A 68,822-nucleotide genomic window follows, 5' to 3' on the forward strand; every position below is an offset into this window, starting at 1 on the left:
ATCAGGTTTTACAGAGCTACAGGTTTTTAGAAGGATAATTTTCTGTTGTGATTTCTGCCCAAAACAAACAAGGACAGATAACCTCCTTGCCCAGGCTGCTTTGGCTGCAAAGTCCCTTAGCTGAGCAGCCAGACCCCACCCCATGGGAGCTTTGGCAGCAGCGGGGCTCAGCACGGGCCGGTAGCACCGTGGGATGCACAGCTGGAGAGCCTGTGCAGGGGGGAGCTGCTGCCTCGCTTTTGGACCTGCTCTTTACCTTAATGTCCCCAAACATTGCTGGCAGGTTGTGCGTCTTCGTTCCCAAGTCCAAGTGGTACAGGACATCCTCCTCCATCAAATCCAGGTGTGGGTTTTTAACAAGGACAAGCCCACTCCTGCAGGGAGACAACAAGGAGATGGGTTGGGGCACCGGGCTGAAGGGGGGGCACAGGGCAGCCTGGAAGCTTCACAAGGGTACACACAGCCCTGGTGTTAGACAGGGGGTGGGACAGGGACAAGGGACAAGGGACAAGCCAGCTGTGTGTGGAGTTTGGACCAGCTGTCTTTCTGCTCCAGGTAACCTCTTTGACACGTCTGTTATTATATCTATGTATTTGGCAAAAAATATGTCTCAGTATTTATCAATTTTGTCAATGGCTACCTTAGCTCTTTTCTTCATATTGTATTGCCAGCAATGTCCAGGGGAGATGTACTGTGCTATTTTCTTAAGTTTATTAAGCTCTTAGCAAATCAGGATTTCACGCTTGTCCCAAATAACTGCCTGGCAGGATGAGTGCAGACACTGCAGGCAGCCAGAGGCCAGCTTGCTGTCCCTTTCCACCTGCTGTAAGAGATGGGAAGCAACTGACTAACAGTGCAGGTTACTTTTATAAATGAGGCTTAAATGAAACCTGGAGAACATTTTTCTTCTCTTATTAAAGCAGATTCAGATGTTGCTGTTACTCACCCTGAGTAACCTGTTGTTTCGGTCATAGCGGCTCCGCCAGTCAGCTGAAAGCGATACCCTGCCAAAAAGGTGAGGAAAACACGGCCTGTGTTCTCAGCTGTCGAGGTTTAGAGCTCAGAAGAGGTTTCAGGGGTCTCTGCAGGGGGTTAAATACCTCCTGTGCTTTGAGCAGCTCCCAGTCAACAGTGGCCAGTCCCCCCCACCCCACTGCCCGCTCCTGTGTGCCAAGGTTCCTCCTTGGCTGGCATGGTTCCTCCCAGACTGGCTTTTTGGGCAGGTGCGTCACCAATAACCTTGACTGGCAGTCCTAGGGCTGGGGCCAGTGACCTGCTGGCCCTCTGGCCGGTGACATTGTGCCCTCTGGTCAGTGGGGAGGGCACCGGGCACGTGGCTGCACATGTGCGCCATGGGGAAATGGTTTGTCTGAGCTGGATGTTGCTATGCTCCCACCTTGGGCTGTGTTTCCTTGGCCCTGGGGACTGAAGGACACTGACAGCCTGGCAACTGCTGCTGGCCTGGACACTTGTGCCAGCTGAGCCATCCTCTGGCCCCAGAAGGTGCAAATCCAAAATGTCCCTGCATTTTTCTGGGGTGCACAAAACCAGAATTTGGGCTGTAGCCAACCTCCAGTCCTGCTCAGAACAGCTCCTGGACTCCTGGACCACCAGGCTGGCCTGGGGAGGCTGATTTCCCTCTCAGCAATACCCAGACAGCACTGTTGGCTCTCATGGTCCACCCAGCCCTGTCTCAGCCCAGGATCCTGTCAGAACAGTGTGCAGTGTGCCAGGGACAGCCTTGCACAGCTCCAGTCCAGGGCAGCCAGAGTGCTTGTGGGGCTGCGGAACAAGTGTGTGATGCTCCTGCAGGGGCAGGAGACTGGAGATACTGGTCCTGCTTCCTGTCCCAGTGACAGGAGGCACTGCCCTGGAAGATATTTCAGGCAGCTGCTGGATGGGCACAGTCTGGAATTTGCTGTTGGCCTCTGGGAATTGTCAATGGAAGCTCTGATAATTAGAGAAGTGATAGGTAATTAATTATTGGGTGAAAGCACATTGTATGGGGCTCACTTGCACCCTGCATTCAGGCAGTGACGTGGTCCTGTTTTCCTAATGGTGAGGGGCAGAAATTGTTGTAACTGAGGAAGCCTTTCCCTGAGCAAATGCCTGTTTTGCTACCCATCCAAACCCTTTAAATTGCAAAACCCTGTTTGAAAATAAGCAAACACTGCGAGCCAGTGGGAACAGTGGCTGGGAACATGTAAATTGGGTACCTTGGCCAAGATAGGGTCAGGAGCAGAGCTCTCAGAGATATTTCAGGCTTGCTGGAGTCATACCAAGGCAGGCTGGAAGGATTTCTCTGCTCTGATGAAGTTCTCCCTTCCTGGATGCTGTTCACATATGCCTGCCAAAAATGACTTATTACTGACGCTCCACAGCACTCCTGAAGAATAAGGATCTGGAGACTCTTCTCCCTTTCAGCACCAGATTTCTGCAAGGGGCACAGAAAAATTTCCCTTGGGGCTGCCCACCTTCCGCCTGCTGAAGCCCCTTGGTGTGATTGCTGCGGTTTCAGGCACACAGCGGATTGTGCAGTGGGCTCCATGCAGAGCTTCCAGTCGTGTCCAGTGAGAGTTACCTGCTCTGGGGAGCAGAAGGAGAAGGTTTGCTGCTGTTTGCCAGAGGTGGCTGGGAACGCTCTGGGGGAGGTGGGGTCAGGCTGAGGCTTCCTGTAGATTCTTCTCCTTCTCTGGTCTTGTTTGGTGGGGGAACATGAGACCCTGGCCCTGCACCTCCAGCCCTGGCCCTGCACCTCCAGCACGGCTGGGCAGGGCTTTCATCAGGGAGTGAGGGTTCAGCAGAATGGTGGATGGATGTGTGGACAGATGGACAGACAGCTGGACACCTGAGTGACTCTGTGGCAGGGTATGAGCATTCCCACATGCTGCCTGGGCTGGTAAAGGCAGTGCTTCCATGTCTCCCCTTTCTCTGCCTGCCTTCCATGGCAGAGTATTTCTGGGCATACCTGGAAGGGTCCACACCTGCACGGTTCAAACCATCCCATGATAAAACAATTTTCCCAAGCACATGGAAAACTTCTTAAATATTTTCTTATGAAAAATAGTGTTCCAGCACAACCAGCTGGGATATCCCTGCCTGGTGGCCAGCAAAGCCCCTGCCCTGCCCTGCTGCAGCCTCTGCCCCTGGTGTGCTCAGTCGCAGGCAGGGACCTCCCCTGTGCTGGCAAAAGGGCTAGATTTTGGAGGGTGTCCCTGCTGAGTGAGCAGGGACAGAGTCCCCTGGAGCCACAGCTCTGTCTGGAATGTCAGGCTGAGAATTCGTGGGCAAGCAATGTTCCTGTGTTTGTCCCTGCTGTGCCCAAGGTAAAAGGAGCCAGTGTGTTCTGTTTAAGTAAACATGATTGCACCAAGGGAGATGGTTGGATTGTGCTTTTGGCTTCCCAGAAGTGACGTGGAAGAGAAGGGACAGCAGCCACCACCATGGCCATTCAGGTTTCAGGGCCTATCTGGCTCAGGTCAGTTCCCTGTCTGTCCAGGATGAGCAGTCCATCACCTTTGGTTCCTTTGTCCATGATTATTTTTCCTATGGTTGTTCTTCTTTGGGATGGCTTTCAGTAAATCCCAGACTGAAGTGTGGCTGTTCTTTTCCTACCTCTCCTGCTTTCCATGGCAGAGGCTGCAGAATGGAATGGAATGGAATAGAATAGAATAGAATAGAATAGAATAGAATAGAATAGAATAATGGACTAGGATATGATAAAATACTAAAATAAAATGCTTTCAGTTAAAAGGGACCTGCAGTGCTGATCTAGCCCAGCTGCCTGCCTGTTTCCCTTCCTCAGAGGAGTGTGGGGAGGTAGGGATGGTGAGAAGCAAAGAGCACTGCCCCGAGTGAGTGTTTGTTTGTGCCTGATTCAGAACTAAATCCAGCCTCTCCAAGTGCCAGGCAGTGGAGCTGTTACCATATGTGCTAGAGGATGACAAATAAAGCACGATGAAGTATACGGCAGAGTAACATATGGCAGTGTAGACAGGCTCTCGGCAAGGGAAGAGATGGGGAGAGCCAGCGCTCCCCGCGCCCATCCGACACCTCTTGTCATGTTAAATGCTATTTTAGAACAGACAGCGATGGCAGCCTGTGCGCGGCAGGGAGCTCGCACCCGCCGTGCCTGCCAGGGCTCTGCAGCCTTGCTCCCAGCGAGCCCCGGCAGCTCCTGCTCCACTCGGCTCGGCTCTGCCTTCCCTCCCGCCGTGCTGCTGCTGCTGGATGGGATATTCCGCGGCCTGGAGCTCAGCCCTGTCCTGGCCGCCGGTCGGGCTGCGCAGGAGGGGCAGGTGGTGCCCGTCGCAGGAGTGAGCCCCGCCAGCACCACCCCGGCACGGCGTGTGAGCCTGCGCTCGGCCTCATAGTTCTGCTTCAACGGCAGAGAGCTGAGGAACATTCACGGTCCGAGGGATGTCTTGTGCGTTCCTCTAGCGATGATTGCTGGCAGTCGGCATGAGGGAGCAGCAGAAGCAGCAGGGAGTGTTTTACCTGACAGGAGGAAGGCCATGTGCCAGCAGCACAAAGATTTCCTGCTCCCCCTACCCAGCGTGTTCTGCGGAGCCAGGAAACCAAAATGTGGATTTTTATCAGCTGTTTGCTCTGGCTCCATGTTTTGCCTTGTTTATTATTGGTATAAAGCTGCTCTTGGCACTGGGAGCAGACAGTAAAACACTCCCCAAAGGAACCAGGCTCCACAAACCCTCGGGGCACTGGAGTAACTGCCTCTTGTCAGGACATGTTTCCCCTGAGGGGAAGCACTACCGCAAAGCCGTTTATTTCAGGCAGATAGCAGCTGCCTGACCCGTGTCGCCATTCAGGGTTTATTCGGGAGCTGCTGATGTGCCAGTCCCGAGTCGCTCCACAGGAGGGGCTGAGAGTGCTGCTGCTCCACTGCAGGAATGTCCCTTAGAGTTGTGGACAAGTCTCTCTTCCCACCATTCCCTCTCTGCAGCCTTGCCCACGGCAGGTGGGATTCACCCTGGGAAGAGGCAGGGATTTTTTGCCCTGCCCCAGGGCAGGTGGGAGGCTGTGCTCACGCTCTGGGCTGCCCAGGAGGTGAGGACACTAGGGTGGCAGCCACACACGTCTGCCCTTGCAGGTTCAAGGAGCACCAGGCTGGCCCCGCACACGCCTTGGGAAAAGGGTTCTGCTGAGCTTTAAACCCAGTTTCTGGCTGGGGTTGGTGCTGGCTTGCTCCTGACTTGCTGCAGGAGCAAGGGTCCTGTCCTGGCTCCGCCTGGCTCCGTATGGATTGCTGCTTCCCATCCTGGACAGATGCCTTCCCTGGCCCCACATGGATCCACTTCAGCAGGAAATGTTTCTTCTGGCATCTTGCTTCTCCCAAGGCTAGTTCCTTTCATGCTGCCAGGCAGGATGAAATTGGTGAGAAAGAAGATGAACAGTGGGGCAGTTTGGCAACAGGGACCTCTCATCTGCTCCGGGGTAGGTTCCCCCTTGCCTTCCTCCATGCTGCTTTTCGTTCCCTTCACACTGCAGGAGTGGGTGAGCTGCTCCAACCCTTCCCACCCTGCAGGGATGGGTGAGCCATTGCCTGCTGGGAGTACCCTCAGAGGTTTGTGTAAATGCCCAGTTTGCTGTGACAGAGCAGGGAGGTGGCTCCAGAGACTGGCTGTGGTGGGAGCAGACACAGAATCAGAACCTGCAAGCGAGCCCCTCTCTGCTTGCTCCCTTCCTGCCCAGGGCTTCTCTGCTCTCCAGGCCTCAAATCCAGATGGTGCCTGGGTTTTTTCTCCCTTTTTCTTTTATTTTTCTTACATGGGTATTTTTATCCTTTTGTCTTTCACTCTTTGGACTTGTGGGTGCCTGTTGCAACTGCTGGTGCCTGTGGGTGCAGGCAGGAGGGAGGGCTGGGAGGAGATTTCGGCCACAATAAGGCAAATGATGCAAGGCCCGAGCGCAGTTCATAAAGCCATGCTGCTTGTCAAGCCCAGTCATGTCTCAGAAACAGGGCAAGGAACAATTTCCCATCAGGAAACACGCGGAGGTTTGGGTGGCTGAGCCCCAGCACTGTGTCCCCCAAGCTGCCCTCCTGCCTGTGTGCCCCACACGGATGGAGTGCCCACAGCTGGTGCAGGGCTGGAGCATGGCAGGACGGGGTCCTTGGCCCTGGCAGTGTGGCGGTCTTGGTGGCAGCTGCTGCATCACCTCATGTGCTGGATTTGCCAGGATCTGAGCTCACTGAACACGGCTGCTCAGACACTTTCCTGCACTCCATGGGGGATTAGGGGCTTCCATGCAAGGGCAGACTTACACTGGCCCCACTACTTCAAAATGATGCATCCAGACCCTACTTTATCCAACTTTATTGCGATGGAAACAGCTAAAGGGAAAAAATGCTGGTTGCAGAGGAGGCACTTACTTCTGCTGGTGCTGGCTCTGCATTTCAGTGCCCTGTGGAGATACATGGAAGACCCCAGCAAAACCATCCCTGCTTTTCCTCCCTGCACTTAGGTAAACCAAGAAGGCTTGAAGTCTGGGGTTTTTTTTCCCTTTTCAAACAATTCTTTTCCTTTTCCCTATGTTTATCATATTTTCTGTCCCTGTGTCCTTTCTCCTTCTCCTCCAGGAAGACTGGAGAGAGAGAGTTTGTCCTGCACCCCACCCCGACCTGCTGTCATGCTCTACCAACATGGGAGACTGAGGCCCCAGGCACTGGGCCAGCACAGGGCAGGCAGAGACCATGGAGCTGGAGATAGGTGGGAGAAGCATGATAGGTGTTAAAAATAATCACATGAAAATCAAAGTGGTTTCTTGCAGCCTTCAAGACAGATCCCTGCCTTTCTCTGCAACTCTGAGGACCAAGGACCTTGCTGCAAGTAAGGGATCTGGCACCATGCTTCACCAAGGTGTTTAAGGTTTAAAACCACCATGCTCAGTTGTGCACATCCTGGGGCACTGCTGGCTGTGCTGCCAGAGGGGATGCTCAGCAGGAGCATCTCTGTGCCCGGCTCCCTGGCTGTGCTGAGGGCTCCTGTGGGTGCCCAGTGGGCTCTGTGCAGGTGCATGGGGTGCAGGAGAGCCCAGCTCATTCCTTGGCCTGCCAGGGTGGTACTGCCTCACTGCTTGGTGCCACAGCTGTTCTAGCTATGCTGCATTTCTGATATGCAATAATACTATGCATTTTCCTGGTGTGGAAAGGTCAGGATCAGAAGCAAAGTCCTGCAGTGGAAGGCAGGCCTCTCCAGCATCCTGCATGGGAATGCAAAAGCACTTCATGTCAGCAGTGCTTGCACTGGTCTGCAGAGTGCAGGAAGAGATATTCTAAAATAGCTTAATTGTGATTTAAATTAGGGGCACAGAGCATTAATCTCTGTCAGATCTGGAGCACATAAACCTCTGCCCATCTGCAGTGGGATGTGAAGTGCTGCACGTGGGGACTGGGCCGGGATCCCCTTCAGCTCCGAGGCCCCTCCTGGTGCTGGGAGGCTCCGGGGGTGTCCGTGTGTCCCAGAGCCGGGCACTTGGAGTGCAGGCAGCTGCTGTCACCCCAGCCCTCCTGCCCGTTCCCTGCTGCCCAGCCCCAGCGCTGACTGGCAGCAATTCCTGCGGTGCCCGAGTGCCCAGCGAAAAGCGATTCCCCCAGATAACGAGGGAATTAATGACGGATTCTGCATCCCATTTACCAGGAGTTAATTTTCAGAGAATATTTCCAGGCGCCTTTCAGCGACGCCGGCTCGAGACTGGAAGGATGGAGACAGGTGCCACCTTGTGTGGAAACGTTTCTCCTTGCAGCGGGCACAGACGGAATTCCTTTCCCCCTTTTCTTTTCGGTGGCGTCATTGCAAACTCCTCCCAGCGGCAGAAGCAGCCAGCCCCCGACCAGCCCTGCCAGCTGTTTAAAGGCGCACAGCAGCCCGGAGCCCTCGCAGGGGTGACGGAGTGCGCTGCTCGCTCAGTTACAGCGAGTGTTTGAAACCCCAAGGGCAGGAGGGGCTGCCGGAGGCTGGACACGACCTGGAAGCGTGCGCTGGCAGCCCAGAGACCCCCGGTGTCCTGGGCTGATCCCGGTGTGGGCAGCAGGGGAGGGGGGGATTCTGCCCCCGTGCTCAGGTGAGACCCCACCTGCAGAGCTGCCCCAGCCCTGAGCTCTCACATCAGAGGGACCTGGAGCTGCTGCAGGGCTGGAACCCTCTGGAGCCAGGCTGGGAGAGCTGGGAATGTTCCCCTGGAGAAGGGAAGGCTCCAGGCAGAGCTCAGAGCTCCTTGCAGGGCCTGAAGGGGCTCCAGCTGGGGACAAACTTTTTAGCAGAGCCTGTTGTGATAGGACAAGGTGTAAACTGAAAGAGGAGAGAGAGATTCAGATTAGAGATTAGGAAGAAGTTCTTGGCTGTGAGGGTGGTGAGGCCCTGGCACAGGGTGCCCAGAGAAGCTGTGGCTGCCCCATTCCTGGAAATGTTTACACAGGTGTTTGTCCCTGCTTTCCATCCCCCGGCCCAGCTCTCCCTGTGCGCTGGAGCTGAGCTGTGGCAGCAGCACCCTGCTATGTGCCACGCCACATTCCAGCCATAGTTTAACTCACAGGAGAGCTGTGCTCCCAGAAAGGACCCTGCGGGTTAGCAGCCAGCTGGATCGCACTGGGCTCGCCCAGGGAGGAGGACACGAGTCAGGCTGTACCCTCAGCTGTGCCAGTCTCAGAAGAGCTGAAGAAATCTGGGCCCTCCCAAAGTGTTTATTTAAATACAACAGCATCTCATGGCACACTCTGGCTGTGCTGGGCTGTCTGCCCTCTGCTACACTGCTGGGTTATTTTGGTCACTTCCAGTATTGACAGACGTTCTGCCCCTGTCCCATTCCAGCTGTCCAGAAGCATCACAGTGAGCAGTCTTCAGTTCCCTGTCCCGAGTCAGATGATGAATTACTTGTCTTCCCCTAAGCAGCCTCTTAATCAGCTATCAGAGAGGAAAATAAACTTGATGCCTGGCTTTAGAAGATCAAAATGATGAGAACTGTCCTCACTATGGCTGCTACTCCCTCAGCCTGTCCTCCCTATCAGCTGCTCAGGCCCTGTTACTTGCTGCTCTGACCCCACTCCTTGATGCTATGGAGGCATCAGTGTCCTAGTCTCTGTGGAAGGTATCAGGCTGAGACCACGCGTCCAGCACCTCCCTCCTGGCTCTGCAGCCCACTCCTTTCCCCTGTGCCTGCTCTCAGGATGGAAAAGCACATGTCAAACCTGCTTCAAAGTACTCAATATGGTTTTCCAGCTCAGAACCTGGCCACTGTCTCCAAGCAGAAGCAGCCTGTCACAGAGAGGTGCAGGTGATGAGACCCTCCTGAGCCCACATGAGATGGGGAGTCTTGACACAAGTGGGAGAAGAAGATGCTGGTGGCTGAGATGGCGTCTGGCCCCTGCTTTGCTCCTGCAGAAGTGAGGGCTCCCTTGGTTCAACCCCAGGGAGAGAGATCTGAAGACTGGCTCAAAAATCTGCGGGTTAAAAAATGTTTTTTTTTCTGTATTGTCTGACTGAGCCTTTGGTGTCAGCATCTCTAGCTGCTTCTGTGGCCCTAAGGGTCAGAAGCGTCTTTTCTTGTTCTGCACAGCCCCTGAGGTGTCCAGTGTGTCCAGGACCTATGGCTTTGGGATGACCCTAAGCCTCTGGGGCCAGGCTGGGAGCCACTGCTGTCCTTCTGCTGCTGTGCCCTGGTGCAGGTGGATCAAACCAGCTCTCTGAGGCTGCCCTAGCAAAGGGCAGATAGAACAGGAGCAGGAGGAAGAGACTCCTTGGTAACAGTTGAAGGTGCTTTGGGGTTCCTCAAAGCCAGGAACATCTTTACTGGATTGTTGTAGGGCTGGGGCTCTCTGCTTCCGAGTCCCCTCGCCCTACTCCTGCTGGAAGCAGGAGCACCCGGGGCAGCCTGGCACCGCGGGCTCCGAGCAGGCGGCGAGGGACGGGGCTGCACGTGGGCACGGTGCCCTGTGCTTGCCCGCCACCTTCCCTTTCGGCCGGTTCTGTGGCTGACAGCCGGCGCTGTGCAGGAGCGCAGGAGCATCCACGCGCGCCCTGCCACTGGCGGGACCGAACGGGACCGAACCGGGCCCTGTGCACCACGCTCCCAGCTGCTGCCGGTGGCTGCAGTCGTGGCAGGCTGGTGGCTGAGCCCTGTCCTTCTCTTTCCTCCTCTCCACCACATGGACCAGCTCGACAAACTCTCCACTGCCGGCACCCAGTGGGGTGTGCCGGTGCCGGTGCCGGTGGCTCTCCCTGGCCACCCCTGAGCTCCTGCTCGCCCACTGCCGCCCAGCCCGGCACGGCCCCGAAGGAGCCAGGGGAGGCTGTGGGAGCCTGCGGCTGGGGCTGGCAAGGGGACACGAACAACATGTGTTACAAGCCCTGGAACTTAAATATTTTGCTGCTATAAATGTTAGCAACGAGAGCTCTCGTTACATTTAAATGCCAGATGACAGAAGCGGAGGCCAAAAAAAGCTCCTTCCCAGCCACACAGAAGGAGAGGGGGCGACTGCGCCGCTGGGGCTGGCGGGACACAGGGCTGGCACTGGGGACACCCACTGTGGGCAAGGGCGGGCACGGGGCACAGCCGGGCTGCGGTGCCTCGATGGAAAAGGCACTGCTGCTGCAGTGCCAGCGTGATGAGCGTGGCACCGGGCAGGGCATGAGGGGGGCACTGGGCTGGGGCAGCGAGCGGGTCACCAGAACCCAAGGGCCGCGGGAGCCACCACGGCGGCCCAAGGGACAGCTCCTCCAGTCCCGTCTGGCGTGCGAAATGGAGATGAGCTTGCCAGCATTTCCACCCTGATCCCCCGTGCCCAGTGACTCCGTGGTGAGAGTTCCCATGGGCACAGCCTTGGCCTGCAAAGGCTCCCCCCCTCAGCTGGGGAGTAGCTTTCGTAGTTTATGTTTCGGCGTAATTTCAATAAATTCCAGTTGGCTGTTCCTGAATAACACCCAGAGCAGAAAGGAACTGTGCAGCCTTGTGAAGTGAATCTTTGCAATTAGAGAACTTGAGCACTTTTTGGTGGGTGTTTTGCTGAAAACAAAGCACTGCATGTGATGCGCTTGGAAAGCACAGGACTAATTACCAGTGCTGTTTTAAAAAAAGGCATGAAAATGAGTTATGCTGCTAATGCTCAGATGCAAGAACATGGTCTGCTTAATTTAATAATACTGTGTAATTTGTGTAAAACCAAATTGGTAGCAATTATACATTATTGTTAATTACTTGGAGCTGGGTTCTCCTTGCTGTGCTGAATTGCACCTGGCTCCCCCGTGCCCCAGAGTCCATGGGGTTTGCGATGTAAAGACACACACGAGGTAAGGACCTGAAAAAGGAGAACTGTGGAAGGTGCTTGGGCTGAGGCCCTCTCCAGAGCTGCTGGGACAGCAGGCATGTCCCACACTCACGGAGTGTCCTGGGGGAGCCAGCGGGAGCTCTGCGGGCCGTGGAGCTGTTGGGACAGGCCTCACCGGCTGCTCCAGCAGCCCCAGCGCGCTCGTCTGTGACTCACAGACGCCTGATGAAACACATGTACTCCCAGTCACATTCATCACAGCTAAATACTAGAACAAGCTCTTTAATTTCAAACCCGAGTGCTTCCTGGGGTTTTCTCAGCAGCTGTGCTCGGGCCAGTTGCTGCGCTGGGAGGGGCGGTGATGCAACTTCGCTGCGTTGCAACTGCCAGGTTTGCTTCTTTGCATGCATATATACAGATATATATTTAGAAATTTCCTCAAGGCAGAAGAAAATAATTCATGACAAGCAGCAGCTTGGAAGGTCACCTGGATTATTATTTCTGTACCACAGCTCACCTCGAGCATATAAGCAAGTCTTTATGTGCTGATGTTAATAATGCTAAAGAGTTAAAAACCTCAGCAGCTCTGAAGGCAATTATCAGACTGGCTTTGTCATGCACAGCCTCATTTTGTGTGCCACAAATAAATTGTATTTTACTGTGTATTTTAGAAGGAATAACAGTGTTTGTTAGAGGTATTTTTTTGCTGTTGGGCTCTGTCTGTCCCCAGGGCCCTCCCCGTGTGGTGCTGCTGGTCTGGGCTGGACCCCAACCCTGCCCCTGTTGGTCTGGGGCAGGGCTCACCACTCAGCAGAGCTGAAAAGGCAGTCCAGAGGGAGATGGTTTTACCAAAGGAGGGGCCTGGACTGGGGTCCAACCACCCCCTCTTTGAAACATTTCCTCCATGGCACCTTTCAGCTGCGTGAGCTGTTTCTACACTCCCAGAGCATTGCAAAGTGGTCTGACTTGAAATCCCAGCTGCTCCAGAGAGAGGCAGAATTTATGAAGAACCAAGGCTGTTCAAGTTGCCATGGAAATTGTTTCAAAACAGAGAAGCCTGATTTTGCTATACTTGCTGTCTTGGGAGGGTTTTCTGTGTGGAAGGATGACAGGGTGAACCTGCCCCATAGCTCAAGGTGTGCTCTGTGTGCGCTGCGTTCTGGGGCCCACAGACTCCTGAAGACCACGGTATTTGCATAATATTGATGTGTTTATTCTGATGTCTGTGGGTGGCAATTTGTGCCCACAGTGCTCCTTTTACATGGACATGCCATTATTACACCTGATTAATGCAAACATTGTCCAGGAAGAAGTTCCAGACTGTTCCCCAGCACAGAAAAAGCCACATGAGGACAACCTCATTCCTGCTGGAAGACCCCACATTTAATCACACTCTACTCCTTGCAAAGCTGTGCAAAGTCAGCTGTGTATGAATACCCCCATCAGATCCACTCCACCTTTCCTCGGGGGACTGTAAAATACCTGACAAGCCAGGTGCTTTACTACCCTCACTGTGCCAGCACGGCATCTGAGGCACAGAGACAGCCCTGGGATCCTCCCCAAATCTCAGAACTGCCACTTCTGACACTGCCAGCCACTAACCCAAACACTTTGTCATGATATCCCTCTCAGACTGCAGCCCTGGTTTTCTCCCCAAATAATCTGTAATGTTATTACAGATTAAATTCTACTTACAGCTGGAATTTCCTATCAACAATCATGTTACCTATAGAAAAGATAATTGAAAAAACCCTGCACTGTTGGTAAGGCAAATTTATTTGTAAGGATGCTTATGATGATAAATAAGAAGTGGCATTCAAAAGAACAGAAAAATAGCCCTGTTTATAGATGATGCTGAGATTACTTCAGTAACTTAATTATTCCCTCTGCTTCACTATTAATTAGAAATCAGTGGCATGTAAACTGTACGTGATCCAGCTACAGGAGGCTGTGGGCAGGAGCTGCCCAATTCCAGTTCCCAGCACTGGTTCCCCCCGTGGCTGTGAATGAGCACTTAGCAACAGCTGTCCCTTGGTGAGCCATGCGTGGGTTACTCAATGACAGGTTCCAAAATTCATATTCTTCTACCAGATGTAAAGCAGAAACTTTTTCATGCAAAGTGCTCCTAACCCTCGTGGCTCCTCGTGTCTCCTGGGAGCCCCGCAGGCATTAGTGAGGGGTGGCTCTTAGCCCAGCAGTGTCACCCTTTGCTGGGAGCTCGGATAACCACAAGGGCTACCACTGTCAAAAGTGCTTTAGGCTGCAAATAAGCAGGTGGGTGTTCAGAAGTGTTGGCTGCCAACACCACCTGTGGGGCCTCAAGGGAGACTTGGCACTTCTGGAAATGGAGCTGTTTGGTTAAATTTTGAAAAGCTCTATTAGATACCCAATCTTTAGTCTTCTCTTTTGGAAAATGGTCCTTGTTAGAGCTGTATTTTCTCCCGAGGAACACCTACACTTCAGCTACTTGAATGTCACATTCAGCTACTTGGCAGTACACTGTGGAAAATCACTGGCCTTGTGCTGTTGAGCCAAATGTAGACCTATTTGTATTTTTAAGGGAATTAGTATTCTTTTCTCTGTTTAAAACATTCCTATTACTCATAGTGAGTCAAATCCTGGCCCCGTTTGGAGGGCTGTGCATAAATGGGCTGTATGCACAAAGGAGCTTCATTGGGAGCACTTTCCAAACCCTCTGTCCACCTGCCTGTTCCCGAGGGAACGAGCACTTGCCTGCTGGCCCCACCGCTGTGCCTGCTGCCCCTGCTGTCCCAGCCGGGCTGTGCCACGTCTCCTGTTCTGCTCCTCCGAGCTCCTCACCTCCTGTCTTGCAGATGCTCATGCTGCTGCTCGGGAAGCGCTGCCTGTGTGGAGGAAAAGCACAACCACATCCCTTGTGACAGGGGAGCAGAACCACACTGAGTCAGGTTGGAAAAGACCCCCGAGATCCTCGAGTCCGACCTGTGCCTGATCCCCACCTTGTCACTGTGACCAGAGCACTGAGTCCACATCCAGCCCTGCCTGGAGCACCCCCAGGACGGGGACTCCAGACCTCCCTGGGCAGCTCCTGCCAACGTCTCAAAGGCTTTGGAGTGGTCTCTCCTAAGGAGACCCGTGCCTGGGCCTCCACAGCTGCAGGAGGTGGTTCGGGCAGCCCTGGGGCTCGCTGCCATGCCGGGGACAGCAGGGACTCCTTGCAGGACAGCCTGTGGCTGTCCTTGCACAGCCCCTGGCACGGCCCCGCCGTGCCTGGCCAGGAGGAGCCCTGGCCGTGTGCTGGCTGCTGCGGGGTGCTGCAGCTGCAGGCTCACCTGCATGCAGCAGAGCAGTGCAGCAGCGGTGCCCAGGAACACACACGGCCTGGCCCGGGGCACGGGCAGGGCGAGCTCGGGGACCGTGAGGGCAGCCCCGGCTGACCCTGAGGGAATGTGGCAGCTGGGACAATGGGCCACCAGTCTGACCCTGGGCTGGTGGGACTTGCCCCCCAGTGCCCCCCAGTGCCCCCCGGGGCTCTGGCATCCCCCACTGCCCTGGGGAGGCACAGAGCGGTGCCGGGGCGCACACCCTGCACCACGGGGCTGGGCAGAACGTACGTGCAGCATCAGGTCAGTCTTGTTTGGGAATTTCTCACGTACGCGGTCTGTTCAGGATCGTCCGGATTTATTTAAAATGTGGGATGTCATGTCCTTGATCCATCACATCACAGTATAGGAGCTCTGTTGACAGTAATTAGATGCAGTTATTCTGGAAATCCGCTTCCCTTTCCTGCTCAGGAAGAAGCCCGTGCCTTTCCAGGAACCTCAGTGAGGCTGGCTTAGTGCAGCTGGCACAGGGACACTGGTTCCACCCAAGGTCAGCCTGTTTGCATCACGGTGACCTGCCCATGGCAGGCGGGGGAACAAGATGGGCTCTAAGATCCCTCCCAACACAAACCATTCTGGGATCCTGGGACTTGGAGTGTGATTCAAGGACCACGGTTGGAAGAATGTATGATTTTGGGGAATTAATTCAGGTGGATGACGGAGGGCTAAAACTTCAAGATGAAGGAAGACACCTTTGACCTTAAAAGTTATGATGTGACAATAACTAGTTTATGAATAATTTGGTGTGAAAATTGGAGTCAGATTTTTTTTTTTTTTAATAAAATTTAGCACATCAGTCCTGTACCAGGATATCTGCAGTGTGGCTGAGCCCTGGAGGCACCTCTGGGTGCTGTGTCAGCTCTGGCTCCTCGGCACAGCAGGGACAGGAGCTCCCGGAGCTGAGCAAGGCGCTGGAGCAGCTCGGAGCCCAGGAAAGGCTGAGGGAGCTGGGGCTGCTCAGCCGGGAGAGGAGCCGCAGTGAGAGGGGCTCAGCCCTGGCTGTCCCCGTGTGTCCGTCTGTCCCCGTGTGTCCGTCTGTCCCCGTCTGTCCCTCTGTGCAGGGAGGTCGGAGCAGGCCCGGGCTGTGCTCGGGCCCAGCGATGGCCCCAGGGCCGCGGGCAGGGCTGAGCCCAGGAGCTGCCGGCACAGGGGCAGAGCTCCTGCCCCGAGCAGAGCCCGGGGAGGGCTGCAGTCTCCTCCCGGGCCATCCCGAGCCACCCGGACACAGCAGGGACACGGCTGTGCCCCGAGCTCTGGAGGGGCACCAGTGACCCATGGGCTCTGCCAGTATCGGAACCGGACCCGGGCCCTGAGGCCGCCCACCGCCCCTGGACGCTTCTGTGCCTCCTTCCTGCTGCTCGGGACGGGCTTTCCGTTCCCCCGAGCCCGAGCCCGAGCCCGAGCCCGAACCCGAACCCGAGCCCGAACCCGAGCCCGAACCGGCACCCGAGCCCGAGCCCGAGCCCGAGCCCGAGCCCGACCCCGAACCCGAACCCGAGCCCGAGCCCGAGCCCGAGCCCGAACCCGAGCCCGCCGTGGCCCCGCGGCGCCGGCAGGGGGCGCTGGGCGGGGCGGCGGGCGGAAGTGACGCGCGGCCATTGCCGGTGCGGGCGCTGCCCCGCCCGCGCTCCTTTGTCAGCGGAGCCGCCGCCGCCCGCGGCCGCCCCCGGCCCCGCTGGCCCGAGCGGGGCAGCGCCGCAGCACGGCCAGCTCCGTCCGGCTCCGTCCCGCCCCGTGCTGCCGGCCCAGCGGGTGAGTCCCTGCCGCCGGAGCAGGTCGGCGCCGCCGCCGGGAGGGCTGGCGGGGGCGGCGCCGCGGGGTCCGGTCCGGGCGGGGGGCGCACAAAGGCCCCGCGGTGCCGCGGCCGCGCTCGGGGCGCGCAGCATCGCTGCGGTGCCGGGCGGGGCTGGGCTTCCCCTTCTCCCTGCTTTAACCAACTCGCGGTGTGTGCGGCCGGGCAGAGTGATCTCCCCGGCCGTGCGGCTGCGGAGCCTCCCGGGTGGGAGGCGCGGAGCGCGGCGAGCTGCCGTGGGTGTGCTGCCGCTGCCCACGGCAACGCGCGGGAGCTCCGGGGGCTCGTGGGGATAGCAGAGGCACAGGCCGAAGTCCCTGGTGCCAGGCCGTCTGCTGAGGGGGCTGCTGCCGCGGGCAGGGCCGCCGGGGCGGGCGGGCAGCGGGCGCGGGGCCGCGGCTCCGGGGCTCCGGGGCTCCGGGGGCTGGCTCCTGCCGGCTCGGGCTGCGGGGCAGGACGGGCCTGCGGCAGACAGCGGCTCTCAGCCCGCTCAGGTGTGCACGCTAACCTGGCGGCTCTCAACCCGCATGCTGGTGTGTGAAATCTGGGCCAGGAATGTAGTAGGGGAAGCTGCCCAGGCAGTATTTCCAACTCCGTCTGTTAAAAGTGCTAAAAGAACTTGTTTCTAGCAGTGCTTTTACGTAAATTGAAACGGATCCACTTTGTTTGCCAGTCGTTGAGAGGGCAGCTCCCTTCGCCGGGCTCTCAAGGAGCGCTCACGGAGGTGTGCTGGAGGCACCGCGCCTCGGGACGAGCTCACTGCGGAGCTGCCGGGGCTGCACCGAGCTGCAGGGCCGGCACGTTTGTACAAAACCACGTCTGAAAACCATGCGTTGAGCTCCCAGAAGAGAACAGATTCTTTTTCCAAATCTCGTGTGTTTTTATGGTTTGCATTGAAGCCCGGCTTCTCCTTGAAGAAGACTCCTGTGGCTATAGCAGTTAGCTGCGGGCAATGACAAGTCTATTTTTAAACTTTCACTTTTCTTTTGTTTCCTGTAATACGATCTTTGCTGTGATCCTTATACTCATCTTCAGAGGGACGGTGTCGACCTGGAATGCGGCAGGCACTTTGCAAATACTCTCGGAGCCCTGTCCTTGAAGGGCCGGAGCTGTTTGAAGAGTGCTGGGGTGCCTTGCAATTGAAATGGGAGAGCTGGAGTCCTGGCTGTGGAGAGCTCTCAAGTGCACGGCTCGGGCCTTTGATGGCCGAAACTTACTTTTTTTTTTGAGGAGGAGGTGTTAGAGATCTGTTTTAAGGGAACAAAAAGTTCCTGTATGCCCTGTGCTCTCCCCAGGAGGTGTTAAGTGTGTGCAGTGGTTTCAGAGGTTTGCCTTCCCTCGGGATTTGTTTGCTGGGATAAGACCTGCATTCCTCTGTTTCAGGGGGTGGTGTGTGCTCCTTGCCCAGTGGCACAGGACTTGGGAGCAGTTCCTGACTGTGGCCCTTTGCCTCTTTGTCTCCTCACACTGAGTGAGAGGTGTGTTTTGTTCTGTCTTCATTTTGGGACAAACTTTAAGGTCTGTTGCTGTGACTGAGTTCACGCCTCAACCTCCTTAGTTTGTAAATAATCAGCTCTTGCGGGCCTAAATCATGGTTAGGACAGAATTATATCAGGTGAAGCTGTTATTTAAACAAAACAACTTGAGGGGAGAAAAAGCCCCTTTATACGTTTTCATTTTTAAGTCTAATAATGTGTTTCAAAGTTTCAAGCTGGGAAAGGGAAATCCTACTGACCTGGTGCTGATGATGTTTCCAGAGGTGTTGCTGATATTCACTGCCTGGGAACCATTGTTAACTGGTTTTTTATGATTTACTAGGAAACAAATTTAGAAAATGATTTATTAGAAAAATATTTTAGCTGCAGAGCTGTTGAGTTTGTTGCCTCATGTTTATATTCTGTAGAGAATAGGATGGCTGTGTTAGTTACTGACAAAATTGGTGAAAACCGTGGTAGCGTGTGTGGAGGTTCAGCCTTGCCCTCCATGGGCACCACTCAGAAAGTGATTTTGGGCATATTGTGTTCCTGGAACTTGCAATTCAACACGCTTTGAGACGTGAGAATTTTATTGTATGCCTTAGTAGCTGAATATTTGATATTCTGGTGAATGTTCACGCTCTTCTCTTAACACGCATGAAGTTGGTTGCATTTTTTCTGCTGAGGTGACCTGCTGAAGATCACCTCTAACACTGAGTAGAAAGATCCTTTTGCAGGAGAATGCAAGTGTGTGGAGGAGCTGAGGTGAAAGGGGAGGGCTAAATATAGCCATTTCCTGCAGAACTTATCTGCTTTTGAGGCTGGCTTTCCAAATGGACCTGGTGTCTTCCAAGCCCTCGGTGAGGGTAGGAAGAGAACATGGGCGGGGGAAAGAACACCCGTGGGGTGTTGTGAGTGGGTTGTGTTTGTGGTTTTTGTTTTTTCCAGCCAGCTGGTACTCTGAAGTCATGCTTAAATTTAATGAAAGCCCGATGCTAAAATAGGATCTAGGGACAGCCGTCGTGAAATAATTAGGCACCCGTTCAGCCCTTCTTGTCCCTGCCAAAAAAAAGCTACTTGAATTCATTTACATTCTTGGTATTGGAGCTCTCAAATGGGCATCTTGGTACCTGCTCTAGTGTGTATAAACAGGTTGAAAACTTGTCCCACTCAGCTGTGCAGCTGTGAGGAGCTGCAGCAGATCGCAGTGGTGGTGTTGAACGCGGGTAATTGCTGAGGATTCGGATATGGCAGAGCGGGGTGACAGGCTGGCCTCAGCGGGGTGTGCACGTGGGCTAGGGCATGGATTACTTACTTTGGACCTGAGGGCAGTCAGGACTGAGAGTTCAAAAGCATTTTAGTTACGGAGATATCAGGTGCTATCAAGATCTTCACCTTTTGAGTGCTGCTGTGGACAAATTCTGTGGCCACATGTTGTGGGTGTAATGCATTTATACCCTGTACATATCTGTAAAAATCAGGAATGATGGTGTTTTCTGGCAGTGTTGGAAAGCTGAATTCACATGTGTTTGAAAACTGTTCTGGGATCACAAATTTATAAAATGTTGTTGACTACAAGATGTATGGAATTCCATGGAAATGCTTTCAAGAAATTCCTTTTTTTCCCCCGCTATGTTTGCAGCCAAAACATGGTTTTAGAGTAATGCTTTCAAAAGTGTAGAAGTACAGTCCAATGACAGTAAGTGGTTGTAGTGCAATAGTTTTCTGTGTTACACTGGACCATGCGTTTGCAGCTGACCCAGTCTCAGGTGATGGTAATCCCCTCCTTAACACGTGTTCATCTGGAATTGTCTGTGTACAGTGCTCACAGCTTCCTACTCCAGATGATTTGCCCCTGTAGATTGAGGTTGCTCAGAACACACTCCCAAATTTGTGCTCTGGTGAGAAGGTCCCAGAGAAGGAGCTGCAGTTGTAAAGCAGCACTGGAGCACACCTTTGCCGTGAAGCGCATGGGTGCTGTTTTTGGAAGGAGCGTGCCTGTGCTCCCAGTGCAGTAAGCACACAGCTGTTCCTGCGTGTGGGAGAAAGCAGCACTGCCGTTCAGTGCCGGCGTTCTCTGCTGGCACTTCACGTGCTGCTGCTACCCTGGAAGGCCAGAGCTGCCCTCGTGATCCATCTGCTCCTGAATGCTCAGCATCAGTGTGGCAGGTAGTGCAGATCCCTCCTTTGCTGTGCGCCTGCCTTCCCTGCAGTGCCTCACCTTGCTGGCTGTGCCGGGCTGTGCCTGGCAGCGTGCTGGGCCACGGCTTCTTGGACACAGGATTCTGCCAGTGCATTCCTTGTGCCTGCAAATTGTTGTGCCACCAGCTCTGAAACACCTCTCAAGCCCCCCGGATCAAGGTCCCTTATCCCAAGGGATGGAGTTCTGTTTGAATACAATGGCATTGAAAGTCCCTAGGCAATTGGGATAATCAGTATCCTTCAGCTCCACAGTTTCTTCAAGCTTGGGACCTGGTTTAGCTTTACAGGACGTTGGCTCAGCCTGGTTTTGCAAGGCTGGGTGAGGTGGTGTGTAAATAAACTGACTTGCTAAGGGGAGAAACGCTTGAAAGGAAATACTGTACAGATCTTAAAGTCACAATTGATGTGAGTAAATGGGAAGGGATGGTCTTAGGTAATTCCTTATTATGCAAGAAATGGGGAATACTGGGTGTAATCAATTGTCAGCAGCTTTAAAATGAAAACCAATAGTTTTTGTGTAGTGCCTGTTTAAGCTATAGACTGATTGAGGTGGGATATTCAGGAGCCTTATCCTTCTTTTGAGGAGCAGTTGGATCTGTTGGTAGGCCTGTGGGGGGCCAGTAAATGCAGTGATTCAGATGCAGTTTTGGGCTTGGGAATTTACCTCCAACTGGGAGGTGTGGGGTTGGAATGAGAGGAGGGTGGAAGAATGACCCTTTTATGCTTTTTCCTGAGCATCTGCTCCTGGCCTCTTCTGGAGTCAGGTTATTGCTGGCTGGGGCTGTGTGGCGTTGGCTGTTCCTCCCTTTGGTGTGCAGAGGCATTCAGTGGCTCTCACCCCACAAGTCCTGTTGTCGCTGCATCCTCCCTTCTGAAACACTCCTGGAGGGTCAGACCGAGTCACTGTTCCCTGCCCATGACGCTGCTGGAAAGATGGGTCTGAAAGTGTCTGGAGCCTGTTGTAGAGTAATTCCAGTCTGCTTTAGAGAAAGGAAGGCTTTGGCTTTGTTAAGAAAAGCTTATTAAAACCAAGACCTCCAGTTTGGTGATTGTCCAAGGCTGCCTTTGGAGTAATTTCTGTTGTGCGAAATAAGCAAGATGGAGATAGAAGATTGTGAGGGGGAACATCAAAAGCTGTTATCTGGGCCTTTTTACAGAAGGTGTGTTGCTGCAGCACTTAACCTTCTGTCCTGAGTGCCTGGAATGTTCCTTCTCAGCATGCTGAAGCTGGTCATCCTGTTGAATGGAAGCTGGTAGGAGGAGTTGTTCCTTGTCCTGCAGAGCAATTGTAGTGAGCTCGCTCGCTGGGCGTCGGGACTTTCTTGTTCTGACTGCAGGGCTCACCTCTGCTAATGAGCTGCAGAAGAGAGGCCGACAAACACCTCTTGTGATTGCAGGTCTGCTGTTTGCCTGGCGAGGCTCCTGTGACAGCAGGAGCGGCTGGCAGCCCGGATAGCTCCGAGCCTAGAGGTGGCTTCCCTTTGAAGTGCTGGGGGCTGCTGAGCCCTGCTTGCAGGAGCCGGTGTGCCTCAGCAGAGCCCTCCCCCGAACGGCTTGGGGTTCCTGGCCCTGTGGTTTGAGCCACTTGGGGCTGTGGCTGCACAAACCTTTTCACTGGCTGCTAATGGCAGGGGAGCAAGTAGTCCTGCTTCTCCTTCTCCGTGTTCTGTTCGTTTTCCAGTTCTGGCGTCTCTGGCCGTGTGATATACTGGATAAGGCATTCATTTGGTTGAAACTTAGTCTGCCTCTGCCAGGTTAGTTCTAACCCGGGTAAATTCCCAGGTATTGTGCTGGTGCTGAGGGGGGATTTCTGAGGGTAAGAGTGGCTGAGCAGATGCGGAGGGCTGTGAGCTGCCCCGGGTGTCTGTGCAGGCTGGTGCCTTCCCTGAGTGCGCCATGGAGCGTTTGGTGTGCCTCGTCCTGCTGGACCCGCTGTGCTGCGCTCCCCAGGGACAGTTCCTGCAGGTCCCCGTGCTGCTGGCGGGCTCTGGCCGTGACACCAGGGTGTGCTCGGACACGCATTTTGGGCGGCCCCACATGCCTGCCTGCCCTCCCTTCTCTGCAGGACGGTGACAGCCTGGCCAGCCTGTCCCCCGAGCTGCCCACGCTGCTCAGCCCGCTGGGGCGGGTGATGTCCTGTGCTCTCAGGTGCTGTGAACGCGAGGTAGAGCGATGGGAGCGAGATCTCCCTAGGAACAGATGTAAAATTAAACAAAATGCGTGTTTGTATTAGTCAGCCTAAACCAGACTGTGCTATTTAGGGCTCTCCATTGCAATAAACTTGTCTCTTGTATTTGTGTGGGAGGACTGCAACAATTAAAGTAATTTTAAGGCTGAATTTTAAAAGTGAAAACAAAATGAAAATATAATGGTTTGGTTTAAGAGAATATTAATTGTATCGTATTACGTTATAATACTCTTATGTTAGAGAAGAGATAGGGGATATGCTGCAGGTTGGTTATTGGTAAAAGCCATGTTCATGCTGCATGTCTGTACTACACATTAAAACTCTTCTTGACTTCATAAGGAGTAATTTTTAAAAAAAATCCACTTAATTGCAGCCCTTACTGCTGCTGGAGAGTAAACTGCTTGCTGCAGTTGTGGGTAGCAGCCTGCTAAAACATCGACTTTGATGGCATTGGGCTGGGTAAATCCCAGGCTGGAGTGATAAACAACATAGAGAATAAAATTTTCCATTCTCCAAAAGTTGCTGAATAGAACTTAAAAGACCAACTGACAATAAAGATAGAGATATATAAGTATGTGCACAGGATGGTAAATGTGAGTGGAACCACTGGGGAAAAAATAGAAAAAAAGGACAATTCCAGCTGATTTCAGGATCAGGAGGATGATTTGGCAGTAGAGTTTGTGGCAGTCAGTCTTGCAGGATTATACTGTGTTCTACTTCTCATTTTCTGTTCTCAGAACAAAACCATGTACAACTTCTAGTGCACCAGTCTGAGTGTTAAACTAACAAATTCATATCTCCTTAGGAGTGGAATTACAATAAGCTGTGCATTAAAAAAAGGCTATTTTTAATTTGACTTCTAAATACTGGCTCAAGTTAAATGATAAGAAAGAGCATTTGAGATGTACCCTTAGCACATGAAAAAAATACTGATCCTTGTGAATTAAAAAAAACACAACAAAATGGAAGGGTGTGTTCTCTTGGGGATTGTGATTACAGTAGAAAAATAAATACTTGAAAAACTTAGGAAATTCTTTTCTGGACATGCATTCTTACATATTGAGCATTGGTCTAAGTAACTTTTATTCCACTTGACCTTTATTTTTGGACTGAGTTGCAAAACCTGTCTGGATCCTGAGTCTAAATGAAATGATGATGATGAAAATTGCCATGCAAGCACCTTTTTACTCCACCCGTTCTCCTTCTTAGGGGTGACTAGGTGTGTATGTGGTGTGGGACCATCTCTGCTTATCTCTTGACTCGGAGCTGTCCTCCGTGCCAGAGGCAGCGCAGGATCTTACTTTGATGTCGTGTTCCTCTCCCTTTGGCTGAGTTGGGCAGCGCTTTGTGCCCAGGCCAGCTCGCAAACGCCCGTCTGTGTTCGCAGAGGTGCACCTTTGTGGTTGGGATGAAGGTTAAAGCCTTGGAGTCTTGGCTGTCCTCCAGCTTCTTTGCATAATTTGAACCCGTCTCTGTCCAGAAAGAAACATTCAAGTTATTTCAAGTCACTGGGATAGAAGAAAAAGCTCCACCTGAAAGGCTGCTCAGCGAGGGGGGCCGTGTTGCCCCACCTCGAACCCCGGCTCGTGTGCTGTGACAGCCTGGCTTCCGTGGCCTTTGCTCCCTGTCTGTTCTCATGGCTCCTGCCTTGAGCCTGTGCACTGCTTAAATTCTTGAACAACTCCTTGGCATGGCTTGTGCTCTCCCACATTAGCTGGTTGTCAGTTGGGCCTTTACCAATGTGCCAGAAATGCCACGTAGACACTTTTGTGTGTGTTTGTGGACCCGGCGTGTTTGCATCAGCCTCCAGTGGAGAATAATCTGAGAAACATGTCCCAGCTTGCTGAAACAATGCGGTGTTTTTTCTGTCTTGGTGTAAGTATTTTACACATTTGTAAGACTCATGTCATACCTCTAAAGCAAACCTGGGCATGGTTGTTCTGCAAAACCTGTTCTAAAATCTAAACCTGTTTATTCCCTTCCCTCCATACAGCTTCTTTATGGCACAAGTAATATTTGAAGAATGAGTGAATCAGTATGACTGTTCCTAAATTATGGAACTAAAAATCTGAACACCATCAGAAGTCTGAAAGAAATACGGTATTTCCATGCCTGATGCAAAAGTGGCATGTTTTAATGACTGGAAAAGTCTTTGACTTCATCTTTTTGGTTGGGATTTGATCCTGGACATTGTTTAGGCATTCAAAGAAAATATGTATTGGACTTTCATGTGGAACAGTGTCCAGGATTTTGAGGGAACTTAGTCTTGTTTCTCCATTAGGAAAGCCAGAATGCCATGCAGTGAGGAGCCAGAACAGCAAGCTGGGTTTTGAAGCTCAGTTTTCTTACACAGTAACTGGAATCTCTGGTGAGGAATTGGTGTTCCTGAGGCTGCAGTGCAGTTTTGTGCCTTCTGTAACAAAGGATCTGTGAGGAGTAAAACCTACTTTATTTCCAGTCTGGGGATTTGTAAAACTTTGACATGCAGCCCAATTATAATTATGTTGGTTTAGTTCCCAAAGTGGACGCTCTTTATTCTAAAAGAGGCCCTACTGTGTGCAACCAGGAGTATTGAAGGCCCTGAAGTGTTAGCGTTTGAATGGTTTTGGCTTAGCTTTAAAATAAATATCTACTGGATATGGAGCTCTGGGGAGTGGACTAAAGCAAATGGAAAAGGTGAATTAACTGGAAGCTGTTCCGCAAGGCTGGGTCCATAGAGCTGCAGCACAGCAACACAGTGGCAGATGGAGGCGGAAGAAAGGCATTTGGGAGCTCGCTTGTGTTCTGAGCCTGGTGTGCAGGAGGTGCAGTTCAGAGGCTGCTGTTCCTCTGCACGGGGTTCTGTCACCATTGTTCCTGCTCCGCAGCATCAGTCCTGGGTGGCCCCAGCAAGCTTCCTGTGAGTGAGAACCGTTCCTGGCAGCTCTGGAAAGTCTGCCGTGTTTGTCTCCTGGTACTTGATGGTTCTCCTGAGACCTGGGTGTAAGCATCAACAGGTTTCCTCCTTGAAGACAGAGATTCAGTTTTGCTGTCTGTGATGGAAATCTGGAAAGAGGAGCACGTACGCTTCTTCAGGGCTGTGTGTGCCACAGGGTGACTGAGCAAAACAAATTGGCAAATCCTTGTTTTTCTGGGAGGGAAGGAGCCTCATGCAGAGCTTTTGGCTGCCTCCTGGTAGGAATTCACATGTCTGTGAGCTGAAAGTGGCCCTGGCTCTGGGGCTGCAAGGTTTATGGGGTGAAGAGTCCTTGTGCTGGGAGTGAAGGTGGTCTCTGCTGTAGGGTCTCCTTTAGGAGAGTTCTGGAGAACCAAGATGGTGTTTGGCCCCCGTTACAGGTGCAAGTAACTAGGGGTCAGTGTGCAGGAGGGGCACTCAGGGACACTCTGTGGGACTCGGTCAGAGGAGGGGATGGCAAAGGTCAGGCCTGTGGCCAGGTGTCTCTGACAGAGTAAGTTACTGCTTTCCAGCTGATAATTGGTGCTGTTCACCTCTGCACGTGCTTCTTGTCCTGGGCGTGTGGATGAAACAGCGGCTGGAAGCACGTCAGTGAGGTCCTGGGTGGGCTGCCTTCTTCTGGTGACCACAGGTGTGGTGCCCCGGCGTCGTGGCAAGGTCCTTGCTGGCAAGTCAGGAGAAATATGATGGCAAAGGATTGCTGTGTTTGGCTTGGGATGGCCTTGCCTGAGAGGTTCCAGGGGCACTTGTGACGTCTGGCAGGGTGGGACTGTGGTTTTTACAGCTGTTCTTGTAGGCAGTGCACGGGCTCTGCTCCGGGTGTGGATGCTGGAGAGCACAGCCCTTTGTGCCTGCACTGGCTGGGACCCTCCTGGGGGGCTGCGGGGTCCCCCAGAGCGGCACGGCTCGCCCAGCCCAGCCTGAGCGGGCGTAGAAAAGCTTTGTTCTGAAATGCTGGCCAGTGTGAACGCAAAGGGACGTGAACCCAAACCAAAGCCACAAACAGCAGTGACCCAGAGGCTGTAAGTGAAGCCTCTGAGGGGATGGCGTGCCAGCAGTGGGAAAGGATAAAGGATACCAAATGTGGGGTTTTTTTCTCCAAGTTCTGAAATATTCTTCTAAAAATCTTTGGGCTTTTTTGACATGATTGATCTTGTTTCAGTCCCACAGGTGTGTTTGGTTGTATGTGAAAGAAGAATTCTTCTGAACTTGAGTTCATAAAGGCATATTAATTAAAAAATGAATGTTGGACAAGCCAAAAACACTTGCATGTCATAATTGTTTGAAAGACGCCTGTGAGTGTGTTGGCTGACAGCTTGGCGCAGCTTGCAGGTTTTACCCAAATTGTTCTTAGGACCACAGCTGGAGGAGAAAAGTGCTTAATGTGTTACCTTCTTTTTGGAGATAATTACGGGTTTTGAGTAGCTCCTGTGTCAAGGAGGAAACCAAGGCCAGAGAGGCTTGTATGGCCAATGTGAGCTAGAGCTGAGCATGAAGGTAAGGTGGGTGTTCGGTCAGTTTCCTGAGACACCAAGGAAATGTTTGAGCATCTGATCTTGAAGGGAGATTCTGTTGATTCTCTGATCTTGAAAGGCTACTTTCTTACAAAACAAACAAACAAAAAACCCACTAAGAACATGTCTTCTCTGTTAAAGGAATTTCAAATGTTTAAATACAGTAATAGAACATAGTAAATATTTTGCATGTAAAACATGCAAAAAAAATAGCATCTGATGTTCTGAATTATGAACTAGCAAGCTAAAACTTAGACTAAATTAGACTTGGAACAAATCTTTTTGGAAAGATTTGAGGAATTCATGAGATTTTCATTGCTGAGCTGACTCTGCCCTGAAGGTCGTGCAGAAACAGGCGGCACCTTTGGGGTTGTGCGTCTGGAGTATAAAAGTAAAAATTACTTTAAATGGCTGAAGTGTTTTGGGTTTACTTTAATTTGTATTTTTGTTTACTTGTTTTTCATAAAAACCCACAGCAAATGCTAAATAAAGTTTGCTAAATGCTCAGCCCAGCTGCATCATGAGGCGGGTTTAAAGGTGGTTAAACACTCCCTCCCATCTAAGAGGTCAGAATTTTGGAGGGTTTCAGACCTTCCACGCTGTCGTGGCAGTGTGTGGGCCGTGCACAGGGGCTCCCACAGGCAGCAGAGCAGATCCCGGAGCTGAGATGCAGGGTGCTCTTGTCTCCCGACGAGCTCCCCGTGCTGCCTTAGGTCAGGCCAGCTCGAGCTGCAGGTCCTGAGCCCTTGGGCTAGAATGGGGTCTTGCTTGCAAAAGGCCTTGATAATTTTTCTTGCATAATGAGCACAGTCAGGCCACTGACTATTCTCCTATTAAAAATAAACATTAAAGTATTGTATTTACAAGAGTGAGGAATCAAAACAAAAGTTTCCTTTTCCATAAAAATGAGGACCCGAGTTTCTGGGTGTTGGAGTAGAGGGATGGAGAGGGAAACGGTCTTTAAAGACTATTTAGTTAGTTTTAACAAGATGTTCATTTGCCTTCAGCAACAATTAAACCTTTCTTAGAAAAGAACAAAAATAAGTACAAAATCAGATCTAAAATTGGTTATTTAAATTGTTCTCAACTTCCTGACTTAAATCACCTTGATCAACTTGGAAGCATTTAACGACACACCAAAACCTGAAATGAATATTCCACCCATACAAATGTAAAATGCTGTTTTGAAAATTTCAGGTAACCAGGTAAAATTCTAAGTGTGTGGGTTGTGGGGGAATTTTTTTGTTTTGTTTGTTTTAAACTTTGAATTTTGAGTCATTATGCTCACACAATTACTCAGTTGGGTTTATTTTTCATTTCTGTAGCTGTTTTTTTCCTGGTAGTAGTCCAAAGAAAGTTCCATCCCAAGTACATCCCTGCTCAGGTGGAGTGAGATACTCCAGGTAGTGCTGAAGTCAGTCAGCGTGGTGCTCCTTGCTGGGAGCAGCTTGTGCAGCCTGGCTGGATTTTCGGGTGGCCAGGGGCTGCTTTCTGCCAGGCAGCCGTGCAAACCTGCAGAGAGCTCGGGCTTCTCCAGCCCTCCCTAGACTTGCTCGTTTGGCAGCTCTGCCCCTGGGAGGTTTACCACAGAATTATTGTGAAGCTGTTTGATTTCTTCGTAGCCCTGCTGTGGGAACTCAGTGTTTTGGGGGTTTTTTTGTGGCTCGTTCTGCCTGCTCCAAGCTGGTGCTGCTGGTACCTCTGTCATGGTGCAGTGACATCTCAGGCCTTTGCAGGGGTGACAGCAGAGCTGTTGAACATCTGCTGCCCTCTCCTCCTCACCTTGTGGCAGGTGAGCTGGGGCTGTGTTGTTTGGTCAAATACAGACCACGGAGCAGAGCCTCTGCTTGGAATTTGTGTTCGCAGCAGTTTGCACACAAGACCTGCCTTGTGCTCCAGGCTTGCCTGTGGTGCTGCGAGGAGCCTGTCTGCCTCTGGCTGTATGGAGGTGGGACGGCGGCAGGACTCCAGAGCACCGAGTGCTGCAGGGACCTGCGGGGTTTATTGCTGCTGGACGAGGTAATGTGCAGTCCCAGGTCCAAAAATAGGTGTCTGAGCAGCTGCAGGTGAGGAGTCATTTCTTAGCAGAGTTCTTAGCCACAGCTCAGTTGTTAGCAGTAGGGTTTCTTGCAGCAGTGTGTTTGTATCAGTAGGTCAGTGTTGATTGGTGTCCAGCAACCTTTGTCTTCCCCAAATGATCACTTTGAGGAACTTGGAGTGAGTGGAAATGATCATGGGTTAAGAATGGGAACAGAAGAAGAGACGAGATCAAAGTGCTTTTCTTGGTTAAGTAGTTCAGTGGTGTAACTTGTGTAGGTCGCTACGGTTCAGTTTCCTGCGTGGTCATGAAATGGGTATTGGAGAATGCTGCTGCAGTGCTCTTGGGATTCAGGGAGATGCTGGGCACAGCAGATTTTGTTTGACTGCATAAATCTCTCTTCATGAGAGACAAACCCAAGCGATAACCAGGTTCACAGTGACTCGCTGGTTTTAGCTTCAAGCCCTGCTGGGCCAGGTTGTGATTATCTTTGCTCTGGGAAGCCGTGAGGAATGGTAGATAATCTGTCCTGAAAGTGGCGAGAGGGACACACGGGAAGTCCTTGCCATCAGACCTCAGTGAGACATGTTTGGGCAAAGCTCTGGTACAGAGGAACTCAGTCTTGTCCATGTTTGTGGTGAACGTTCCCACAAACTGTGAAAGGACTGTGCACATCAGTAGGGGTGACTGCTGTTTTTACTAGCTCATACTCTTCAAGTGAGTTCATATTATTCAGTCAGTTCTGGGGGTTTTGGAGAGGATTTAGTATTTTTTTTTTTTTCAGCCTACTGTCAGAAAAATAATGTATTTAAAGCATTGATAGAGAATTTGTTTATTCAGCTCAGATCTGCGTGTTTGCTGGCACTGCTCAGCTTCCTTTGGAGTGCCTGGCTGCTTCAGGGCAGGCTGGGGACCCACGGGGACGGGCTGGGCGGGCCAAGTGTCACTGCTGCTGAGTACTATTGCTGTGAGTTAATCCTGCTTTTCAGAGGGGAAATGGCTAATGTGTGAGTAGGTGCCTTGTGAACAAGCAACAGCTGGGTGCAAAGCAAAAATCTGCTAAAACATGACTAATTTCTGAGTGTTGCATAGAGTTTCTGTCTGTATTCAGCAGCAAATTACCATTTTGAGCTTATGCTGCTGTTGCTTCACTGGAGTTGGCATGAGCTGTGTGTTTGAACTGATGGTCATTGCTATGAGACTGTCAAAGCATTGGTACAATGTGAGGTTGGCTCTCTGTCCTTCCACTTGCAGCACGGCCCATTCTGTTCAACGAGAACGATTTTAATTGGGTTCTACTCTGTGTTATGTTAAAACTCTGATGCTAGGCACAGAAACCTGTGACACTTGTTTTGTTTGTTCCTGAAAACATACACTTCATTCTGCTTTGGCCATTCAAATTGGTTTTACATGATTGTCAGCTGAAAATAATGCTGCGATTGGCAGCAGCATGGCAGCTTCCTGCAGCCCGGGACCAGCAGTGGGGTAACTCGTCCAGGGGGGCTGGGAAATGAGAATTCCTGCTCCGAGAGCGTTGGTTGCTTAGCAGGCAGCAGTGTGGCCTTGGGCAAGGGCTGTCCCGGCACCCCGGTGGCAGCTCCGTGTGCTGGGACCTGGAGCTGCCCGCCAGTGGGGGGGAGTGGGACAGCGGAGCTGGGAGAGCATCTCGGCACCATCTGGAGAACATCTGGAGAGCATCTCGGCCGCCATCGCCTGGCCCTGTGTCCCCGAGCGCCCAGCTGGGCTGGGGCAGCTGTGGGTGAGGCCGGGAGCGCCGGCACACGCGGGGGAGAGGAGAGCTTGGCTGGTGAGGTGTGCAACTGCAGTGGATGGCTGGTTAGAAAATAACCAGTAGTCATGACTTCTGTTAATTAACTACTAAGAGTTAAATAAATGTTGTTGGAAAAACTAGTCTGTGTTTATTTGGCACGTCTCTCTCCAGCCGAGGCTGGTGCTAGTTGGTACACGCTCCACTGCTGAGCCTGTCTGCAGCGTGGTTTTATGTTTTCCATCTGTATTGATTTTCATGATTCATTGACCATGATCTAAGCAAAAAGCACACTTAAATGACACTGGAGACAGCTGTCTGTTAAAGTAGGACCTTTATGTAGTCTGAAATGGCGCCAGGTTTTTCTTTCATTACTTTATCAAGTAACACACACAAGTAATATTCTTTGTTTAATTTCCTTTTCTAGGTCACTGGTATGTCACCTCTCTTTTGTGCAAGGAGCAGATGGTAAATTCTTACTCTAAACTTCGCTATCGGTTTTGCTCCTGTTATTTTTCTGATAATCATTTGAGGTTATTCTGAAATGGAAGGGGCCTTACATTGTGTTTGGGAGTCTCTATGAAGGAATCAGTTCTTCTCCCTGTGGAGCTGTTCGGAAGGTACATGTGGGAAGTTCAGATAAAAGCAGAAACGTATAAAGCTTGGGAAGCTGATGTGTAGCTTTTTCCAGTTACAATCTGTCTCTCTTTGTGTGGCAGGCTGAAGTTCCAGATGTTGTTTTGGCTTGGAGATAGTGGATAGGGGAAAAATAAGCATTCTAATGTTAACAGAGTCAGCCTGTCTGGATCTGAGCTGACAGGAAAAGGGAGAGATAAAACCTTCCTTAATGCTGTATGCAGTGCTGGAGAGCCAGGACGGCTGTCCCTGGAAAGCAGTGCCGGGCTGGGGCCACCACCGTGACCTGCTTCGGGTGTGCACCCCCCTTTGCCTGTTAAAAGTTAATTCTTACCCCTCTTGGCATCCTGCTTGCCCTCAGCAGCTGCCTCTGGGTTTTGGGGGATGCAGAGCTGAGGCGAGGGGCTGTCGGTCAAACACACTTTTGGGGTCAGGTGGCTCTATGGCTCTTACCCGCGTTGGGCCTCTCTCTTGGAGCACCAGTGGGTTTTTGGAGGCTTGTCCCTGCCAGGAGCTCCCTATATTGTGAGTTGCAGAGTGGTTTGGGCGTGTGTGTGCTGGATTTCTTCTAGAGGAGACTAAGCTGCAGGCTCTGTTCCTGGTGTATGGCACATGTGCTCTGTCCTGAAACGTGGGCGTCAAGTTCTCAGCCTCTGCTGGGCAGCTTGGAGCCATATGTGGTAGCACCTTCCAGTGAGGGGACCCAGGTCAATCCACTCTGAAGTAAGAGTGCTGAAATGCATGTGAGGAGTACATGTGGTGGCCAGAATTAGTGCTGGATTAGTCCATAGGTTATAGGTATAATAGTCCATCAATTTTCTGTGTTATATTAAATGCATAAATATACTGTGTCCTGTGTCTCTTTCATACCTGTTCATCCTGTCAGGCTTATTTCCAAAATGTATGAGCAGATTGTTTTTAATTAATCGCTGAAGTTCTGGTGACTTCCTCCTTAATCTTTTTTCCCCTCTTTCATTACTGAGTCTAGGCAGTAAGAGTTTCTGGTCAGTGGCCCATCCCCACGCCTGTCTTTCCCACCGTGGCGTAGAGTCCTTTGGGCTTTCTGGCCTGAGAGAGCAGTTCTGGTGAGAATGCTCACTTCACTTGCCTTAATGCTGCAAAGCCAAAAGGGAATAGTGCTGACACTGACTCATCTGAGGGACAGAGGAGCTGAGCTGCTGCAGTCCTTCTGGTATATGAAGTCTTGGCTGTTTGCTGCTTAGAGCTGGGATAAACTTGTCCTCATCAGCTTGTGTAAGTTACTGGGACGAGGGTCTGGGTGGGAGGGAGGTGGGGGAGCTGCTGTGTGTTGGTGTGGCAGAGTAAGGGATCCTTGGAACGTGTACAGTGTTGGCCAGCTGGACATGTGTGCCAGCATGGGCCAGGATTGGAATGGTTTAACCCTTTTTTGGCCTTGTTTTTGTCTCAGAAGTGGGAATATGTGCCTGGAGCTGGCTGGCTGACCAGCTGTGATCATGTATGCATTACCTGACATCCCAGAAATACCATCCTTAGAAATCCCATTGGAGTGGGATGTGCAGGACATGTCAGAATAAAGGGCCTGTTGCATGTTTGGTGGAGGAAGATGCAGAAAGGGAATCTGGGTGTGGGAGACTGCTGCTGCCTACCTTTGTGCTGCTCACATTCCTCACTTGGGCCCGCAGGCAGCAGTGGGGTGTCTTGCTCATGTGCTTCATGACTCAAGCCAAGCCCAGATGTTTTCATGCCTGGTCTGGCCTATTTTCTGAGAATAATTTTGGATGCCTCAGTCCATTTTATTGTGGTTTTCTTGGTGTCTAGTCCAGCTGAAGTTCAGATGATTCCTGGCCTAACTGAATGCTCACAGGCAAACATGGCAGCTTCTGCTTTCTCTCTGCAGCTGTGTTCCTGCTAACTTCAGAGCACTCACAAATAGAGCTACGCTGGTGAGAACCTGGGGTGGAGTTTTGATGTTGCTTTTTGTTTCTTGAGTGGAAAGCTTTAGAGCATGAAACCCAGAAGAATCTGTCTTTTGGCCAGAAGATGAGTGAAAATGCTGAAGGTTTCTGTGAAGTCAGATCTGGCCTTGTTGACCAACCTGGCTTTCCATTTTGTACTGACTGTTGGTCCTTTCCTTTGGGTTGATGACAGTTACTATCCAGAGTATCCAAAATCTATTTCCTCATGCCTTTGACAGTGCTTTTTGACCCTTTGTAGGAACAGTTTGTATAGCAGGTTATTTGCAGGAAGTACATTCACTTCTTGAGCTTGAGTTCTCCTCTGAGGAAAATGGCTTGATGTTGTTTGAAAGAGTGGAATGGTCATCTGCTGTGTGTGAGCAAGTGCTGCCTTGTGTCCTGTTCAGAATGATCCCTTCCTCCCTCACAGCCCATGAGTGAGGAGGGTTGTTGGCCCAAAGCATATTTGGGTGCTTACTGTGTTCAGGAGCAGTTGGTGAAGGTGGTCTTTGACTCACTGTCCTCAGTGTGTTACACTCCCAGTCACGGCTGGGTGCTCTGTGCAGAGATGTTGGCCCTTGGAAACAGCCACTGGGTATGTGTCATAAGCTCCCTGGAATCGTCAGTGTGGCCTTGTTCCCAGCTGCTGAAAGGTGTGGTGCTCTCGGGCAGGCTGTGCAGAGCTCCAAAGGCAGACTGGTCCCAAAGGACAGCTTCACATCTGCAGCTGACTGTGTGTGAGGTCAGACATGGGAGTTTAGCTGTTAAATAGGGATGAGACTGGCTGCTTCTGGCTTCTGCAGCAGTTAAACCAAAAGTCTGTATGAATCCACTGAATGGTTTTCAGAAGATCTGCAATTACAGTTGGGTTTGGCAAGGCCATGGGAGATGCGTGAGTTTGACAGCGTACAGCTAAATAGGTGGAAAGGGAATACTTGAAACAGCTCTGGAAAGAAGTGTCTGAATTGTGTGTAATTGGGATACATTGGGTGTTTGGAGAGGTGACCGGGTGCCTGGTGATTGGACTGAGGGGCACATAGCAGGCAGTGATGGGGAGCTCCTGTCCCAGGGGGAGCACAGGGGTTTGCCTGAGAGGTCAGAGTAGACACAGCTGTAACAGCAGCTGAGGAATGCCAGGACAAAGTGATTTGTAAAGTTCTCGAGCTGTTTTAGCACACAGGCCTGAATGCTAGATGGATCAGTGTCCCAGGTGAGACTGCCACAGGTGAGGTGTGAGCGGAACAGAGACCTGTGGTGGAGGCTGTGGTACCTTAAGAAGCCTCAGGTGAGAAAGGGGGACAGCCTGCAGGGTGCTTGGAGGGAGAGAACAGGGTAAAGCTGAGAACTGCAGCACTGAGGTTAATGTTGCTGATGAGGGAAGAGCAGAAATACCACTGGAAGGTTCAAGGATGGAGAAAAGCCTGAGCTGCTCTTCACCTTACTGTCTTCTCCAAGTCAGCTTTGGGTTGCGTTCCCCTTAACGGTGAGTGCCCCTCCCTGTTGTTCCTGGATTTCATGAGCTCTGTACATCCTTGCTGCTGGGTGTCCCATTTGCACAGGTGGGAGATGGGAGGCTGAGGAGCACCCGGGCCGGAACAGGACCTGCTTTGTATCTTGGATTTGAGGACAGAATAATGTGGCTCTGGCCTGTCCAAACTGTAGAACAGTACTGCTGAAATTCTGGGGTGGTCTAGTGTAATCTCTGAAGACTTGACTTTCTTATGCAGCAGGGTGTTTCCTTCTTCAGATTGCTAACTGCATTCAGTTTTCTGGACTCCAGAGTAACAGTTAATGAAAGGCTCTGCTGAGAGGAAATGCTGCTTCATGACTTGTGCCCATGGAGTGTCAGGAACTGCTGTTCTCAGTCCGATTTTGCTCTATAAATGTTGGTTAATTTTCTTTGGCTGGCTGAGGCTAGGAGCAGTTGAGCTGTAAGTGGGGTGCAGAATGAATACTTGACTTTTCCATGTCCCTTAACCTTTCTGACTTTGTAGCAGCCCATCACTCCTGAGGAATGCTGCTCTTATCCCAGTTTAATCCCTCAGCAGTGAGCTGGTGGTGTGAAGCCAGGCTCTCCTGTCTCTCCTCGGTACTCCTGCCATATGCTGTGTTCCTCTGCACCTCTCCTGCTCTTGCCCTGCTCAGGTTTATAGATTTATATATAATACACAAATAAAAATATGTTTGTAGTATTTCCAGCTTTGATGGTTCCATGTTAACTAGTGGATTAACGTGTTTGCTGAGTCATGCTGCCATTGTATTATTCTGGCAATGCAATGAAATGGATTTTTTAAGAAAAAAGTTTTGACTAATTTTTACTAAAATACCCCAAACTACACTCAGGATAGGGTGCTTGGGCTAAAGGGCAGAAGTAGAATTTTCTCGTGGTGTTGAGCCTGTGACAATAACTCTGGAGGTTCAGGTTTACCCAGGGTAAATCTGCAAAATCTGCTGGGTTTATTGGTGTGCAAATGAGGGTGCTCACTGGAGTGAAATATCAACACAGCTGAGGGGTCACCTGGAGACTGCTGTGGCCGAGGAAGTGCCTTCACCTCAGTCAGAGTTTGGCTCTGAATGACCTGGGCTGATAGCATCAGGGACTGAGAATAAAAAGCATTTGCACCTCTCTAGGTTCCTGCATGTGTGAAAGCACAGAGGCTGTAGGGAGATGCTGCTGAGTTGATGCGTTTGTAGGAGCTAGATGATGTTGTTATCTTGCAGCAGGGTGTGTCCCAGTGAGAGATGGTTCTAAAAGCTGTGCACCTCATCAGACCCAGGCTTCTCTGCAACCCAGAATAAAGAAATGAGTATTTAAAATTTGTGTAAAGAAAGCCAGGGAAAACCGGGGAAAAAAAACCCAGGCTTTTTTTTTTTTTTTTTTTTTTTTTTAATTTTTTTTTTTTATTTTTTATTTTTTTTTTTAGGTAAAAAATAGGACTTTTGTTGGTGATAACCGAGCCAAAGTTTGTTTTTGGAAATGTTGTTTTGGTTGGCTGGAGTGTTCTGCAGAAACTCTGAGCCGGCGAGCCATGTAATATTTAACTAGTTACTAAAAAGCGTTTGAAAATGGTTAGCGGTGGGTGATGTCACTGGGGCTGTGAGCTGAACCGTCGGTTTCTCGGCGGGATGGTGGGCGGCTCCGGGCGGAGGATGTTTATTCGGAGAGCGGGGGGCGATGCGGGTTCCCCGGGGGCTGGCGCTGGGCTGTCACCGCGGGCGCGGCTCTGGGGACGGGAGCCGTGTCCTGCTGGCACCGGCTGTGCCCGGGCTGTGCCCTAGCTGTGCCCCTGCCCCTGCCCCTGGTCCGTGCTCGCGTTCCCCCTGCCAGGACAGAGCGGGTATGAGCGCTGTGTGATCCTGGAATGCCGGGGGCTGTGTTCCTGCCTGAGCTCCTTCATCGCACAGATAACATCTGCAGTAGATAGACACACCATTGCTGGCTGCAGGAAAGCAGGCCGAGGCTCACACAGGTAGGCTTGAGTAAGTTCAAAGTAAGTCACTGTTACTGGGTGCGTTTTGAGTTTGTTGGCTATTTTAATCTTTTTTACCTAAACTATTCAGAAACAACTTTTACAGGCAATTCCCAATTATCTCTCAGTTGAAAATGTTTGTGTTTTGGGACTTAGTCACAGCTGCTGGATAAATCCGGGTGTTCTGTTTGGACAGAGTTTGTATCTTCATTGGCAGTTTTGTATTGAGGTGTGAGAGTACACTGTCTCTGGAGAGAGAACCATTCCAGGGGGAAAGTGTGGCAGTGGGATGTGCAGGGGTGCACTCTTTGCCTCCTAAGCCCAAGGCCTCAGCACAGATGAAGTCCCCAGACGCTGATGGGGATTTTCCTCACTTTGTGGGCATCTAGAATGTCCTTGCCAGAGTGGTATTAAGCGTTGTCTATAGCTATGACTTGTGTCTGACAGGGAAAGTGTCCAAGGAGCTTTGCAGCGGTGTGATGGAGCCTTTTTCCTGGTAGTTACAGAATGTTCCTCTGGTAGGAGCTGTCTGTGTGCCATGTAAGAATACCTGTGCAGCAAGGAAACATGTGTAGCGTAATAAAAGAGCACCTTTGTCTGTATGTGAAATGTGTGAGAAGCCGCAGTAATTCACGTGTATCTGAGTGTCTTGAGCAGACAGATACCTGTGCGGTGCCTCGTTCGTGTGAGGCTGAGCCTGAGCATTCCCCTGAGCCGGCACAGCCCCCGTGTTCATTGTGTGCTGCCTCTGCACGTGTGGAGCTGCACCCCTCACTGTGCAGGTGCTGCCAGCGGTGCATGGTCCCTGAGCCACAGCCGGGCACTCGGTGAACGGGGGTTTTAAGCGATGCTGCTGAGCACGGGCTGTTCCGCAGGGCAGCGCTAATCCTTGGTACTTGCCTCCTGGGGAAGTTATTTACCCCACAATGCAACAAATGATAGGGAAAGATACACACGTGTCTTCAAAGGCACTGGGAAGTTGCAGTTCAATTTAAAAGCGTTTGTGCTTGCATCATTGTTTGAGCAAGCCTCTGTCGGTGAGTTGCTCAAGACCCCTGTACTGATGCAATACCGACACACAGCCTGAGCTCTTACACTGGGGCAAACGCCTTCTGCCTCCTGCAGCCACAGGGCATTCTGCTGCCCACATGGAATCACTGAATGCTTTGTGGTGGAAAAGCCCTCTAAGATCATGAGGTCAAATCATTCCTCTGGCAGTGCCAAGGCCACCACTAACCCAATGTTCCACATCTGCACAACTTGTAAATCCCTCCAGGGATGGGGATTCCACCACTGCCCTGGACAGTGCCAGGCAGCCTGTGCCGAGGCCATATGACCATTTCTGTGAAGGAATTTTCCCCAGTATGCAACCTGAACCTCCGCTGGTACAGCTTGATGCCATTTTCTCCTGTTCCCTGGGAGCAGGCTGTTTTTATTTTTATGTGACACTCATGCTTTGCTACCTTTTCTTTTTCTTACAAGGACCAAGAGATTGGCTCTTTCTGAATGTGTCAGAGTTACCGACTGGGAGAAACTTCCAGGACACTTTACACTGTGTAGCTCCCTTTCGTGTGGTGTTTTCATTCTTCCTCAGCACTGCTGTGATTTTGCTTTGTACGCGAGTACAGAGGAACCAGCATCCTGTCCTTCACTCTTTCTGTGTTTGTGGTCACTCGAATCTGAGACATTTGGTCTTTCTGGGTGGCACTTTGACACATTTTTGGAGCTGTGAAGTGTGGATGTGTGCCTTGTGCATTTGCAGGTGAGCACCAAATGGAGTTGGTGGCTGGCTTCCATCTTCTGAATTCTGGCACCCGAGTTTAGACCGTAAGAAAGGACTGCCCAAGGTTGTCGCTCTCTGACGCAAGGAATGCCTTTGTGGGGCTGCACCTCCTTTGTGTGAGATTCAGTTAAAGAGCAAGCTGTGAATTATTGCCTTTAAATGCACATTTCTCCTTCTGAAGACACAGCTGTGGATGAATTCAGCTCGTGTGTGGCTGTTGTGGATGGCATGAGTGTGATCCAGTGTTATGGATGTTTTCTTTTGATAGGAATCTGGTGAGGTACATGCAAAACATGTACAGCCCTTGGGCTCTTGGCAGGGGGCCACTGGGACTGTCAGCGATATCTGGGTGCTTCTGATCTCATCTGGAAAGTCTGAGCTGCTCTCATGTTCGTGTTCCCATGTCTGTGTCATATGGAGATGAAATGCAACCTGAAGTTCCTGCACTGATGGGCTCACTCTGTCTGCTGTGGTCTGTGCTCAGTGCTGGCTCTGGGGGCTAAAGGCCACTTCAGCAGCCGCTGCCCTCAGGGGTCCTTGTGGGGTTTCAGGTTGTCTGAACTGGTTCTTCTCTCCCCTCTGGCTTCTTGCAGCTGCTGTCCTGACAGTCCCAGTACAGAACTTCACCCCACATTGCTGTAAGGCCATACAGGAATGATTTGGCAGGACGCAGTTTTCTTAGGAAGAAAGGAGAGAGCAATATTAGCTGTGAAAGTGGAACAAGCATTGGAGTTTCAGGGTGGATTTTGCAGGGACTTTATGACTACAGAGCATAAGGATTCTATAGACTCTGTTACCTGAACCAGGTGTGTGTCTCTGTGTAGTGCTGGGTGTCTTCACCAAGTGTCTGATCTGCCTTGTGCTTGGCTTATTGTTCACTTGGGCTTCCAAAGCCAATTTAAAGGACTTCTTCAGAATCCAAAGCTGGCCTTGGAGCAGATACTGGCCTGCCCAGGAGCCAGGGTCCCTTCCTTGCCTGCACTGCGTGGCAGGTTTGTTTGGAAATCTGGGAGCTGCCACTTTGAAAGAGACTTTTCCATCAATAGAAAGTTGTAGTTTTCCAATGATAATGTGCTTTTGCAGGAGGAGGTTAAACCCAGATGATCCACATTTTCCTGTGTGTGGCTGAAGCTCAGACACAGTGTCCTGCTTCCAGCTCTGCCTTGGGGTGTCCAGTACTGCTGCATCTGGAGTGTGGCATGGGATGCTGGGATCCCTGCATCCCTGTGTGGGTATGGAGCATGGCACAGGGCACTGGGATCCCTGCATCCCTGTGTGGGTATGGAGTGTGGCACTGGGATCCCGGATCCCTGTGTGGGTATGGAGCGTGGCACTGGGATCCCGGATCCCTGTGTGGGTATGGAGTGTGGCACAGGGCACTGGGATCCCTGTGTGGGTATGGAGTGTGGCACAGGGCACTGGGATCCCTGTGTGGGTATGGAGCGTGGCACTGGGATCCCGGATCCCTGTGTGGGTATGGAGCGTGGCACAGGGCACTGGGATCCCTGTGTGGGTATGGAGCGTGGCACTGGGATCCCGGATCCCTGTGTGGAGGGTGTCAGGGAGCGCTGGCAGCTCCATCCGTGTGTGTGGAGCGCCATGGGGCGCTGGGAAGGCTGGATCCCTGCATCCCGGGCGCTGGCATCCCTGCCCATGTTCCCGATGCCCTCTGGTGGCTCTTGCCGCTGTGCTGCAGTTCCACAGGGCCCGGCCTGCGGCTCCAGTCGAACGGCAAAAGGAAAATACCTTTTGTGAATTTCTGCTGGTTACTTGTTAATTCCTCTTCATTTATCTGGGTTAAATCCCAAGTCTTCCCTTGGGGAAAAAGTTCTTGTGAATTCAGGTACCAGATGGTAACTGGATATCTCATGGATCTTTAAATCCATAGCAGTTTTCTGTGGGGATTTATTAAAGAATGTTTTGTTCCTTACATTAAAATGTATATTTTCTTTCTCTCTAAACAAGCAGTAACTGGAAGGGGTGTGCTTGCTGGTGTCACTAGAACCAGACTTTGGTGCTTATGGTGTGCATTAATTGCTTTGAAAAAGTAATTTTTTTTAAAGCAGTGAGAACAACACCTTTGAACTCATGGTCTCAAATAATTGTTAAGGGAAAATTAGTGTTTTGTAGAGGTCAGAGTCTCCCTCCCAGCTCCTTGCCTCCTCCAGTGTGGCTGGGGGCTGTGAGCCCGGCGTGGCCTGGGCTGCACAGACGTGCTGGGTGTGCGACAGGCTGCTGCCAGTGTGCACAGCTCTCCTCAGCACAGGCAGACGAGACTTCCTTGAGGCCTTTGGGACAATCGACAGCTGGAGGAACAGCTTTATAGAAGCAGGGTTTAAATGGAAGTATTGGGCTTTTTTTCCTTGGGAGGACCGTGCATGCTGTGAAATGCATAAAATCTGTTAAAAGTCCAGTATGGTTTTCTTGCCTCTTTGGGGGAGTGGGTCTGATTGCCATCCTCATCCTCCCCCTGAGAAATACAGGGCAGGGGCTTATGTGTACAAATATACTTGTGTGTATTTGTTTCTTTTCGGGAATTCAGATAAACTGGTTGAACAGACACCAGGTGAGTCCATGCAGCTGGCAGTTTTCCCGGTGTTTGGACTGGTGTGTGCTTCCCGTGACTTCAGTCCCACACTGTGGCCGGCTCCTGGTCCGTGTGCTCAGCCTCCTTCCCTGGCAGAGCAGAGCTGCTCTCCCTCAGCCAGGTCTGGCAGGAGAGGGGCTGGAATGGCCGAGGGGGGCCAAGGTGTGGGGGTCTCGGGCTGCCCCACGCGTGTCAGAGGTGGGGCAGCTCCCACCAGCACAAAACAACCCCTGCTGGTTTTAACTGGCCCAGGGGCTGCAGCCCTGAGTTAGCTGTGGAAGAGCTGGCTGTGCCTGGGAGCTGCTGCTGCTGCTGGCTAACCTCTGAAGCTGCCCGGCAGTGTGAAACTCAGATTTTGTCTTTCTGAAGCACCTTTTCCTTGAGCTGGATGCCCCTGCTGTCTGAAGGGCTCTCCGGAGGGACCTGTCCCTGCCAGGATGCCCTGGAGCGCTCCCATCCATGCAGCCCTGGGCTGGCTTTGGCTCTTGGAAGTGCCCGTGTCTGGCAAGGAGAGCAGTGCCAGGAGCCACCTCTGTCTGGACTTGCTGAGTGAGCAGGGCAGCGCAGGGCTGCTCCGGGCTGTTGTGCCCAAGGCAGAGCGGGGATCCCGACACCTCCCTGCCTGGGGAGCAGGGCACCGACCCCTTTGAGCTGATCCCGAGCACTTGGCCACTGATGGTTCCTTGGGACAGCTCTGCTCTGCTTTGAGCTGCTCCCTGGATTGCTCCCTGCCCGCGCTGTTCAGCTCGGTGTGATCGTGTCCCAGCACGGTTGTTGAGGGTCAGATATTGGCAGGGATTACCCTTGGGTGCATCAAGGACAAGCAGGGGAAGCTTCCTTGGGGAATGGGTCTTTGGAAGGGAGAGTTGTTCTGGCAGGGGAGGTGGTCAGTGCTGCCTGGGCCTTTCTGTGAAGGCAGAAACTGAATACTTGGGTCAGAAATTTCTGATCATTTTAACTGGTCACTAATCAGTTACTGGAAATAAATACAGAAGTAATGGCTTGGCTTTCATCACTGAGCACTTAAGAAGTGCTGATGATTTGAAAAGGCACAACAGAAGAGATCTGAAAGGAAAATGACAATATCAGATTTATTTTCAATTTTCATCTGCTTCAATTAGAATTAAATCCAAAAGAATTAAGGCAAATACCTGCACATAAGGAGCATTTTGTTCCATGTGACTACGCAGTCTCTGCAGGAACCAACCAACACAGGACAGGCAAACCATTCTGAGTCACCAGCCCTGTCTGTTGGGTTAAATCCTGAGAAACTGCAGAAGAGTTTCTTTTCAGAAGCCTTGTTTCACAGTAAAAAGTGGAGTAAAGAGTGGTCTGTATTTTCTTGTAAAGAAAATATCATGGCAAAGACTGGAAATACAAAGGCAAATTCACTCCTTTATTTCCTGTTTTAGAGGGAGCATGTGCTTCTGCTCTGTGCTGGAATCAGCCAGGACTGTTGCACAAGGTGTAGTTACCTGTCTTCAGCAGCAGGGAAATGGACTTGGCCCATCAAAAGGAAAATCCTTGGAGAGGCAACTTAAACTGAGAAATTGCTCTTTAGAGAGCAGCATCTTCCTTAAATACATCTCAATCTTTTTCTTGCCATCCAGCAATGGTTTTTGGTGGTTAATGGAAGTTATGCTGAGTTTTCTGGTGGAGATCTTTTCTGTTTCCCCTCAAAGCCCAGATAATACAGTTTTACAGACCACCTCCTCAGTCTGACAATAATTAACTTTCTAGTAACTGGTTCAAAGAATGTGTCATTGGTGTTACATGCCTGCTTGGTACTGGAGAGTTCATGTTCCCCTGTTACAAGCTTCTGTATCTACATGGTAGTTGCATGTGATGTCTCTGTGAATCTAAAAATATGTTGCAGTAAATGCATGGATTTTATAAGTGAAGGAAATGATTTAGGAAACAAGACAGAGTTGAAAAGGAGTCCAATCAAGGTTGGGTTGTTTTTTGTGTAAGGAACTGATGAAAGGCTAAACACTGCTTTTGGGGTGGTTGCATTTTTAGACAGCAGTGAAGCATACAGAACTGTTGTGTCTCCTTTCTGCAGCTCCAGGGTGGTTGATGGAGTTATGATTCTCCCTGTACTGATGGTGATGGCGTTCCCATCTCCGAGCTGGCAAGGTGAGTGCTGTGTGAGGCAGGGTTTCCAGGGTGGTGTTTGGTAGCTCTTCCATGATTGCTCCAGTGAGGCATTGGCTTTGGAAAGTGACTTGTGTAATGTTTACACAGCTGTGTGCACGTGAAGCTTTTGTGACATGCAGTGTGTTTAAGGTTTGCCTCAAAAAAAGGAAATAGTATTTCCACTGCCACGGAAAGGAAGGAATGGTTCATTTGAAGATCTCTTGGATGTTCTGAGAGAGAAGCCCCTGAAAGATGTGTGTACTCACCACTTCACAAACAGCCTTTGGAAAACATTGAATAAAGGCTTTCTGGGAGTAACTTGGTTTTCTCAGTTTTATATTTTAACTTACTTGAGAGAGATCTCTGTGTCTGCTGTGGCATGTCTTTGTCATGCTGCAGTAGCTGAATTAGAATTGTTACCTCCTACTTAGTGTTCTTCAGCGCTACCTGAAAACAATATCACTTCCCTTAAGCAGATTTGATTGTCTTATGATTTCTTTACCTCTAACTGAAGCTGTTAGGAACAGGATGATGTTTTTTCCTGGACTCTTCCCTTTTGCAGATGATGAACGGAAGCTCAAGATGATCCCCTACGAATGTGTGTGTGAAGGCATATCCTGTGGGAACGGGGATCGGTGCCAAGGCCAGCGCTGCTTTGCTTCCCTGAGCATTAATGATGGGGCCAAGGTCTACCAGAAAGGCTGCTTCCAGGTCTATGAGCAACGGAAAATGACCTGCAAAACGCCTCCATCCCCCAGCCAGGCCGTGGAGTGCTGCCAGGGGCACCTGTGCAACATGAACATCACTGCGCAGCTGCCCTCTGCCAAGGGTGAGCTCCATTCTGCACTGGTGCATTTCCAGACAGAGGGGCGGGCTGGCTTTGATCTGCTGTGCTGGGAGAGAGATGACCCCAGTGCTGGCTGAAGGAAGGGTTTCATGGGCACAGGATGCCCTTTGTGCCCTGGTCCCCACGCTGGGGCCTGCTGGCACACCTCTGATGCCCACGGCTGGACTGGTCTCTGTGCTGGGGCAGTGAGGGTTGCAGTGTGTGGCTGGGGTCAGGATGGAGGCACTGCATGTGAGAAGTGGCTCGGTGCAGGTGGGGGCTGTGCTGCTCCACAGGGAGTGCATCCTCCATGCAGGTGTGCTCACACCTGGCTGTGGCACGGCCTCTGTCGTGCTGGGTGGGTACCGAGGTCAGGCTTGGTGTCACTGCTAATGGGTTTAAAGACTTCTCTGGGAATCTGAAAAATTACTTTTTCTCTCTTTTCACACTTTTTCCCTTCCCCTCTCTTTTCCAAGGGCAAACCTTTCAAGGAGAAGCTGCAGGTTACAGCATGGAAACACTAATCATCGTTATCCTGGCTCCTGTGGTGGTGTTGATAGTTTTTTCTGCAGTAGCTGTGCTGATCATACGGAGAATACAGAAAAACCACATGGAGAGGCTCAATTCTAGGGATGCAGAGTATGGCACAATCGAGGGCCTCATTGCCTCGAACGTGGGGGACAGCACGCTGGCAGTAAGTGACCTGCCTGTGTGCAGGGTGTGAGTTTTCCTCACTTCCAAACTCCCCTCTCTTCCTTCTGTGTGGCCGCATCACTAAGAGCATGTTTTGCTGCCAGGGGATGCCAGTTGGCCTCAGGACTGGAGTGGTGCTGTTCCTGTGCTCCCAAAACTGTAGTACTAATGAATTTTAACCAAAAGGTGGGTTTGGCAAGTGTAGGTCCTTTGACCTGTACTGTGAAACAGTGTCAGTACATCAAAACAGAGTGTGCCTGGCTGGGGTGGCCTGGAGTGATGGGAGAGGTGAAGAACTGTGCTGCATGTTTGATACACAACAGCCTGAAGGGCTGGGGTATCAGTGACGTTTTGCTGATGGAGGAGCAGTGGGAGTTCTAAGAAATGGGCAGTTCTTACTCAAAGCTCAGTTTTCAAATTACAGTCTTACTCATGTGGTCTCTGCAAAATGTAATGAGCTGGGAAGTGTTCCCTTTCTGCAGGGTGACTGTCCTTCCCCCTTCCCTGAGGCCAGAGCACAAATGTCCCAGCAGCTGTCCCTCACTTTATCTGAGCAGAGCAAGTAAAGCTTCAGGCAGGTGGAGTGTGTTTCTGAAGCAATGCAGAGTTTTCTTCTCCTTGCATTGCAGAGATAAAATGTCCCCAGCATTAAGAGGCTGGAAAACATTTTCTATTTTGGTGCTGTCCCACCATAATGTGCTTTCACTGCAAGGAGTGGCCTGTGTCTGTTAATATTTTTTTTTTCTTTCTTTTTGTAATGCCTTTGGCTCTGTTTAATGAGCCCACAAAGGTTGGTTCCATGTTACTGGTTTAAAACAGCCAATCTTGATGTATCCACATGGCCCAGGCATGTGTGCAGCTGGTGATCTGTCCTTAAGCACTGACTTCCAACTTTTACCAGCTCCTCTGTCTTATCTGTGCAAGATCATTTCAAGCCATTTGCAGACCTTTTGTACTTCTAGTTATTTAATGTTACTTGGAAATGGGGATAACATCTGTGAAGAAAAAAATCACAATTCTGTTTCAAAGAGCTGGGAGAAGCTGGGAGCTGTCAGACCCTCTGAGCCAGTGCTGCGTGGTGCCAGTGCTGCTGCCCTGCCTCCCAGCGTGGCTGATGCACAACATGTAATTGGTGGCTCCTGTGCCCAAACGTTCATCTGAACAGCAACTCTTCTAGATGCCAGATTTTTCTTCTCCATTGTGTTTTAAGTCACTGGCTTTGTCACACATTAGGTAAGTTTACATTTAGGATTAGTCTCTGCAGTGTAGCAAGTGCTTAAAGCCCTAAGCTGCTTAGTGGAAGGAGCTCTGGCCTCTTCAAATCTTGTTTTTACAGTTGCTGTAGATAAGTTTGGGGATGGATTTTTGTTTTTGTTGCTTTTGTTTTGCTCTGATGCAAGCAGGAAGGAAAATGAGCCCTCAGTTTGTGTTAAAAAGTAAGGCAGTCTCTGTCACTCCCAGATTCTTTTTCTTGAGCACTCGTTAAGAGGTTCTTAGAAGAAATGAGATTTCATGGATATCTGGTCCAAGCACTGCAATGCTGTTTTCTGGAAATAACAGAAAGTTGGTTACACTTAGGCTTTTTAATCCTATTTTCCTTTGTAAAAAAGAGTCCAGCAATAGTTGTTAATGCTTTGAACTAATACAAAACTCCTGGCTGTAAAAGCAGCTGGACATTAGCATTTTACAAGGCTAATGGGATTTTAACATTCAATCAGGATCTCACTTATGTTTGTTATAAGCTTACAGCTCAAAGTCTGCTTTCTATGCATTAAAAATACCAGAAACTGATAAAGCTTTTAAGAAAGATTTGTTACAGAAGTTTTTCTGGAGTATCAGTGGCAAATCTTGTGTGATTTGCCACTGGTGATGCTGGAAAATCCCCTCACCTCATTTATTTGAAAACTGGTTTTGATTTTAAATACCTGCATCAAGCTTGAATAGGCATCAGAAACAGAACTGAGAGGACATAAGGTAAGTAAAAGAAGAGTGAAGTGCTGAAAAAGGCCAGAATCTCCTGATAGAGGATAGCTGGTATGCCAGGAGTGGGCTTCCAGTGCAGACATCTGTTGTCATATATTTATTACACTTATTAAAGAAATAATGGCTTACTAAACAAATGCTCTTTCACCCCAGGTGACCAAATGGCATCCCCAGAGCCACACAGATACCCCGAGCTTTAACCTAACCTGTCCTTTGTGCATGTAAACAGGGAAAAATGGGGTTTCTCACGGGTCCTAAACTTCTGCTTTTCCTTCTGAACAGGATTTGTTGGACCATTCCTGCACATCTGGAAGTGGCTCTGGGCTTCCTTTCTTGGTGCAAAGAACGGTGGCTCGCCAGATCACACTTGTGGAGTGTGTAGGTCAGTGTCTTCTGGGTGGTTAGTTTTTTGTAGGGCTTTAGTGTTAATTTTATTGATTCATTCAATTTTTCTTCAGCATATTTTTGTTATTAACTGCGTAGTGTTAATTGAGTTTAGGAGGCATTTGGGTCAAAGATACCTGGAGGCATTGACATTGAGCCAAGATTCGGTGCAGGCACTGAAGAGGTGAGGAAGCTATTGGGCTGAAAAGTTTGGCTTGCAGACAGTATGTCCTGATCTCCACGGGACAGGGCTTGGTTTTGGTGGGGCTGGTGGTTTTTAATCCTTTTTTTTTTTGTTTGTGGATGGCTTTAGGTTTTTGTTTTCTTTAAATCTTCATTTTGCAAGGGGTGATGATGGAATAGAAATGTAAGGGCTGTATCCCCAGCATTGCATTTCCTTCCTGCCCTCCTTGCTGCAGAATTCACAGCTCTGTGCTGGGCACACTGACCTTGCCCTGTGCCGCCTGAGTCACTTCAGCTGCAAAACCACTTCCATTGTATGGTACCTGCCAGTTCAACCCCTCTGTGCTGCACTGGTGTGCAGGGAGGGGAGATCCACACTCTCAGGGCTTGCAGGCAAAGCAGCCAGGAAAAAGGAGGGATGCTGGAGCACAGTGTGACTCCAGTGGTGAGACCTGCGTGCAGGGGAGGTCAGAGCAGCTGGTGTGGTGCTGGGTTCATGACAGTCGAGTTCTGCCTGCTGAAGGCTGTTTGTTAGGTGACAGCTTCTCCTGTGTTTTTCCCCCACCAGGAAAGGGCCGTTATGGAGAAGTTTGGAGGGGTCAGTGGCAAGGAGAAAATGTTGCTGTGAAGATCTTCTCTTCTAGGGATGAGAAGTCCTGGTTCAGGGAAACTGAGCTGTACAACACTGTACTGCTGCGGCACGAGAATATTTTGGGTAAGTAGGACAAGCACGTTCTGTATCCTGGTGTGTCTGCTGTAAAGGTGAGTTACCTGGACAGGTCACTTGTCAAGCACTGCACACTCACCAGGCAGCTCACAGTCTGCAGGTTCTTGTCTTGTGATAAAGAGCTGAAGAGAAATTTTCAGGGAGAGACTTCCAGGAGAGGCTGAGTCTCAAATGGGGAATGTGTCATAGCAGCTGCGACTTGCTGCTCTGCAATATTGCAGCAGGAAGCAGTTAATCAGCCAGATGAATCAGTGTTGGCAGCTGAGCACACAGAAAGCAGTGGAGGTGTCACAGAGCCCTGTGGAAGGGACTGGCTCCTGCAGCTCTCGTGGCAGAGTCCTGCCCAGTGTGTCAGGGGAAGCTCTGGTGGATCTGTGTTGGGTTGTAATCTCAGTTTCCCTGCAGAAATGGAGGGAGAAAAGGTGGGGAGGAGTTTATAATGAGATTTAGGCATTTAATACTTTTCCTTATGGCTAAGTAAAGTGCAATATGAATCCAGTATTCTCTTCTGTTCAGCTGTTCTGCTCAGGGTGAGAGTAAGCTCTTTTGGTGTTTAAACTTCAGTTATAGCTGCATGATGTATCTTTTTCCCTGGAAATAGGAAAGTAAATGAACCTTGTGCATCACTCATACCTCATGTGCTTGGTGCTGAGAACTGGGAAAGTGGCTTTGTTGTGTTGAGCCATGTCTGAGGTTTAAGCAGCCCTTTGATTCCTCATAGATGTGCCCTGCTGTCACTGGTGTGCCACCTCTGCAAATAAAAGCAGCAGCACATTTTGAGTGCTGACACTGCCTCACCCAATGTCTGTCTTCAGTCAGTTTTCCTTTGGCTCCTTTTTCTTGCTTCCTGTCAGAGAATGTTCCTTGGCTCTCTAGCTCACTCTGCTAGTCATTTGTGTGTTTCCTGAAGCAGTTCCTTTGCTGCTACAAAAATAATTTGGTGGCCTCCTGAAATGTGAATTATTGAACTTCCCTTCCCAAGAGAGTAAGTGACTTGGCTGAAATTACATTGCCTGTTTTCCTTGATGCTTTGCCTGTGTTTAGTCTTTCTTGATGACTGTCAAATTTGTTGGCTATTTTAGAGACTTTTTTTTAGATTCAATATTAAACAATATCACAGATTACAGAAATGTCACATTGTGCACAAGTCTGACTTTAGGAGAGAAGGCAGTGGATGTTCTTTCTGACAAATGTGAGCTTTTCATAAGCATGATTTGTTCCTCTGACTTGGGAATAAAACTTGTGTTGTTCCCAGCTAAAGCTGTTGAGGTCACTGTGTGGATATATGCAGAGGTGACAGGAAGGGAGCTTCCCCTGAGTTTGGGGTCCAGTTTCAAGACATGGTGTTTTTGCAGGCAGTTCTTGAGGTTGATGAGTCATGAGTTTTGAACAGCAAATTTTCTCAGTTTCTTCATAGAAGATCATTGTGGTTGGGCCACACATTTAACCCTGTTCTCAGCAGCCTGCACTGGCTGCCTGTGGACTCTAAAAATGGAAATGGTTGTTCCTGGCTTGATGTCTGAGGTGTTTCTGCTTTCCAGTGTGACCCTCTCAAGTGGGCAGCAGCAAATGTGCTACAGACTTGGGGTCTTTCTGCTTGACTGGGAACTTCCCCACCCCCAAGTCCTTCAAAAAGAAGGAAAAATAAAAATATTTTTAAAGTGTGTGGTCCTAAGAAGTAGTTTTTCGATGTGACTGACAAATATGTGAATGGGTTCTTGTGAATAATGTGAGTTAGAGCTCCAGCATTTCCTTTCATCACAGCAGTACCTGCAGTTGTCTGCAGTGCAGTTCTAATTAAACAAGTTGTGCATTGCACGAGGGGCCAGCAGTGTTGATCCATCTTGTCACAGAATATCCAGAGCTGGAAGGGACCCACCGGGATCATGGAGTCCAGCTCCTGGGTGGATGGGCTGTATGGGGTCATCCCCACAGCCTTGGCACTCTCAGCACCTGCTCTGGCTAGCTGAGCTGCTTTTCTCGGGGAGTCTTGAAGGACCCCTGTCAGTTTATTGGCGTGTTTCTCCTTCTTCCTCTCCCTCTAGGTTTTATTGCATCCGACATGACTTCCAGGAACTCCAGCACGCAGCTGTGGCTGATCACACACTACCACGAGATGGGCTCTCTGTACGACTACCTGCAGCTGACCACGCTGGACACGGTGAGCTGCCTGCGCATCGTGCTGTCCATCGCCAGCGGCCTGGCGCACCTGCACATCGAGATCTTCGGCACGCAGGGCAAGCCGGCCATCTCCCACCGCGACCTCAAGAGCAAGAACATCCTCGTCAAGAAGAACGGGCAGTGCTGCATCGCCGACCTGGGTGAGCTGCTGCTGCCCAGCCGGGGGGTCGGGTGGCTGCGCTGGAGGAGCGAGGGGGGCTGTGGGCCGGGGTGGTGTGTCTGTGCCCCCTGTCCGTGTGTCTGCAGTGACCTCTGTCTGTGCCCCCTGTCTGTGTGTCTGCAGTGACCCCTGTGCCACCTGTCTGTGTGTCTGCAGAGACCTCTGTGCCCCCTGTCTGTGTGCCCGCAGAGACCTCTGTCTGTGCTCCCTGTCTGTGCCACCTGTCTGTGTGCCCGCAGTGACCTCTGTGCCCCCTGTCTGTGTGCCTGCAGTGACCTCTGTGCCACCTGTCCGTGTGCCCGCAGTGACCCCTGTGCCACCTGTCTGTGTGCCCACAGTGACCTCTGTCTGTGCCCCCTGTCCGTGTGCCCGCAGTGACCCCTGTCCATGACCCCTGTCCGTGTGCTTGCAGTGTCCCCCATCCATGTCCGCTGTCTGTGACCTGTCCGTGTCCCTGTCCCCTGTCCGTGTCCGTGTCCCCGTCCGTGTCCCCTCGCGGGCGCTCCCGCAGTGCCCGCCGCGGCCGCCAGGTGGCGCCTGCAGCCCAGCCACGCTTTTGGGGCCTTTTCCTGGTTTTCCGTGCTTAAATGCCATTTCCGGATCCCAGAGCACGCGGCGGTCAGACTTCATTCCTGAGACTGAGTGTCCTCCACAGACAGTCTGAGCCGTGTGCTCGCTGTCCCGGTGCCGTAGCTCAGCTCGGTCGTGCAGAGCGCTCGTGGGCCCAGAAGCAGTTCCCTGGGACCAGCTGGTTTGGAATGGAAGCTCGATGCACCCGTGCTGAGGAGCAGTCACAGCGGTGTGCCTTGTTCACACCTTGGAGGGGTGTCTGACAGTAACGGTTTTTTTGCTTTTCTCTGCAGAAAAGGGAGAAAATAGTGGTAGAACTGAATTGGGGCACTGTTGCCTAGCCAAAAAGTGTATCAGGAGATGGGAATTTTTAAAATAATAATTCTACTGCATAATTTCCGTCACTTGTGCCTGAGGGACTTGAGATACAGACAGGGAAAACACGAAAGCCACATACTTGGGCCTCTGGAAATTTGCTGTGGGAAGAGTAGCAAATGCAGCAGTAAGTTGGAAACACAAAGTGTTAGAGACTGGCTTTTAAATACATTTGTAGTTCACTCTGAGGAGGTGCAGGATGTCCAGGCATTGATTGACCTGGCACTGGTACAGTGAAGTTTATTACACTCTTTATCTAGAGGTTTCAGATGTCTGAGAGATATTTCTGAGAGAGCACAGCAGTAAACATTTCCCATTAGTTTTTATGGTGGTTAAAATAGCTATTTTTTAAAATGTGAACTCTTCAGACCTATACCTGTCCCATTTTCCTATGTTCCTGCTTTGTAAGGGAAACTGACCAAAGAGTTTGTTGCTTCTGGCATGCATTCCTGCCCTTCCTGCTGTGGGGCTCTGTCCTGTTTCCCCTCTCTGGTCCCTTCCTGTCAGGGCCCGGAGCCGGGGCTGCTGTGCCGTGGCACCCCCGGGGTCAGGAGCTCACGTGTGCTGTGTGACAGGAGTGGATGTCATTCACTGCTGCTCACCCTGCCGGCTGGGAGCCTTGCTGTGTCCATCCAAAGCCGTGCTGGTGCCTGCTGATGGGCAGCTCTGCTGGGCAGGGCTGCGTGCCCAAGGGCCGTGTCACACCAGCAGGATGCTGTTCAGGAGCTGCTGTGCCGTGGCACCCCCGGGATCAGGAGCTGCAGCGACTCACGTGTGCTGTGTGACAGAGTGCAGGAGTGGATGTCATTCACTGCTGCTCACCCTGCCGGCTGGGAGCCTTGCTGTGTCCTTCCAAAGCCGTGCTGGTGCCGGGCAGTGCTGTGGGACAGCACGCAGGGCTGCGTGCCCAAGGGCCGTGTCACACCAGCAGGATGCTGTTCAGGAGCTGCTGTGCCGTGGCACCCCCGGGATCAGGAGCTACGTGTGCTGTGTGACAGAGTGACAGGATGTCATTCACTGCTGCTCACCCTGCCGGCTGGGAGCCTTGCTGTGTCCATCCAAAGCCGTGCTGGTGCCTGCTGCTGGGCAGGGCTGCTGGGCAGGGCTGCGTGCCCAAGGGCCGTGTCACACCAGCGGGATGCAGTTCAGGAGCTGCAGTGCCGTGGCTCAGGGCCCCTCAGTGCCCTGCGGTGGGCAGGACGTGCTGCCCATCTGCAGACAGCAGCGCTGCCTCTGTGGGTGACAGCCCCTGCCTGACCCCTGCGTGCTGCCGGCCTCCCTCAGCTGTGAGCCTTGACCTCTGGGCCTCTGCAAGCTGTTTGGCTTAGAGTGGGTGAAGTTTTACAACTTTTATCAAAGTGTTCTCCGAGGTCCTGATTTTTCCAGAGTTGGCCAGAAAATGCGGTTTCTGACCTTTGTTTGCTGTTGCAAGCTTTTTTAAAGGAAAAAATTATAAACCATACATATTGTTTAATATAATCTAATACTAATTTAAAGTCACACATAAAAGCCTATGTGTCAGAATGAGACAGAAGTACTTGGATCTGGGAGCAGACTTCATCTCATCAGTCTGGGGTCATGAGATGGGACATAAAGTGTCCCTAACAAGGGTGGGACAAACATTTTAGCAGTGCTTGTTGTGATGGGCCAAGGGGAGGTGGTTTGAAACTGAAAGAGGATTGATTTACATAAATGTAAGAAGTGTTTTACAGTGGGGTGGGCAGGCCCTGGCACAGGTTCCCAGAGCACATCCATGTCCGCTGTCTGTGACCTGTCCGTGTCCCTGTCCCCTGTCCGTGTCCGTGTCCCCGTCCGTGTCCCCTCGCGGGCGCTCCCGCAGTGCCCGCCGCGGCCGCCAGGTGGCGCCTGCAGCCCAGCCACGCTTTTGGGGCCTTTTCCTGGTTTTCCGTGCTTAAATGCCATTTCCGGATCCCAGAGCACGCGGCGGTCAGACTTCATTCCTGAGACTGTCAACCCAAAGTATTCTGTGATCTTTCTAGAGGTACCATAAGCCTATTCTTATCAGCTTGAAATATATTGAAGTGCATTTGAATTGCAGAAGAGTGTTTTCCAAAGTTTTATTGCGTTAAAGAACAGACTGTTCTTTGGAAAGAGAGGCAAATGAATGATCTGGTGATAGGTTAGTTTTTGTGGGACTGAGGTAAAAAGCCTTTTAAGGTTCACCTGAAATAAACTCCTGTTAAATGTAAATAGTATATGTCATTCTTAGAAGATTTGTTGAGGAAATTAGGGAGAGTTTGCGTCGCCCTCTCTGTCGCTTGGCTCTGCCATGCACCCACTGCTGCTCAATTTGCAGTGCTCTCTGTTTACCGTGGCCAAATGAGTGCTCTGTGTGTTTCCAAATTTACAGTAATTTGGTCCCTCACATAATGTTCTCTGCTTAAATGTTTAGTAATTAGTAGAAACCAGGTAGAGTGGTTTTGTCTGACTCATTTTAGATCTGCTTGAGGATGTTTATTTTTCAAGCTGCTGCAAATACGGTGTTTTTGTTTTCCAGCTTTATTTTTTTAACTTGTGTGTATCCTTCATGCAGTGTTTTTCTTCTCCTTTCCCCACAGTTCAGGTGTATCCACCTACCCAAAAGGTCTATAAATAAATTTGAATGCTGTGTAAAGTTGTTTTGTTCTGAGCAGCAGCTGTTTGGCCTCTGCGTATCCGTGCCCAGAGTGCTGGGGACATCCAGTGGCTGCAAAACACTTCATGACAGTGTTTTGCAAGAGTGCAATAAAATGCTTGATGATAGTCCCTTAGGAGATAGTGGGCCTGTCTGTGGCCCCAGGGGCTGGTTTTGCTGGCAGGTTTGGAGCTGACCCCGTTGTTCTTTGGGCAGCTGGGCCCTTGGCTCCTCTTTCAGAAACCGTCTGACGGGGTCGCTGCTCGGGGGCCCTTAGGCGCGTGCTGCTGCAGCTGAAGGGACCCTAACACGTTGTTTTTTCTGTCCTTCAGGCCTTGCAGTCATGCACTCCCAAAGCACCAACCAGCTGGACGTGGGGAACAATCCCCGTGTGGGCACCAAGCGCTACATGGCTCCCGAGGTGCTGGACGAGACCATCCAGGCCGACTGCTTTGACTCCTACAAGCGCGTGGACATCTGGGCCTTCGGGCTGGTCCTCTGGGAGGTGGCCAGGCGCATGGTCAGCAACGGTGAGTGCCTGGGGCTGCTTCCCTTGGCTCCGGAGAGCTGAGCACGGGGGAGCTCACAGCCCACAGCGTGCTGGGCCCCGCACTGCTCCGATCCCTGACACGTCAGGAAGCTGTTGGTGTGTTGGGTACAGTGGGTCATTCCTGTTGCCACTCCTGTCAAGGCAGAGAACAGAGTCCCTGCTCGTTCTGAGTCCTGGTGGGACATATTCGGATCAAATAGCTAAGTTAAAATTTCAGATCAGAAGGTCTCTGTCCTTCTTCCTTGTGTCATTAAACCATAGTGATTATTTGTAGGTGTCTGTTTCTCATGACAGACCCTAAAAGACAGAGAAGGAAAGGCAGTGCAGAAGGTATCAGAATTCAGGACTGCTTCTGCTTTACCAAGTTGGAAAGTAGCACTGGCCTGTGCACAGGTACAGTTCTGGTACTGGACACAGGTACTGCTGCAGCAGCTGCAGCTCACAGAGGCTTTACCTGAGCTGCTCTTGAACAAGAAAGGGTGGATGGTGCTGGCAGCTTCCCCAGGTTGGTGTGGAGCTCATGGGACTGCAGACCTACCTGCTTATAGGTGCATGCTCTGGAGATTTGATTCTGAGCTCAGTGCCACCATGGGAACACTTCAGGTGATGCAGATCTGTCCCTGCATTGGTCACACCAGGACAGTCTGAAGTTTCAGGTGCTGGTGACTCTAATTGCACAGGACCATTGCTCTGTACGCCTGGCTGTTGCTGTAAGTCATTCCATGCCCTTGCACTGGTTGGGATGGAGTAAACACCTTCCCTGGCCTCCGTGTGTTGAGCTGTGTGGGAATCATTGCTGGTCAGGTGGTCACGCTGATAACCCTGTTTGCTTTGCAGTGAGACTTTGGCACTGGGAGTGAGCCTGCAGGAGCAAGGGAGGGTGGTGTCTTGGGGGGCCAGAGGCACTCATCAGCCCCTTGTGCTCTCTGTGCTCTCCTGGGCTCGTGGGCAGCCTTCCAGTAACTCAGCCTGATTTAGTGCTTCAGCTCACAGAGACCTTGAAATTGTTCTAACATGACTACTAAGTCTGGTAGTTAGTAATTTTTATTTATTTATTCTAATATAATTTTTTTCTTTTTAAAAACTTACCCAGTGATCTTCCAGGTGACACAATGGTTCTTTGTATTTTCTTGTTTAATAAGAGGAGGAAAACGTGATAGGAAACTCCTTTGGCACAAAGAACTACTTGTGTGTTGTCTGTGTGCTGCAGTAGGAGCCAACCAGCATTTTTTCTGTGCACTCAGAATGTGATTTAGGTCCCCAAAGCTGTGTTTGCCTCCATTCAAATGGAGCAGTGCTGGTTCCCTGTAGAGTGTCCCCTGATCTTGGAACGTGCTCCCTTGGTTCAGCATTTACCTGGTGCCTGGCACTCACAGCTCACATCCTTGGGAGTTGTCATGCTTGTTCCCAGGGCTGTGCTCTTGTTCCACAATGACAGTGACACCAGAAGCTCAGAGGTTGTTCCTGCTCAGAGGAACCCTGGTTGTTGTTCCCGTGCTTTGTGTCAGGTTGAGCAGTGAGACTTGTGCAGGCACAGGACAAGCTGGACTTAAAGTCAGCTCAGGGCTATGGACATGTCCCAGGGCTGGAGCCAGGCTGGGGAGCTGGGGGTGCTCACCTGGAGAAGGATCCAGAGAGTGCTCAGAGCCCCTGGCAGGGCCTGGAGGGGCTCCAGGAGAGCTGGAGAGGGACTGGGGACAAGGCATGGAGGGACAGGACCCAGGGAATGGCTCCCACTGCCAGAGGGCAGGGATGGATGGGAGATTGGGAAGTTCTTCTTGGCTGTGAGGGAGGTGAGGCCCTGACAGAGGGTACCCAGAGCAGCTGTGGCTGCCCCTGGATCCCTGGCAGTGTCCAAGGCCAGGCTGGATGGGGCTTGGAGCAGCCTGGGTTAGTGCAGGGGGTCCCTGCCATGGCAGGGGTGGAATGGGATGGGATTTAAGGTCCCTTCCCTCTCAGACCATTCTGGGAGTCTGTGAAGTAACAAGGAGCAAAGGTAAGAAGCCACTGTGGCACCTGTGGATTGTAGGTGGCTGGAGAGCAGCAAGCCAGCAGCCCCAGCAGAGCAGGAGGGTGTGCTGGCAGTGCCAGGAGTCACCTCCAGGCAGGGCAGGCAGCCCAGGCTGTGGCTGTGCTGGGGGAGCCGGGTGTCCCCGGGCAGCGGGCGAGGGCAGCGTGTCACGGGTCAGGGACGTGCTGTGGGACAGAGGTTGAGTGGCTCCTGGCACCACGAGGGCTCCCGCCAGGCTGGACAGAGCTCAGAGCGCCCCGCAGCCACCACTGGAGTAAAGGCCAGCCCTGCTTCCTTTGTCTTAGGACTGCGTGTCTTTGCAGCAGCCAGTTATGTGCCCCGTGCTTGGGAAAGAGCACATGACAGCAGTGAAGTAGAGCCAGCGCTCTCTGCAGAGATAAAGTTCATCTGTAATGTCCTCGTGGCCCTGGGAGCGTGTCCAGAGCTGTGCGACAGCCGGATCTGGGCGCTGATCCCACACCAAGCCCTGGCCTTACCTGCAGGACAGGTGTGGCAGCAAGGGCACGGGGGGGTTGTGTTCATGAGGTCTCACAGTAAAGTGGATTCTTAAGATAGGAATTGAGCCCAGCAGGTGATGTTTGGTAGTTGTGGTTGGGAATCGCTCTGAGCAGGAGGGTGGCTGACGCTGTCACATGTCACTTGTCCTGTGTCCTTGTCAGAACAGCACCGGGCAAACTGCAGGCTGCCTGGTGCTTCTGTGGGAACTTGCTTGGGTAGCCAGGTCTCCAAATTGCCCTACTGCTCTCCAAGGCACTTGTAATCTCCTGTTTCCCTTTTTGACTAATCAGCACAGACAGGGGTTTACAGACTTCTGTGGGAGCACAGGAATATCTATGGGACTTTGATCTTCATCTCCAGTAGAACAGGAAGACTAGGATTCAACTGCTGTAGGAAAGATTGAGAACCTCTTTTCAGTTTCAGGGTATCCAAAGCAGCAGAGATTCTCCTGGATTTCATGTCTGGCTGTGGGACAGCAGATTTCAGTCTGTTGAATTGCTGTCAGCAGCAGCTATTTAATGTTCCTGCTGGACACAGAGGGCCTCATTAGCTCTGGCTTTTCCCACACTGCTGACCCAGATGCCTGTCTTTGAGCACCAGTTTGTAAATTGGCTTCCTGAGAAGGCTGGGCTCCCTGCAGATGGTTGGTGAGCCTGATCCAGTGAGGAATCAGAGAGCTGCATGTGTGTCCTGGGGAGCAGGCAGGAGGGCTCCAGCAGGAGGGCTGGGGCAGCACACACACACACAAACTCTGGTTTCAGTGCCAAACCCTAGGACATGGCCAGCTTGTTGGTTTCAAGACCAGGCTGGATGGGGCTTAAAGCAACCTGGGACAGTGGAAGATGTTCCTGCCCATGGCAGGGGTGGAATGAGATGGGCTTTAGGGTCCCTCCCAGCCCAAACCAGTTTGTGATTTTATGAAGATGCATTGAGCTCCCGAGTGCCACAGGCTCTTGGGTGTTTGGTTTTGTGATGGCATGTGGTGCCAGTTACCCTGGGGATTTTACTGTTTTCATAGCAAGGAATGAAATGCTTTGAAGCACCAGCTTGAGGGTCTGTGGATGCTGAAATGCTTATTGGACTCTTTCAGGAATTACAGAAGCACCAAAGTGTGTGTTGAGCCTGTTAGAAACCCCAGTACAGACCTTACATTTTCCCATTTGCTCGTAGAAATCCCAGTTTTTGGTAGGCAGGAAAGCTGTGTACATTACAAAACACAGCCCTTTGGCAAGGGATTTAGTTCTCCTCCTTTCAGCTCCAGCATCTGCAAAGTGGGTATAGCTCATACTTTGTGGACTTGCAATATGAGCAAATTAATTAACCTTTGAGTAGAAGAAGCTGTTCCTGGGGCAGTGAGAGCTGTTCTGTTGTTCGGAGGCTGCGTGACCTGTAGGGTTGAGTTCTAAAGGATTTCTGTGCCTCTTAGAGAGGTGGGTTTTGTGTTCCCTGTGTCCCTGCAGAAATGCTGCTCGCTGTCACCGTCATTGAGTGATGTCTGTTTGTGTCTCACCAGGAATCGTGGAAGACTACAAACCACCCTTTTATGACTTGGTTCCGAACGACCCCAGTTTTGAAGACATGAGGAAGGTGGTCTGTGTGGATCAGCAGAGGCCCAACATTCCCAACAGATGGTTCTCAGACCCGGTCAGTGTGTGCTGTCTCTCTGACACTGCCAGGGAGGCTTTCTCAGTTGTCACTCGCTGGGGAGGCTCTCGATGGCCTCGTCAGGCCTGGGGTGTGCTGGCCTGGCTTGGGGAGCACTGAGCACACAGCTGCCAGGTCTGAGCCACTCACAGACTGGCCTCTTGGGAACGTGATTTAGCAAAACCTTACAGCTGCTTTTCCTGGTGGTTGTTTTCCCTCAGAGGGGAAGTGAAGGGAAGAGAAGCTGGTCCAGGGCTTTCTGTGGCTTACAGGCACACACAACAGAATGCTGGGCTTTCCTGCCTACAGGATAGGGGCTGTTGTTCTTTTTCAGACTGATGCTCAAGTTAATTTTTCTCCATCAGTATCAGTCTGGCCTTTCCAGGCTGCCCAGCTGTTTTGCCCTTTCCCTTGGAGCTGTGGAAGTCAGTTTGAAATCTGTAGGGCTGGGCAGGCAGAGTGCCCATCTCTGAGGTTTGGGTGTGGAGCTGTGCCCTGTGCTGGGAGCCCAGCCAGTTAAATCCTGCTGGGCATGATGAAATCACAGACAGAACTTCTGTACCTTCTCAGCTGCCTTTGTGGGTCTGCTGGAGTTGGTTTCATTGAAGAGAAATTCTGTGTAATGTTTACTTAGAAAAACCCCAGCACTCAGTTGTTTAAAGGTGCACTAGCTGGTGACTCCAGTCAGCCCATGGGCCAGTTGTGCTCTTGGTTCAATCAACTTATCAGATTCAGGAGCTTTTCAAAACATGTAAGCTCTGTACTTGGTAAACAGTGGGAAGCCCTGAGAATGGGGTGTTCATCAGGCAATAAAACCTCTCTGTGTGGGTGCTTGGCCCCAGCCAGTGCTTCCTTGCCTTGTTACTTGTGAGTGACCTGTGCTGTGTGGTTTCTGTTCTTCCCCAGACGTTGACGTCCCTTGCCAAGCTGATGAAGGAGTGCTGGTACCAGAACCCCTCGGCCAGACTGACAGCCCTGCGCATCAAAAAGACTTTGACCAAAATTGACAATTCCTTAGACAAACTGAAAGCTGACTGTTGACCTCTCCTCGTGGTGCTCTCCCGGCAGGAAGGCACTGGGCTGGCCCGGAGGCTCTGGCCAGGCAGTTCCTAGCCCTGGTCCCCAAGGAGCTCTGGGGGGCAGCTGGGGACCCCGCTGCCCCGAGCACACCTGGGCGAGCGCTGAGGACTCAGCTGGGCGTGCTGTGGCTGAGCTAGTGGCCTGAAGGAAGACAGAGAAATCCTAAGACAAGATCAGGGCATTAAACAATGGCTTTGAACAGCTTCTTTCTTTTTTCTTTTTTTTTCCTTTTTTTTATTTTTGTTTCCTTTTTTTCCCTTTTTTTTTTTTAATACTTTATTTTAATTCTCCTAATCACTCCCAAGGTGAACACATGGAAGTGGTAAATTTTAATCAGCAATATTGCCTGTGCTTCTCTTCTTTATTGCACTAGGAATTCTTTGCATTCCTTACTTGCACTGTCACTGTTAATTTTAACGACATGACTTGCCAAAAATATGATTGGCTGTATCCTGCATTGATCTATGCCTGAGTAATAGGAAAAGAATTCGGTAAACTGAAAATATAACAGTCAGACTTTAGCTGCATTTTACATGTGTACTGATGTTTACAATAATGCTGAACATTAGGAAATTCTTGTTTATCCAAAACTTGCAAATTATTTATTACTAGTGCACTTGACAGTTTTTTAAACTGTAAAATAAGTGCATAAAGTTAAAGCTTATTTTTATGTGGCCTCTTTCATGATTTCTTACACAGACGTTTTTGTAACACAATATAACCTGAAACATGAATTGTTTTCTGTATTATCATATTACAACTCGATAGTCACATTTTAAGTGCTTCACATTTGTAGGTGTGTGGTCTGTACCATATTTTCAGTTGGAATATGGAACGTATATAGCCATTTCCCCCAGGACCTTGCGTCTGGCATCTTAGTGATCTGGGAAAGGACAGCAATGGAGGAGTTAACTAGAATATTAGGTCATGAATGCTGTGGGGAAAATGCATTTTATTTCTTCTAAGCTATATAATATGCATTTAAACTCTGCCAGAAAAATAACTATTTTGTTTTAATCTACTTTTTCTATTTAGTAGTTATTTGTATAAATTAAATAGAATGTTTTCAAGTCAAACGTGGGAGTGTTTTAGTTGTGTTACTGCCTGTCAGTGAGCAGGTGTCCCCGCAGGGTCCCAGGGCTGCTCGTGCCCCTGCCAGGTGCTGAGGCTGCAGAGGTGCAGCAGGAGGTGCAGCAGGAGGTGCAGCAGGAGGTGCAGCAGGAGGTGCAGGGCTCTGCCTGGATCTGTCCCAGCCCCGGGGTCGGCTCGGTGGGCACCAAGGCTTCCCATCACTCTCCATGCCCCTCTCCATGCCCTCCTTCCTTACACCCCGTGGGGCAGCGGGGAGTGGCAGTGCCCTCTCACCCGTGGAGAAGAGCTCCTGTATTCACAGGCTTGGGATCCCCCGGGTGGTGCAAGGCTCTGGGCAGAGAGTGCCTGGATCACCTGCGGGATCCCAAGCCTCTCCACGCTTCCTCTCTGGGCTGAAGCACTCCCCTGAGGTTCCCTTCAGCTCTACCAGGTTCTGCTCTGCTGCCTCTCTGTCGCTTTTCCTGCTCAGCCCCATCCTCCCTGTCCCGTGCCTCGTTCCGGTGCAGGAGGAGCAGCAGCAGCCAGGCGTGTGGGGTAGGTGCTGCCTGGGCTGAGACAGCGTGGAGCTCTGCAGAGCCGGAGCTGGCACCGGCTGCCAGGTCTCTAGTTATATGTGATGAGAAAAAAACCAGGAAAAGTGGGATTCGGTGAGTTTTTCTCTTAGATTGTAACAGGAGTTCAAATGCCTGAACGTGTTTAGGTTTGCCCTAAGTTGGTGTTGTGTGTGTGAGCTGTGCCCTGGGCTGGCTGGGCTGGGCTCTGTGTCAGGGAGTCGGGGCTGGGTGGGCGCTGCTGGAAGGGGGAGCGCTGGTGACAAGCACAGCTGCGAGGTGCCCAGCCAGTGCTGGGAGCTCTGTGGGCACTGCCTGAAGCCTGCAGTGCCCTGCTGGGACAGCTGCCTTTCTGGAACTGCTGGTGGGACTCAAACCGAGCGGGAGACAAGGCAGGCTCTTGTGGAGGCGCGTGGGGTGAGGCCAGCAGGGAGTCTGGGCAGGCTGGGGGGACAGGAGGTGGCACTGCAGAGTGGGGACAGAGGCAGAGGTGGCAGTTCAGTGTGAATGTGGTGTGTGGGGCCAGGTTTTGGTTGGAGTTTTCACCTCTCCAGTGTTTTCCAGCACAGGGCTTGGAAGAGAGGCAACCTGCTGTGCTGAGGGTTAGTGACAGCTCTGGCCGTGCTGCTGGAAGCTGGGCTGCGTCCCTCCAGCCCTGCCACTGAGTCACAGCATCTTACTGGGCATTAGGGAGATGGGTAAATACCTGTTAGATACCTGCTCCAGCTCTTCTTTGCACTGCAGCATCCTCTGCAAAGGGCTGTGTCCTAGAGCAGCGCTGGCTGCAGGCTGGGAGCAGCTCTGGGTGGGGTTTGGGTTTTCCAGCCCCAGCGCTGGGTGCTGGCTGTCAGCTGTGCTGGGGCTGCTTGGGATGCTGCAGGATGCGGGGCCTGCAGCAAGAACACCACGGTTCTCTCTCCACCCCTGGCAGGGAGTTGTGCAGACACAAGGTCCCCCCTGAGCCTCCTCTTCTCCAGGCTGAGCCCCTTCCCAGCTCCCTCCGCTGCTCCTGGGGCTCCTTTCCCTTCTCTGAACACACGGGATAACCAACAAAAGGATAAAACCACAACCACAGGGACACCCCTGTAATACTCTTTATCCTGTGTCAGGTAAAGGAGATTATCTGGAAAAGCCACTGGTAGGGTAGCAGAGTCTGTCAGTGCTGGGAGTCCTGGGCACTCCTGGGTGTGCTGGGCAAGGTCACAGTCACTGCTGCTGCTCTGAGAGTGCCCTCTGCATAGCAAAGCATCCAGGGTTTATTTTAAACATTTCACTTTCCCCCCTGCTACTGGATACTTCTGGTCCAGGCATCGACCAAACTCTGAAGTGTTAGCTAGTGTGTGTGTTGGAATTGCTTTGCTATTTGGCAAATGTGAATCAAGAAAGTGAAGAGGAAAGTGATCACTGGGAGTTATTTCTTAGCAAGCTCTCATCCCTTGGTTGGGACAAGTCATGCAGCACTGTGCTGTCCTGGTGTGCAGTCACTGCTGAGGACAGGCAGGGTCTGTGTGCCCAAAGCCAGCGGGAATAACCGGGAGCTGGAGTGTGGCAGGCCTGGGAGCAGAGAAGGGAAAGCTCAGCGACAGCCGGGAAGTGCTGCCTGTGTGATTTACCCTCGTCTCCAGGTGTCTGCACGGTCACAGGAGAACATCTCTTGCTGCTTTTCCCTGGAGGGGTCAGGGCAGAGGGGCAGGTTCCACGTGAAGGGAACACCCCAGCCTCCCATGCTGCTTTCCAGCGCGTTCATTAATCAGTGTTCCTCTAGTACCTCCACAAAAATCTAACCTTCTAAAGAGATTTGGAATTCTTATACATAATCTGCTGCAGTCAGGGCGTCGCTGCCTTTATTACTATGGCGATGGCACAGGCAGTTCCCTGCTGCTGCTGCTGAATTATTCATGTGTCTGGCGGGTTTGCACTGCACCAGCCAGGACAGAGCTGCTCCAGCCGTGCCTGCTGGGGATCTGAGCCTGCTGGGGGAGGCCCTGCCTGGAAAAAGGGCTCTGATGAGCAGCACTGCCGTGGGGCTCAGCTGTCCTGCCGGTGGGGACAGTCCCCAGCAGTCACACGAGGAAGGCTGGATGGCACCAGAGGTGTGTCAGATTTTGAGTGGAACAGGAAATGTAGATTTTTGTTTGGATTTCTGTTGCCCAGAGAGGCTGTGGCTGCCCCATCCCTGGAGGTGTCCAAGGCCAGGTTCAATGGGGCTTGAGGCAGCCTGGGATAATGGAAGGTGTCCCTGCCATGGCAGGGGAAGGAATGGGATGGGCCTTCCAACCCAAACCATCCTGTGATTCCACAATTCCATGCGCAGGAGGCTGGTTTGCTACTGGTCAGGAATATGGGGCACTCCCAGGTGTCCTGGGGACAGCCAGCTGCTGGGAGCAGCCTCAGGCCGGGCACTCTGAGAAGTCACTGAAGGCTTCCTCCCCCTCAGCTGGAACTTCCCTTGTGGGCCTTCTGGGCTGGAATTATCCATCAAAAATCCATATGAAGGCTTCCAGAATTGTATTTACCTGAATTAAACTGTTTTCATAGGAACAGTTCTCTTCCCTGTGAGGCAAAATGTCTGCTGTACAAAATGCTGAGCCTTGGTGCAGTGCTTGGCACTGGAGAAAGGAAGCAAAGACAGTCCAGGTGCTGTTCCATTTATAGAGAGAGAATCTCAAGCACAGCATACATTCAAAAGATAAGGTCTGTGTGGGAAAAGTAAGTGTTTCATCCAGTGTCGAGCTACTGAGGTACTGTAACAGGTGCTCTCACCTGGGAATAGCACCTGGGCTTTACATTCCCAGTTAGAAGGAAAAACCCCAGCACCCTCCAGTGCCTGGCCCACGGAGCTGTGCCAGGACAGAGCCAGAGCCTGCCAGGGAGGGCCGAGCTCTGCTGGACCCAGCTCGTGTCCAGCCAGCCCCTCCTGGAGGAACAGGCTGCAGGTGAGGGCTGGGACCTGCCCCATGGCTGCGGCTTCTCAGGGGGCACGGCCTTGTCCTGCAGCCCTGGGTGTGTGTGCTGTGAGCTGTGAGCAGTGTGTGAGCTGTGTGCTGCAGCTCCTGGGTGTGTGAGGTGCAGCCCCTGGGTGCTGTGGGAGGGATCTGCCGGGGCTTTGGGACACCTGACCCTGGATCACCCTGCTCTGTGCCAGCCCGACTGCGCGGGGCTCGGGGCCAGGGCCGGGATGGTGCCTGTGGGACAGCACACCAAAGTGTCTGCCAGCTCTCAGACTGGGGGGTGTCCCTTTGGGATGTGGTGCCGAGGGGACACAGCCCAGTGTCCCCTCGGCACCACAGTGACTGCCCTGTGTCATGCTGTGTGACATCCAGCTCTGTGTCAAAACCCAGAGTCAGCCCTGGAGCTCCTGTCCCTTTTTCAGGGCTCTGCTCTCCCAGGTCTGAACCTCTCAGGTGGATTTTAAAAAGTATCTAACCTTAGTAATCAATAATTTGTCTCCATCTGCAGCCCCCACCCAAACACTGACCACCTTCTCCAGTGCAGTGACTGCCACTTCTACTGTCACCAAACTACCCTGATCTCCTAAAATCAACAGCATTCAGATACTGGCATCAGTGTCAGCAAGCCCAGGTCTTGGTTTCTGTTTTTTGGTCTTGGTTTTTCTGTGCTAAAATATTTTCCTCTCAAAAAATGAAAAGCTTATGCTATGTTCAGCTTCAACACATGGATTTTTCTTCTTCCCATGGGTATCATGGAGAGATTTTTGAAAAAGGTTCTTTTGGGTGTTTTTTGGTGGCTTTCACGGCATGGAAAAGGTCACACATACCTTCCTCTCATCCCTGTGTATTGTTCTTCTTCTGTTCAAGCTCAGAGATAAGCCGTGTGTCAACTGTGAAAAACTGTGCCAGAAGGAAATCATACCTAGCAAGGCCATGGATTTTTTGGTTAAAGACATTAAAACTTGCAGTCAGCTTGCTCTTTGGATCTTAAAAGATGATGACACCCTTACTGCGCTGCCAGCTGGAGTCAAGGACTTTGCATCGCCCCCATCTCCTCCCCCATGGGTCTCTACAGCAGTTTTCTCCAATTTTCACCACCCAAAAATCCTTTTCCCAAGTTTCATGGATATTTCAGATTCACAGCATGGCTCTCTTTTCATTCTTGCAATGTTCTGGAAAACCCGGAGCCTTACACGCGCTCCCGCTGTAGTGCCTGCAGTTGTGGCTTGGCTGTGTCCCGTGTGCAGGACTGGCAGCGCAGGGAGCTGAGCACAGCTGGAGCTGCCCAGGAGCTGGGGCAGCCCCGAGGAGCTGGGGCAGGGCTGCTCCGTGCCCGGGCTCCAGCCCTGGCCGTGCCAGCCCGGCGTGGATCCATGCCGTGGCCAGAGGCGCCTCGGCTGTTTCAGCTTTCCCTGAGACACACTCACACTGGGCACAGTCGCTCTGTCGAGGCTCTTGTGACCAGAGTCTGTGGGAATCTGAAACGTGTGACAGCCCCTCTTCACTGGGAGAAAGGATGCTGATACCAGTAAATAATAAAAGGTATTTTGCTGTTTCTAATTGTTTGCTGAACTGAGAGAACCTGCAGTTGTGTCTCCTCTGCAAGCACTTTTTAAAAGAATTTGCATGCGTATCTTGACACAACTCCATGTTCTCCATGTCTTTTGCTCGGTTTTATGAGGATCTTGAACTCAAATTAAACCCTTAGGAGAAGGGCTCTGGCCCTCTCCCTTATTCCAGTTTGGTGCCTTTGGCCATTCCAGCCTTTACAGGTGGATGGTTCACTTTCCCTGTTGCTGTTTCTGGCAAATCTCCTCTCACTCCCCAGGAGATGGTTCCAGACTGGGCCACTGAAACTTCCCATTGGAAATATGGTGGGTTGGGCTTAGGTAGGAAGAATGCCCCTGGATCCCTGGCAGTGTCCCAGGCCGGGTTGGACACTGGGGCTGGAGCAGCCTGGGACAGAGGGAGGTGTCCCTGCCATGGCAGGGGTGGCACTGCGTGGGCTTTAAGGTCCTTCCAACCCAACCCATTCCACGATGAAATAACTTTTTAACTACACTGCTGCTCACTCTTTGAACACTTATGCCTGATGCTCAAATTCTCCAAGCAGTTCCATTACTACCCTGCTCATCAGAAAGGCCCCCACCCACTGTAATGTGACCCTTCCAGGACATTTATGGTATATCTATATATATAATACTGTGTATTTGATTTCAGAGCCATAGAAAGCAGCATCAATACCTTGACTAAAGAATTATAAAATGTTTCTTGGAACAGTTTGGGAATTTTTCACCTCTTGTTCGAAGTGCCACAGCCAAAAATACTATGCTTTTGCCAGAATGTATCGTCCTGATCAAAATTTGTTGATGGTTTTATGGCATTTCTGGATGAGCAGAGTGCAAGGCTGCTCTGTGGCCAGGACACTGATGTGGGGGGCAGAGGACCAAGGCAGGGGTAACTGCTGACCTGCTGCCCGTGCCGGGGTGCTCGTGGATTCCCTTTGGTTTCTCTTGCACAAAATTTCAGTAGATCTTGCTTTTGTCCTGATGTGGAGCAAAACAAATTACAAAACAAAATTCTCGGCTTTTGGCCAACCCTAGAAGTGCTTTCAGTCAGCAGAAGTTTCCCTGGTGGTACCTATTTCCAAAGACTCTTAAATCCCCAGGACGGGCTGTTCCTGCCCCCGTGAGCCATGCATGCAGGCAGCTGAACTGGGGACACTTTTGTCTCACAACAGCCTCAGAGCGTGCTGGGGGTTCCCCCCTCCCATCCCTTTGTTGTTCTTGTTGTTCTTTTGGTTTCTGCTGGTGCTTGTTGTGTCAAAGGCCAGGTGTTGTGGTGCGCTAGTTTATTTAGTTGTTCTTTTGCACTGGATGATTGGGAATTTGCACAGAGTAGTTTTTATGTTGCACTGAATAATAACAGAAGATCAGGCAAAGAGTGAAGGCTCAGTGATGATGGATAACCAGGACCCAAACCTTCAGGTCCCTGAGTATGTATATATTTTATTTAATAAAAGCTTTGATTCTCCTTCTTTACAAGTGCAGGGTTACTCTTTTCATCACTTCTGCAAAGTGTGAGTGAACGTATTCTGTACATTTTCTTCCTTAAACTGAAGAATAATTACATAATTCCTACTTTTATGTCTTCCTTTACATGGAAAAGCAGAATAATTCCATGCTGTGAACCAAAACAGAGTCTGAATGAGTTGTATTTACATTTTCTAGTAGCATTGAGCAAGTGAAATTAATTGTTTGTAAGATTTGGGAAGGAGTGGAAGCAAACACGGATATGCCAGGACCATGCTGCCGTGGTCTGATCTGACAGCAGGGCGAGCAGTGCCTGGTGCTGCTGAGGATCCAGTGTTCTCTCCTGGTGTTCCCAGAGCCAGCTGGGATCTCCAGGAAAGGAATATGTGGCTTAGCAGGTACTTGGCAAGTGGTGGATGGCTGAGCAGGTGCAGGACACGGAGAGCCGTGGGCAGGGAGCAGGCACCGGCTCCAGGCTCCCAGAAAGGAAAAGTAGCAATGTTTCCTCTATTGCTTTATTGCTCTGACACCCAAACCTTCCTATTTTATGAGGTCCTGGCAGGTATTTTCTAACCCCCCGCGGTATTTCCCAAGCAGTGAGGTGTGCAGTACTCTGCTGTGTGTCAGTGCAATAGAACATCAACCCATAGGGATTGCTGTGTTGGACTTCACTGCACTAAGGTGCTGCAATTCCCATCACAATTAATTGAGGATGGGGTGACATGGAAGTCCTGAGTGTCTTCCCGGGATCTATTTGAATGACAATTTAAAAAAGAAAAAAGTACAAGAGCAGCTTTTTCTGGTTTTGTTTAATAGCCACTTGATCCCAATACTTGGGTTTCATCTCTGCTGTCTGTACTGTGGTGGAGGGCAATTTGTTTTCTTGCAAAAGGAATTTAGTCAGATGATTTTTACATGTGAAGGTGTAATCACAGAATCCTGGAATGGTTTGGGTTGACAGGGACCTTAAAGCTCATCCAGTGCCACTCCTGCCATGGCAGGGACACCTCCCACTGTCCCAGGCTGCTCCAAGCCCCGGCCAGCCTGCCCTGGAACACTTCCAGGGATGGAGCAGCCACAGGTTCTTTGGGCAACCTGTGCCAGTGCCCTTCTTCCTAACACCCAATCTAAATCTCTTTCAGTTTAAACCCATTCAGATATTGCAGAAACGCTGCAAACTGTTCAACACGTTGCTGTTCATGGGTGATCGGCACAGCCTGACGGAGCAGGGTGCCAAAAGGCACTGAAGAGGATTTGGCAAAACTCCCAAGATTAAAAATCCTCCTCGTCCCGGGGCCGGTTTTGCGCTTCTCTGCGGGCAGAAGCCCCGGGGGCAGCGGGGCTCGGAGCCGGGCCGGGGCGAGCGGAGCAGAGCGGAGCGGGGCTCGCCGTCCCCTCTCCGCTCCCGGGCTGCCCCGGAGCCCCCGGCCGGGCCCGGCGGAGCGGGGGCAGAGCGGGGCGGGGGTCCGGGCGGGGCCGGCCCGAGCCCCTCCCCGCTAAAGCCGCTAAAGCCGCGGGCGGCGGGGCCGGGGAGCGGCACCGGCGGGGGAGCG

General features: G+C 51.3%; 2 protein-coding genes across 3 annotated transcripts in view; one reads left to right on the forward strand and one right to left on the reverse strand.

The window, feature by feature from the left end:
- UPP2 (uridine phosphorylase 2) overlaps positions 1 to 1,117 on the reverse strand; it is a 7,190-nt gene extending 6,073 nt beyond the window's left edge. For both annotated transcript variants that reach the window (XM_041466019.1, XM_041466018.1), the window contains exons 1-2: positions 947 to 1,117; positions 257 to 374 (exon numbers count right to left, since the gene is read on the reverse strand). In XM_041466019.1, the coding sequence (XP_041321953.1) occupies positions 257 to 374; positions 947 to 972 (144 nt within the window). In that variant the 5' untranslated portion in view covers positions 973 to 1,117. The remainder of the gene's footprint in view (positions 1 to 256; positions 375 to 946) is intronic.
- Positions 1,118 to 16,254: 15,137 nt separating this feature from the next.
- Positions 16,255 to 60,719, forward strand: ACVR1 (activin A receptor type 1). The gene is made up of 10 exons (XM_041466008.1): positions 16,255 to 16,392; positions 43,049 to 43,122; positions 43,685 to 43,951; positions 44,425 to 44,642; positions 46,907 to 47,006; positions 47,760 to 47,906; positions 49,964 to 50,239; positions 54,172 to 54,369; positions 58,433 to 58,563; positions 59,470 to 60,719. The coding sequence occupies exons 2-10, from the start codon at positions 43,071 to 43,073 to the stop codon at positions 59,602 to 59,604; spliced, it is 1,524 nt and encodes a 507-aa protein (XP_041321942.1). The 5' UTR covers positions 16,255 to 16,392; positions 43,049 to 43,070; the 3' UTR covers positions 59,605 to 60,719.
- Positions 60,720 to 68,822: the final 8,103 nt, after the last annotated feature.

This window comes from Pyrgilauda ruficollis, unplaced genomic scaffold, assembly GCF_017590135.1.
Source record: "Pyrgilauda ruficollis isolate IOZ18807 unplaced genomic scaffold, ASM1759013v1 scaffold196, whole genome shotgun sequence".
Lineage (NCBI taxonomy): Eukaryota > Metazoa > Chordata > Aves > Passeriformes > Passeridae > Pyrgilauda > Pyrgilauda ruficollis.

What these genes read in the sequence shown, in the direction of transcription:
- ACVR1 (XM_041466008.1), top strand. Translation starts at nt 43,071, where the DNA reads ATGATTCTCCCTGTACTGATGGTGATGGCGTTCCCATCTCCGAGCTGG. An exon ending in CCCATCTCCGAGCTGGCAAG is followed by an intron (nt 43,123 to 43,684) that starts GTGAGTGCTGTG and finishes TCCCTTTTGCAG; the next exon opens with ATGATGAACGGAAGCTCAAG. An exon ending in GCGGCACGAGAATATTTTGG is followed by an intron (nt 47,907 to 49,963) that starts GTAAGTAGGACA and finishes CTCTCCCTCTAG; the next exon opens with GTTTTATTGCATCCGACATG.